We start from the raw sequence: 69,044 nt of genomic DNA, 5'->3' as shown, positions 1-69,044 counted from the left end.
GCTGAAGACAATATCGTTCCTGAGCCTCCAAATAGACCAGAGAGATGCGATGCAGATGCAGTGTAAAACAAGCGTAACTTTTGGGTCTGGGGAGGCCGAAGCTAGCCAATTCCGAAGCTCCAACCCATTTGACCACCTAGGCAGGGAAATACCGGTCCATGAAGCAACAAAACTCCACACTTGAGAAGCAGACTGACAATGAAAGAAAATATGGTTCGAATCCTCCAAGAAAAATCCGCAATCAGAGCACGAGAAAGTAGAACAATACACATTTCGGGCCTGCAAATTCTTCTTATGGGGCAATCTATTAAGCAAAAGGCGCCAATAAAAAATAAGGACTTTAGAAGGGATCACTTTATTCCAGTACGTGTGTCGGGAGACGTCCATAGAGCTATCTAAAATATGCCGAAGAGAGCTAACCGAAAACACATTATCAGAAGTAAGAGACCAAACCCACTTGTCCACCTTATCCGTACATGAAACATTCTCCAATAAGTTGCAAAGAGAAGTGAGTTGATCAGCTTCTGCCCCACCACGAACACCTCTTCGCCATTGCCAAACCCAATTAAGGTTCTGCCATCTATCAGAAACCAAGCATTCCCTATTCACGTCAAGGTAGAAAAGACGTGGGAAAAGAGCACCAAGAGTGGAATCATGACACCATCTATCCATCCAGAATCTAGTATGAAGACCATTTCCAACATGAATGGACAAGATTGAAGGGTGAATAACCTGCAAAGAGTGCAAAGATAAAAGACAACTGTTAATTTTGCCCCAACAAGTAGCAGGAGCACGCGTGATGCAAGGATAAAGGCCATCCGGTTGAACACCATGAATAGCTTGAATAATTTTGACCCAAATTTGGTTCTTGTTATGGACATAACGCCACCTCCATTTATAAAGAAGAGAATTGTTGAGAGATTCCATGCTAATCACACCAAGACCGCCCTTATCTTTTTCTTTCAAAATGTCATCCCACTTGACCCAATGAATCTTTCTATCGCCCGGATTACCACCCCAAAAGAAATTTGCACGAATAGATTCAAGGCGATTAATAACACTCTTTGGGGCTTTAAAGATCGAAAAAAAATATGTACCAAGAGTGCCAAGAACCGACTTCACCAAGGTAAGTCTACCGCCATAAGATAATAGATTAACCTTCCACGATGCAAGTCTTTTCTCGACTTTATCAAGAACCGGGGACCAATTGTCAATACGACTCATGTTAGCACCCACGGGAAAGCCTAAGTACTTAAAAGGGAGAGGAGAATGAGCACACCCAATAAGAGAAGCCACACGAATCACTTCATCTTGAGGAATGCCAATCCCTAACAAGTTTGACTTATGAATATTTATACGTAAGCCAGAAACAGTATAGAAGCACTCGAGCAAGGTTATCAAGTTGCATATGTTATCGTCATTCCATTCTCCCACGAAAAGAGCATCATCTGCAAAAAAACAATGTGAAAGGAGACAGGAGGTGTTACGATTGCCAATACGAATACCCGCAAACAAGCTTGCGTCCATGGCATCTTGGATAGCCGCATGAAGCCCTTCCATACCAATAATAAAAAGAAACGGGGACAGGGGATCTCCTTGCCTCAATCCATGACCGATACGAAATTCCTCAGAAGGAGAACCGTTAACCAGAATGGAAGCACAAGAGGAGGTGAGGCATCCTTTGATCCACATAATCCATCTCTTACCGAATCCCAGGAAAGAAAGCATCGAAAAAATAAAATCCCAACTTATTGAGTCGAAGGCTTTTTCAAAATCCACCTTGAGAATCATGGCCTTTTTCTTGCGACGTTTGCACCAGTCTATGACTTCGTTAATAATTAAAGGTCCATCAAGAATTTGACGTCCCTTAATAAAACCAGTTTGCTCTGGACTAATGATATAATCGATGACCCCAGCAAGACGATTAGCAAGAATCTTCGCTAGGATCTTATATTGAATGCCAATCAAGCTAATCGGGCGATAGTCTTTGACAAACAACGGATTATCAACCTTCGGGATCATGGTGAAAAAGGATGAGTTGCAACCTTTTGGAAAGTGACCTGATGCATAAAAGTTTTCAACGAAATCAAAAATATTAGGCTCCAGAACAGACCAAAAATGTTTAATAAAGCGAAACGAGAAACCATCCGGGCCAGGAGCCTTATCATCTCCACAGTCCCAAACACCACGCTTAATTTCAAAAGCTGAAAAAGGTTGTTCAATAGTATCGGCAGTAGCAGGAGTCAGCTTCAAAAGGTGAGAACTTGGACTAATGATTTTAACACAATCTACGCGCATAAATTTCTCTTTAAAACAGTCAAGAAAAGCGCCTTTCACAGCCAACGGGTCAGCCTCCCAAACTCCGTTATACATGATGCCAGGAACAGCAAGCTTTTTTCTCTTCCTCTTAATAGAAGAATGGAAGAAAGCCGAATTTTCGTCGCCAAACTGAATCCATTGTTTCTTGTTCTTCTGAGCTACATCCATCGCATCAAGTTTGTTGATGCGTAAAAGATTGTTTAAGGCCTCAATACGACGAGGGAAAAGAGTAGCGGAATCACCTCCATTATCAAGCTCACAATCAATATTATCAATAAGGGTAAGCAAATTAGATCGATCAACAAAATTCACATCTTTTTTCGACTTATACCACACCTTCAGCTTACCTTTAAGAAATTTCAACTTGTCTTTAAAGTAAACAAAAGAATTTACGTCGCAACATGCATATGAAGCATCGAATTCATCGCAAGCAGCAACAACAATTTGGTCAAAACCGTCAATGCAAAACCAAGAATTAAAGATCTTGAAGGGGATCGGGCCAAAGTCAGACTTGTCGACAGTTAGAATAATCGGGCAATGGTCCGACCACAAGTTAGGCAGGATTCTACCAACCATTGAAGGCCAATCATTAAAGCAGTCAGAAGACATTAAGAACCGATCCAACCGAGCTCTATTGTTGCAAAATTTATTGGAACGAGTAAACTTACGCCCGCTTAAAGGAATATCCACTAAGCTAGTGTTAAGAATAAAGCCATTGAGGTCGCCTGCAGTTAGGTGACAAAAGGAAGATCCATCTCGTTCATGAGGAGCCCGAACAGCATTGAAGTCACCAAAAAGTAAGAATTCACCAATATTATTAGCCATAAACGAAGATAAATAGGACCACAAAAGAATCTTCTTAGGTCTTTGTTGAGGAGCATAAATGTTAATAAGAAAACAGGGAGTTTGAAAACCTTTTCTAAAACCTTCAACGATCAGGAAATTATCGAAAGAAAGAATCCTTTTCTTTACAAAACTAGTAGGGTCCCAAATGGTTAAAATACCACCTGAACGACCACGGGCACTAGAAGAAGCCACCTCAAAAAGAGAGTTACCCCAAAGCGATTTAACGACAAAAATATCAAGTTGAGTAAGTTTCGTTTCTTGAATACCCAAAACGACAATACCATGATCTATGCAAAGACTTCTCACCCATTTTTGTTTGTTTAATGATCTCACCCCTCCACCAAGATTAAATGACAACGTATTCATTAAACAGAGTTATGAGCACCCAAACTAGCAAGCAGTTTCTTGAGATCTCTTTGACAACCTTTCATGTCATAGCCTAAGGAATTCCCAAAAGTGATATAGTTATCTAATTTTTCACAGAGCACTTCGTCCACGTTGACCGAAGGAGACTTGTTATTTCCCGTTGATTCGGTTGATAAAACTGGGTTCCCATTATTTTGTTTCGTTCCACTAAAACCAGGTGCTTTGGATAAGCTACTACCGTCTTGAGGCTGAGAATTACATTCCTCGGGAACAGGTTGTTCCTTTTTTTCATTGATACCAGAATTATTAAAGCCGATATTAGGAGAGTTGGCAACAGACTGATTGAAATCCTTCTCGCCTTGAGGTTGCACTTTGGGAATGGACTGAAATGTGTGTGGTTGCCCCAACAAATCAAAAGAATCATTGACGTATTCACCTTCCTCTATATCGTCGCTACTAGAATCATCAGAGAGAACTTTAAAGTTCTGATGGTCTTCATCATCAGATTTTTCTTCATTCGAATCTACTTGTGCCTTCAAAATAGTCGGATTCCAGTCAGCTACTTCTTTCACAAGTACATAATATTCTTTATCTGCAACCGGGACCAAAGTCTTCTCGTGAATAAGGTTCAAGTTTGTGGATAGAATACAAACTTTTCCTGCTCCTTTTTTATCATTGATGTCAGTATCTTGAAAGAGGACTCTTCCAAAACGAAAGGCAATTTTCTTAAAAGCCTGTGCAGTCCACGCACGAATCGGTAAACCTGATATTTCGATCCAAATTGCACGCTCCTTAACAGAAAAAGTTTCAGAGTAAGGCAAAATATCAGCAAGGGTGTTATGTATTGCAAGGCATTTCTTAAAGTTCCAAACGGATTCGATGTTAGGGAATTCAATCCAAACCCAATCCCCACCAATGTAGCGGACAGAAAGGTAGTCAAAACCTTCATCCAACCAAATTCGATTGAGATAAGGGATTTGGGTTGGTGTTTTTGCTCTACCCAAAAGGATCAGATCAGAGTTTTCCAATTGAAGACATTCCTCATCAACAATAGAGATCCGTTTCAGAGGTGTGTGAATCTGAGCATCCAAACGATTGCCAATAATGGCAGATGCATAAGAGTTAATGGGAGGTGGATTAACACGATTTACACGACTGGAATTGTGGTTTGCAAGCGTGGGGTTAACAGGAGTAGCTTGTGTACGATTAGGTTTAAAATTGGAAGACCTGTCAAAACGTGCACGAGAGACAAAGACATGGAAATTGCTTACCCAAATCGACGCAGCCTCTTTGTCTAGGTTACGATTCGATGCTAGAGAGTGGAAACGAATGAAGGCAAATCGTTTATTCAATTTTGATAATTTCCTTGCGATGTATACATCTGCAATCGCTCCAAAACATGAAAACAGCTCACGAAGGTCTGAAGAGGTAAAGTGGTGGGGGAAATTGGTGATGAAAAAGGTTGAAAGGGATTTGTTATTGCGTTGTTGATCGGAATCGGGGGCCATCTGAAGAGATCTAACAATCTTTCTTTATCATGGTTTTTCTTTAGACTATTAAGGGAACTCTGTTAACTTTTAAGTAGGAGTATATAAATAGTTTGTTTAACCTGAAAACTCAAAAGTACATATGTTGCCTCAGGGAGGACTTGATCCAAGTTTCACCAATAATTGGCTTTTTTTTTCACTGGAACAGTGTTGTCAAGTATAAAAGCCATAATATTCTTACGAATTTGAAGAACAATATATGTTTGAAGTTTAAAATTTTTGCGTTTAACTTTCATTCTCAATGGTCATTGGATGGAGTTTTTGTTGAAAGAAAACTACTGTAAATTTCATAGGGAGTCATAATGTTTAAAACTAATTTTAATATGTAAAGATTGGTGTGGGATACTGCAATTTTAAGAAAATTGGAAAATTAAGAACTCGAAGTCATAAACAGCATAATTTTGTGATTTCCTTTGTTCTGCACAAACTGGTCTCCCGAGTGACATTGTTGTTAAATTTATATAGAGTTAAATTATTAAATGGACAATATTACCCTCACATGTGTGACAAATGTGAGGGGTTAACCAATAAATTTGACCATAGTTAGCTAGGGGTACCAACTAGGCAAGTTAAATAAAACCTAGGTACCAACTACGCAAAAAATAAAATTTAGGTGTTGTAATGATAATGTAAACAAACCACATGTACTAACGGCCTAATTTTTTCTTTATATTATATTTATATTTTATAATTATTATATTTATATATTTATTTATAGTGAAATACATAACTTTAATTTCACATAAGAATCTTATAATGAAATTACTTTTTATTATGAAAAGCAAAAACAGAAAATAATGGAATATATTTTTATCAAAAAATCAACACAATTACGTAGTACAATTTAATATTGGATTGAAATTCTAATCATCACAATAATAGCTTTGTAGCTGGGCCTGAGTTTCTTGTTGGAGGTTTCATGTTCGAATCATGTTTATGACGAATACTTAGTGGTGGTCACGAATGGGTTGAAAATAGCTACACAATAATCCTGTTAGGCTGCGCACATCAAAGTATGTGGTCGAATTACTCGTCCTCCCGAATAGCTCGAACAGTAAAAAACTTTTACCTTTTACCCTTTTTACCTATTGAATTGAAATTCTATTCGTCACGTAGGTCTTTTACTTGTTAGTAGTGCCCAATGTAGTTGTCGTTATTAAGGCTTCATCTGCGAATAAAAAAAATAAAAAAAATAAAAAATGTTACAGGTCATGTAATATAATTTGCTATAGATGAAAATTTTTGAATTAGATTCATTATTTCAATTATGATATATTTATATTACTACCTCTATTTCACAAAGAGTGCCCCGAACAACAAAAGGTTGGATTTAGAATATGTTGTTAAAATGTCTATTTTGTCCGTGATTTAATATATTATCCGAATTAATTAGTTTCCTTGTCAAAGTAATTGAAAGAAGAAATTATGAGTAAATGTTTTAGTGACTTCCATATATAAAAAAGTATTTCAGTGACTTTTTAGTATTATTTGACATTTATTTTGAGACAAATATAAATAACAGCATACTAGCATCGACTCTTTTTATAAGACGGAGAGAGTATTATTTTTACTACTTACAAAAAACAACTTGATCAATCTATCAAGTAATTGGAGATCTCATCCCATACTATATTGAGTATCTCATTTAGGGTTATATTTTCTTCCATGTTAAGTTCTTAAAAATGCAAGGTATGGTATAGTGCAATATAATACTAGCCCTTTAGATACGAACTTGATATCTACAGCTCCACTTCAAGATTTAGCAAAAATTTTTATTTCTACAGCTCCACTTTAAGATTTAGCGAAGTGACATTCTCTCCTGTAACTTGATGATCAAACATGTTTTTACGGGTCACTGTAAAACATACTATGATGTAATATTCGGGGTTTTAGGACAAGACGGGATTTGAACCTCTGCGGTTGCCGTGGATAACCCGATCCTGAGAAATCTAGCAATCGTGGGGGTGGTCAAAGGCTAATCGCCGATCAATTAAGACGGGTCAATCAAGGCGACGGAAAAAACCCTACAAAATGTAGGAGAAAACTGTAGATAATGGATTTCAAGGAGTCGTATGACCATAGAGGTCGTAGGAGGCACTAACAAGGTACCTTATATTATTTTTTTCAGGCATCAAAATCACACGAAAATATGAACATTTAGAAAAGACACTTTGTGATGACTCGGAAATTTCTGACCAAATTTAAACTTAATCTTTAACGTTTCCGACACGATAAGCAAAGTCTATGAAGTTGAATCTCAAAATTTTGAACTATTCAATTACCCTTCGATTGTTCTCAATGATTCGCGAACAATTACATGTAAATAGATACATATACTATAATTTGAAAACGTAACAAAGTGTGGAGTATATGATACTGTGCATTAAACATATTGGTTTGATTATCTGATTTATATATTTAACTACGAAGTTAAAAGATTATGCTAAACGATTGAATGAAAGGATATTTATTGAGTCCCTTAAGGATTATGATATTATTACGGGTCTCTGTTGTGAGGTCCACGTTGATTTGGGAAATCATTCATTTTTAATAGTATTCGGAATAAATGGTAAAGTGTGTGTTTAAATAACGTAATTTGGACACATACAATAATAAGGAATATTAACTGTTAGAATTATATTTGATTTCAAGTTATTTAGTAAACGAAAGTAACATTCGATTGATATTTAGATAAGTTAACTAAAACGTTTAAGATGAACAAGTAAAACACTAATTTACTAAGTATTTTCGAATTGCTACAGTACCCGAAAAGCTACAGTGTTTTCGAAAAACACTATTTGCTATAGTAAAACACTATTTGCTACAGTAAAAACGACTTTGCTACAGTGAAACGACTTGCTACAGTAAAACACTATTTGCTACAGTACACACTATTTTGCTACAGTGAACACTATTTGCTACAGTGGACACTATTTGCTGCAGTATTTTTATGTCGACGAACTAGCAAACAAAAGCGGATCAGGCGACCATGCGATCGCATGGCAAAAGCACTGAAAACTCGTGCGATCGCATGGGGTACTGTAGCAGGCCACATACTATAAAAACTCGATTTGGTTCCAGTTTGTTTCCTCACTCAATTTTACTCCGTAAGTATTTATTTATTTAAATTATTATTATTATTATTATTATTATTATTATTATTAAGATTAATATTATTATTAATCTTATTATTATTAGTATTATTAATTAATATTATACATAAAATACTACGACGAGGTTATGAGCGTGTCACCTTCAAAATGGGTTTTCGAGCGGGATAGAGCTAAGAAAATTATGGGTCATAGCTATGGAGGTTATGCGTAATATTCGTGGGTAATATTCGTGGGTAATATTCGCAAGTCAAAACTAGTGTTTATCATCTATGTTACGTCTACGTACTTTCCTGCAATATTGAATCACAATATTGATACGTGAGCATTCATATCTTATCTTTTATATATTAATTGTGTATCCATGTCTAGTGCTCGAGTATATATATTTATACATGATTGTATGCTAAATTTCGTCATTAAACAGTTTATAATGAATCACGAATTAAATACATATATTACTGGTGAAAGGTATATGATATACATGTTTTTGGAAAGCTGACGAAAAATCAATAACTTTTCATTTAGATATCGAATAATTTCGATGAACGGATTAAAAGATATGATCAACTGAATTATGATTGACGTTAATTGAAATTGCTTTTGAATCTGCAATTAAGATTTAAACAACTTGTCTACGAGATTGATAAAATGAATTTTTAAATATTACCAGCCGAGAAAATGAATTCTTATATAAGATACATCTCGTTTTGTTGAACTATTGTCAAAATTGACTTTTTGAAACAACTTTAGATAACTTTTGTATGTCGATCTCGAGCATTAGGATTGTGATACAATCTGACCTGACCGAGCTTGATAGACATTTATTGACCAACATATGTTTTCTAGGTTGAGATCTACGATTATTTGATATTCCGAGTTTCGGTCACATTACGATGAACGACTTTATATGCTGCTAAGGTGAGTTTCATTGCTCCCTTTTTAATTGCTTTTGCAATCTATATTTTTGAGCTGAGAATACATGCAATTTATTTTAAACGCAATGGATACAAGTACATACTAAATTCTACACTGAGTTTGAACCGAAAATCCCTTAACTTTGGTAACTAGTAGCTGCCAGTACATAGGATATGGACTGGTGGGCGCGAATAATAGTATATGGATCCATAGGGCTTGACATCCCCGTCCGAGCTAGAGCGCTAGCCTTTTAACGGACGTGTGTTATTTGAGTTTAGGACACGTTGGTTTGCGTGTATTAAAATGAATGGGGTATTTATCATTATAACGTTAAAGCTTAGTTACCAGGGTGCTCTGTTATGTAGAATCTATTGATAAACGTTTCTGGATGAAACAACTGAAATCTTGTGGTCCAACTTTATATACAGATTATACGAAACAATAAAACTATGAACTCACCAACCTTTGTGTTGATACTTGTTAGCATGTTTATTCTCAGGTTCCTAGAAGTCTTCCGCTGTTTGCTTATATGTTAGACAAGCTATGTGCATGGAGTCTTACATGGCATATTTATCAAGGAAACGTTGCATTCACCAAATCATCACCATGTATCTTATTTTGACTGCATTGTCAATGGAAGTACTATTGTAAACTATTATTTACGGTGATTGTCTATATGTAGAAATCATCAGATGTCGAAAACCTTTGATTTAAATATTCATTTATGGTGTGCCTTTTCAAAGAATGCAATGTTTACAAAACGTATCATATAGAGGTCAAATACCTCGCAATGAAATCAATGAATGACGTGTTCGTCCATATGGATTTGGAGCGATCGTCACACACTTCGTGATGAATGTTATTATTTAGGTGGGAAAACGATCGACAAAAATAACATTCAAGATAATATTGATCGTTAAGAATGTTAACGTTTTTTTTCCTTCATGTTTTGTGAAGCAAAATTTACCCTGATTTAGAGTTTAGGGTTTAGGGTTTGGTGTTTTGGGTTTAATCCCTAAATCCAAAACACTAAACCCTAAACCCTAATCCCTAAACTCTAAACCATTTGTGTTAAAAACTCAATCTAAATCCTAAATCTAAACCCTAAATCTAAACCCTAAACCCTTAACTTCTAAACCCTAATATCTAAACCCTATAAACCCTAATATCTAAACCCTAATATCTAAAACCTCAACATACGCTCGAAAAACACGATAATTGTTATATATTACTTCTTCGAGCGTTTCCCGCCAAAATAAAAACATTTATCACAAAGTGTCTTTACTAAATGTTCATATTTTCATCCAATCTATAATGTTCGTGAACAAAGTTTTTTCAAAAAACGAAAAAAAAAGTTTTGCTTCCCCCCGCCTCCCCCGGATTGGTTACTTCCCCATTGATCCTGCCCCTGTATATATATATATATATATATATGGTTAACGGAAAATAAGAGCTTAGAGCTTATGGGCTAAGCCCAAGTGCTATTCTAACTGAATTATACCAAAATTAGTCCCCGATTCGACGTGATATCTTTGTTAAGTATAATATTGAACTCACTGTTGCATCACGGTAAGAACAAGTGTGTTGAATAGCTACGCTGATAAGTGCGCAAAAATTTGTGCGGACAGTTTAGTGGAAAATCAATCTTGCATATAGCCGTGCGTAGAACTAATCCTGCGAACAACGACGCTAAAGACATAATTTTGTCAAGTTCTTATATAATTTCATCCTAAAAAGAGGTTGCAAAACCTTTTGGTGATTTTCTTATTGAACTAGCAAGATGATGATGAAATTAGTGTAGGTAAGATTTGTATTTCCACTTTTTGATTTGATACTTTCGAAGTTGGTTCCCGTTTCAATTTGCAACAAGAAGTTATATGTCCTCATAAGAGGATTAGCTATGTTTTTATAAGAGAAAGAAATAGCTATCTCTATCCTTAAAAAGGTCATATAGCATTTGTTATTAGTATTTAAGTTATAATTACATATTGACGACTAATAGTTTAATAGTAGATTACGATTAATAGTAGATGTTCAAATGAGAGTAGTGTTAAACAAAAAGACAATTAACCGTGGAGTAAGAATTAACGAAAAATTGAACTCTATTACAGTATTATGTAATGAACTAACCAGGATTAAACTTACAAATAAATGACCATTCACATAAAATGATAAAAATTAAACATATCTATAGTCTCTATTATATTGCTAAAATGATGATGTCATTATTAGGCTAATTCCTTTGTTAAGAAAAAATCAAAAAAGAAAAAGAAAAAAATCTAAGCATGGTGAATGATGTCATTAATCTAAATAATTTTAAATTAAAATTAAATCTTATTAATTAATTATTATTATTAAATCTTATTAATAATTATTTTAATTATTAAAATTAAATAATTTTAAATTATTGTAATTAATTATTTTGAATTGAGTACGAGAATGTATAAAAGTTAGGTAGAAGGAAACTAATTTTATATTTATATTTTTAATTTACACTTTTAAAATAAAATGACAACCAATATTATATCTTATGATTGGATGAGGATTGTTTAATATGCATTTTAGGTGTTTAATGAAATGTTCAGCTGACGAGTTTCTTAATCGGACTATGTGATTCCACGGGTCATTAAACTAAATAACTTTAGCATTTACGTTCACTTAATACCTACAACATATCATTAAACTATTTCGTTTAAACAAACCCGTGGTTTCACGGGTCATTTCACTAGTTTTTTCTATATAACAACCGGCTAATTTTCTTTACACGTCCTTATAAGAGAAATAGTTATAGTTATGTCTTTATAAAAGCAATAGCTATCTTCATCTTAAAATGATCATATACTCCATCCGTTCCATAATAATTGTCCTATTGGATTTTTCAAAGTCAGTTTATTAACTTTTGACTTTAAATAATTTTTGGCTTTTGTTGTAGAATATTTGACAAGATTTATATGAATAGATTGATTTTTGAATGTGTTTTCATTTGGTATATATTATCCAATATTATATAACAAAAAAAATATATTTAAAATTAAAGTTGAAAAGGAAAAACTCAAAAAGTAAAGACAGAACAATTATTTTGGAACGAATAAAGTAACATTTATTATTGGTAGTTAAATTGTAATTACATATCCACCACTAATAGTAGATTAGGATTAATAGTAGGTGTTTAAATGGGAGTAGAGTTAAACAAAAAAAAGACTAACTAGATCAAATTAGAATAAACTAGTTTATAACAAGCGCATTCGCGTGTATTTTATCATACAAGATTTTAAAAAATATTATTAATAAGTAAAGACATCACAAAGCTCGATTCTAAGAAAATTCGGAATCATAATTGATAAAGTATACACATGGAAATTGTTGATAAATAGAAATACATACCCCTTTGGCTATTTTGAGTAAACAATATTCTATTGATGATTGAAGTGAAGTATTCAATCTAAACTCATGTTCTCCAACTGATTCAACGATTGCATGAAGGCTTTTTCTCAAATGCCGACACAGATCAATTTAGGACCAAACTTGCCGAGCAAAAAAAATAGTAGTCTGTATAACATCCGACTTCAATTCAGGATCATGTGAAACATTTTTGTGGTCCAAGTGGTGAACAACTGAAGCTAATATCAACTGCTTGTTTTCTGAATCAAAATCGAAACAAATTTAGTATTGATATATACTGAATAAAATATAGAAGATACATATAAAAAATTAAGTACCTAGATGCTCCAGATAACACAAACAACCCTAACCCACGAGGAGCAATCCATTGTCGGTTAATCTCGAAAAAGATAAACATCGGGTCTAACACTCTACCCATCGTCGTACGAGCCTTAGCGGGCTCTACCATTCTTTGAATACAAATTTGAGTCCATATTTTGAGTGTTTCAACCTCTTCTCTATACCATTTGCAAAACAAATAATAGAAATTTTAACTTTAAAATATAAATTACAGCGGATACACACACATTATGGAAGAGGGTTCAATAGTTGATAACCTAGTCAAAAGGGAAGGGTCTTTTTTTCGGCCCGTGGTTTAACAGTCTAGTAGTTAGAATTGGCTTCATTTTAAGCCCCCCTTCCTTCACATCTAACTACTTCATCCACCCAAAAATGATGTGCTTCCCCCCGTTCATCGTCTTGTTCAGTGGTCGAGGTCGAAACATAGTTACTCAAAATCACATGTATAATCTGCATTGTTAGAGTTCAGACACAACGATTTGAATAGTCACAATTGTACGTCATAATATTTGCAACAAAAAATATAGTTTAACTGACGAACCACGTTAAATTCATCAAACATATGCGAGAACTCCGTCATAAACCAAATCAGCATTTGTAATGTGTTATCTAAAGACAAAAAGAAAGGATATCATTTTCACAATTCATAATGTTAGAAGTGTACCATGGCTGAAAGGAATTGTAAGCTTGCTACCATTAATCGCTTTTTCTCATCTTCTTCTTCAGGTTTACGTGCAACCATACAAATCTTTGGAACTAAATTTTCAGTATTGTATGTGTAAGTTCCATCCACCTGCAGAGGATCAGTTGGAAAACTGGTCTAAAAGGGGTTTTGCTCAAAATAGGCATCCTTTCATTGCAAGTCAAAATGGGTCACGCTGAGTGACCTCACCTGGAATACTTTTTGTCCACATAAAAGTACATTCATTAAACTAATTCGTGTGTCAAGAATGACTATGGCAGTAATATCAATGCTGGAAAATTAAAGCAACCAGTCTTATTTCACAACAGATGTCACCCCCTTCTGATAATTAAATAAATATTTGAGAAAAAGTGCAAAACCTGTGCATGCACTCTCACATTTTTATTTGCAAAGAGACTCCTATTTTTTTACACACCGCTCGCATACTTACTTACAAGTGTCAGAGAGATTTTATGTGTTGTTTTGATCCACTTCAACATCAGCTAATGAATTCGAAGAATATGAGGGACCAGCCGCCATCTCCTTGGTCCTTTCAATGGGTTGATTCACATCCAAAATCAAGTGATCACCATCCTATTTACAATGAAATCCTGTATTAACAACACGTCAAACCACTCTATCTAATAAGATAATGTTATTAGAAAAGGAAATCACAACAAAGGGAACACAAACTTGATACATGTATTATTGTTTATTTTTTCACTAAATAATGGTACAACGTATTACACTATCCATTTTACACTAAGTCTATTAGAACTAAACAATATTTTAAATCTTATGATAACTATCCCGAAACAACTGCCAACCTTGATAAGCACAATATAGTAAGATAAATTGAAGTGTTGAATGTTTATATAAATATAAAAGCCGAGAATGATGTACTTGACTTTGCCTACTGTCATAAATTCTAAACAGATTTTTAGCCCAATTTCAATCAAATTAACCCTAATTTAGTAGGAAGTTGGAAGGTTACTAAAGTCGTGCCACCAATTAAATAAACTATCCCTTCAGCCAACCCATTTTGCCACCTATATTATTTTCTCAAGGAATGCATTAGTTCTTATATATTAGGTTCACACCGCTTGATAACCGTTCATACACATGGTGTGGAAGCAATTAGCCTAATTAATCTTTGGGTAAGGTTCTAAGCAAATCTCACATTCGTCATCTATTTTTAGTTCAAGATGTGTGAGATCAACATAGTTTCCCAGTTTCTTTTGATCTGATATCTCCATCCACAAGCTACCTCATTTAAAACCACACTAATTCACCAACTTATAAGGTAGCCAAAAGATGGAAGTATCACAAGTACAATACATTGATATGGTCTTGATCAGAACAACCAAAAAAGAAAAAACCTATTATTCCATCAATAATATCTCAATTAACTGTGTTATTAAAACCATATTTGTATAACTTTAAATGTATAAGCTTTATAAAAGTAAGATATCAAGTTTAATAGGGAAACATGTTAAAAAGAGAGTAAAAAATTCATAATTAATCTAAGAATGATACCCTTTTCTGATATAGCAACACCAACTGCTTCGTCCAAACCTCCTTTAATACCAATACATTTGTGCACCTAGTGATTCCATCAATGAGAACATGAGATGGCCTGAGTTATAATGGTTCTCCATGAAATAAAAGCTTCATAACGTTCTTCCTTCAATTACACAGTATGGTAGCCAGCAAAAATTCAGATTTAACTAAACAGGAAAAAAAGCTAGCAAGAAAATCAAATTTGACAATTTCACAACATTACCTACCCATTAGCAAAAAAAAAAAAAAAAGAAAAAAAAAATCATTTGAACTTTATTAGCAGACTCAGTACCTCACTTGTTTTTCTTATTCTTTTTATCCTTTCAACTTTCAGCCATGTTCTTACAATTTCAGTTCCCACTTTTATCAGCCATATCTTCACAGACAAAAAAAGTCAGATATTAGCCTAACACATATTAATATATAAGTATTAAAAACAATTCAAAATGAATATAAAAAACAATAAAAATCAAACCTGATATGGCTGGACGTATATCAATTGATCACTATGATATGGATCTCATTGTGATATGGATGTCGCCGATTAACATCAAAACGTATTCATATCTGATAACAGCAATTGATTTTTCCCATCAAATCAAATTAGCAGGAATGGAATGAGAATAAAGGGGATTTTAAATGCGGTTAATGGATATGACAGTTTTAAGTTTTTAAGATGAAATCGAACGATGAATGGGGATTACGGTTTCTTGTTTTTAAATTAGGGGAAAAAATTAGTAATAAGGGTAATGGGGTAATTAGGTTATGTAACCACCGATTAGAATCCTAAATGACGACATTAGTTATTTAAACGGATAAGATTAAAATAAGAAAACAGATTCAAGGGTTGAGCTGTTTACACGTTTGTTCCTAATGATGCCATAATTACTTTCTTATTATAGATAAGAGAGATGACTATTCATATAAGGATTAAACATATGATATTTTTATGTAAAAAATAACGATGATGAACAGTGTTTTTATGACATTATGCTGACGTTATTGTGATGTCGTTATTGTGATGTCATCATTCATTAATTTTTTTAGAAAGGTGATCCTCACACACCACTTTTTGATCCATGTACACATTTGTTTTATAAATGGGTAGTGATATCTACACAACCAATTTTTACAAATACACAACCAAACATGCTTTACAGTGTTGTACTGTACAACACTGTAAAGCATGTTTGGTTGTATATTTGTAAAAATTGGTTGTGTGTATATCATCACCCTACTTTATAAATTTACCGTTATAACCCTAGATTAATTTAGGAAGTTAGAACTTATATTATGCTTTTAAGCATAATTAAGGATATAGTAGGTAATTTTGTGTAGATAGATAAAAAAAAATATTTTGTGAGGATCAAATCCTTTTTTTTTAAAGGATTAAACATCTTTTTTTTTTCCTGATTATATGCTTACAGCCGGCTAATTTTTTTATTTAAGCAACTTGTAAGAAAAAATAAGAAAAATAATACGAAGTACTACTTGAATCATTCTGATAATCAATAATCAATTTCGCAGATATTTAATATTGATGTACTTGTTATAATATATAAATATATATATAAATGGATAGTCAATTATTGATACACAAAAGTAATATTATTGTATTACCTAAACTTGTGATATTTTTGCTATAAATAGCTATGAATGCAAGCATTAAACTTGCACCATTTTCTCACACTTACAAAGTGTTTCTTTCTTTCTCTCCATTATCATCTTTGTTCTTACACTTCATTATTAGCATTCTTAATCAAGAATCAAACCACTAAAGGTAGTTATAAGCTTACTGAATTATAACATTAAGAATCAAACCACTAAAGGTAGTTATAAGCCTACTGAATTATAACACGTTATTAGCACGATAATCTTAATACTAATTATGGTTGGCTCTGCCACCTAAATGATATATGGTCGGTTATACCACCTGAATAATATATGGTCGACACTGTCGCCTAATTATCATTTATGTTACTAACATTTATATTTCTATTATCTAACATTTATATGGTCGACACTGTCACCTAATTATCATTTATGTTATATAACATTTATTTATGATTGCTTACATATGGTCGACACTGTCGCCTACTTATCATTTATGTTATATTAAATTTTTGTTTAATGTTTATATACTTATGAATATAAATTGACTCTAATTTATCATGTTGTTTGTTTTAATTTTTGATAATAGAAAATGTCGAATCTGGAAAAGCTTAAATTTACTCCTTTAGAATCAACGGGAAACAACTACATGCCATGGGTTATAAAAGTAAAAATGCATCTTAAATCAATGGGCATTCTTGAAACCATAAATGAAAACAACACTTGTTCCGAAAAAGAACAAGCAACGGCATGTTGCTTTATTCATCAACATATTGATGAATGCTTACAAAATAATTATGTGACTGTAGAAGATCCCCATGTTTTATGGGAAGGTCTCAAAAGCAGATTCAATAATCAAAGAGAAATTTTACTTCCAGCTGCTATGGATCAATGGAGAACATTAAGGTTCCAAGACTTTAAGAAAGTAAATGAATACAGCTCAGCTCTGTATAATACAGTCTCACAACTTAAATTCTGTGGACATGAAATAAGTGATGCAGACATGTTGGAGAAAACTTTCTCCACAATGAATGCTGCCAACATCACAGTGCAAAGAAATTTGAGAATGCTAAAGTTCAACACATATCCTGAACTTAATTCATATCTCTTGGTTGCAGAGCAAAATGATGAGCTATTAATGAAAAATCAGCAATCCCGTCCTACTGGTACACTTGCAATCCCTGAAGCAAATACTGCAAATAATTATAAACAGGGACAAGGACGCGGGCAAGGTCGTGGTTATAATAACCATCTCCATCATCATGCCAAAAGCCATAACTATGGTAGAAACCATCCTTATGGTAATGGGAATGGGCGTGAACGTGGCCGTGGTCGTGGCCGTGGTGGTCAAAGAAATAATAATTCACGAAAATATAAATATCAACCACAAAACAAGCCCACTAAACAAGATGTTGAAGAAAATTCTTCTAAAAATTCTGAAGAATCTTGTTACAGATGTGGTAGAATGGGCCACTGGGCTAATACTTGCCGAACATCTAAACATCTTGTTAAGATGTATCAGGATTCGCTGAAAGGTAAAGAAAAGGAAGTAAATTTTGTGGATAATATTGATCCAACAGTCACTGAGCAACCATCTGATTTATATGAAGATTTCTTGAATTAAATTAATATGTTTCTTTTATAAATAAAACGATTTAACCTTTGTCATCATGTTTTCTCAAATGTTTCAGTTCTATATGTTTTATCAAATGTTTCAGTTCTATGTTTGATGTTTCAATTCTATGTATGTCAAATGTTTCAGTTTTATCTATTTGTGTGTAATAAACATTTTGTGTAACATTTATATACTTACTGTTTGTTTCTTATATATGAAGTTTAATATGAATTCTGCTGGAACACAACATCAATCAAGTAGTGGAGATCTCTGTATAGCAGATAGTGGTACTACACACACTATACTTAAATCTGAAAAATATTTCATTGATTTGAAACCAACGGAAGGAACTATACATACAATACCAGGTGCTGATAACTTGATAGAAGGGATAGGAAAGGCAAAATTCATATTACCAAACGGTACAACATTTTTAATTAATAATGCCTTATTCTCTCCTAAGTCAAGCAGAAATTTATTGAGTTTTTCTGACATATACCTTAATGGATATGATTATCAGTCAGTAACGGCAGAAAATGAGAAATATTTAAGTATCACTAACAAGAATCACGTGATTGAAAAACTGCAAAGACTTAATTCTGGATTACATTATACACATATAAATGTACCAGAAGCACATATGGTGATTAAAGAAAAGTATATTGATCCTGGTGTATTTAATTTATGGCATAACAGATTGGGCCATCCAGGATCAACAATGATGAAAAGAATTATTGAATGTACACATGGACATCCACTGAAGGATAGAAAAATCCTTCATGATACAATGGTTCCATGTATATCTTGCTCTCTTGGAAAATTGATAACTAGACCCTCACCACTTAAGGTTGAGAAAGAATCACCAATGTTTCTTGAAAGAATTCAAGGTGATATTTGTGGATCAATTCATCCACCATGTGGACCATTTAGATATTTCATGGTCCTAATAGACGCATCTAGTAGATGGTCTCATGTTTGTCTGTTATCAAGCCGTAATGTGGCATTTGCAAAATTTCTTGCCGAAATTATTAAATTGAGAGCACATTTTCCTGATTACATCATTAAAAAGGTGAGACTTTATAATGCTGGTGAGTTTACATCTCAAACATTTAATGACTATTGCATGTCTATAGGAATTGTTGTTGAACATTCTGTTGCTCATGTGCATACACAAAATGGTTTAGCCGAGTCACTGATTAAACGTTTACAGTTAATCGCTAGACCATTGATAATGAGAACAAAACTCCCTGTATCTATATGGGGTCATGCAATTTTACATGCTGCTGCATTGATTCGCATCAGACTAAGTGCAAGTCATAAATATTCCCCCTACAACTTGCTTTTGGTCAAGAGCCAAATATTTCCCACCTTAGAACATTTGGTTGTGCAGTATATGTTCCAATTGCGCCACCACAACGTACAAAAATGGGTCCTCAAAGGAGGTTGGGAATATATGTTGGATATGAAACATCTTCAATCATAAGGTATATTGAACCTATGACAGGTGATGTTTTTGCAGCACGTTTTGCTGATTGTCATTTTAATGAAACATTGTTCCCTAGATTAGGGGGAGAAATGAAAAATAAAGAAAATGATGTTTCATGGTGTGAACCTCAATTAAAGTATCTTGATCCTCGCACAAAAGAATGCGAGACAGAAGTTTAAAAGATAATGCATATACAAGAACTTGCAAATCAATTGCCTGATGCATTTACAGATACAAAAACGGTGACAAAATCATATATACCAGCAGTAAATACTCCAGCTCGAATTGAAATTCCAAAAGCTGGCAATAACGTCACTCATGAATCTTTGCCACGTCAGAAACGTGGAAGACCAATTGGTTCAAAGGATAAAAATCCTCGAAAAAGAAAATCAGCTGATAATGAAGTAAAAGAAAGTGTTCAAGAAGAACCACAAATCAGTACTCCTACTGCAGAGGAGATTGATGATGTCAATACAGAAATTGCAATCAATTATGCATATTCAAAAATATTATGGAACCGAAATGAAATGAAAAATCTTGATGAGAAATTTTCATTTAATGTTGCATATGACATCATGAATAATGATGATGATCCAGAACCAACATCTATGGTTGAATGTCAAAATAGACATGATTGGGCTCAATGGAAAGAAGCAATACGAGCTGAATTAGAATCACTCAATAAAAGAAAAGTTTTCGGATCCATCATTCTCACTCCTAAAGATGTGAAACCTGTAGGATACAGATGGATTTTTGTCCGAAAAAGAAATGAGAAAAATGAAGTTACAAGGTATAAAGCTAGACTTGTAGCTCAAGGTTTTTCTTAAAGACCGGGAATTGATTATGAAGAAACTTATTCCCCTGTTATGGATGCAATTACTTTTATATACTTAATCAGCCTGGCAGTTTCTAAAAATTTAGAAATGCATCTCATGGATGTTGTGACTGCTTATCTATATGGATCACTTGATAGTGATATATATATATGAAGATACCTGAAGGATTTAAGGTACCAGAAGCATCAAATGCAAAACCCAAAGAAATGTATTCGATTAAATTACAAAGATCTTTATATGGGTTAAAACAATCGGGACGTATGTGGTATAACCAATTAAGTGATTACTTGATAAGCAAATGGTATACAAATAACCTTACTTGTCCTTGTGTTTTCATTAAGAAAACAACATCCGGATATGTGATCATAGCTGTTTATGTTGATGATCTTAACATCATAGGTACAAATAAAGAGATCCATGAAGCCATTCAACTTCTAAAGAAAGAATTTGAAATGAAAGATCTCGGAAAAACCAAGTATTGCCTTGGTTTACAAATTGAGCATATGCCTAATGGTTTACTTGTACATCAAACAACATATACTGAAAAGATTCTGAAACGTTTCAATATGGACAAGGCAAAACCATTAAGTACTCCTATGGTTGTTAAATCACTCAATGTTGAAACTGATCCATTTCGTCCATGTGAAGATCATGAAGATATTCTTGGACCAGAAGTACCATATCTTAGTGCAATTGGAGCTCTTATGTATCTTACAAATTGTACAAGACCTGACATTTCTTTTGCAGTTAATTTGTTGGCAAGGTTCAGCTCTGCTCCTACCAAAAGACACTGGAATGGGATCAAACACGTATTTCGATACCTTCGAGGAACTACTGATTTAGGATTATTTTATTCTAACGAATCAAAACAAGATTTGGTTGGTTATGCTGATGCAGGTTATTTATCTGATCCACATAAAGCTAAATCTCAAACTGGATATGTATTCCTAAATGGAGGTACTGCAATATCATGGCGTTCTAAAAAACAAACACTTGTTGCTACATCATCAAATCATGCCGAAGTGATTGCATTACACGAAGCTACTCGGGAATGTTTTTGGTTGAGATCGATGACACAAATCATTACTGATTCTTGTGGACTAGAACGCGATAAAAGTCCAACAATTATCTATGAAGATAATGCAGCTTGCATAGCACAGATGAAAGAAGGGTATATCAAAAGTGACCGAACCAAACACATACTTCCTAGATTCTTCTCATACACTCAAAATCTCATTAAGGACAACGAGATTGAAATGAGATATGTTCAATCCAGCAAAAACTCTGCTGATCTTTTCACGAAAGCACTTCCAACTGCTATTTTCAGAACACACGTTCATAATATTGGTATGAGACATGTTCAAAAGATGTAACAACTGAAGCGATGTCTACTTGAGGGGGAGTCAACTCCATGCTGCACTCTTTTTCCCTTAGCTAAAGTTTTTTTTCCCACTGAGTTTTCTTTAGCAAGGTTTTTAACGAGGCAGTAACTTACAGTTGATCTTCAACAAACAAAATTGCTATCCAAATGGGAGTGTTATAATATATAAATATATATATAAATGGATAGTCAATTATTGATACACAAAAGTAATATTATTGTATTACCTAAACTTGTGATATTTTTGCTATAAATAGCCATGAATGCAAGCATTAAACTTGCACCATTTTCTCACACTTACAAAGTGTTTCTTTCTTTCTCTCCATTATCATCTTTGTTCTTACACTTCATTATTAGCATTCTTAATCAAGAATCAAACCACTAAAGGTAGTTATAAGCCTACTGAATTATAACATTAAGAATTAAACCACTAAAAGGTAGTTATAAGCCTACTGAATTATAACAGTACCGGATATATATATAGGTAGATACAGCACTTATGTACGTATACATACCTCAAATTAGAAAATCACAACCTAACCGTGGAGAGTGGTAACCAGTAATCACAGTGCCCTAAGCTGAATCCATCCATGCCTTGAGATAAATTAGAAACCAAAAAGATATGGTAGAGGAAAGCAGCAGTAGTAGTAGGGCAGCAGAACAAGCATTCAATCACAAAAAACAAACCCTAATTGATGAAATCTCCGGTAAAGTTATCACCGGCGATCTCCCTACCAAAATTCAAGCTGCTAGAGAGATCCGGAGCTTAATTCGACACCGTAATTCCTCCGATAAGATCCGTACCAAATTCGCCGCTGCCGGCGTTATTAAGCCACTCGTTCTCATGCTATATTCCAAAGTTCACGACGCTCGTGAAGTTTCGTTACTCGCGCTTCTTAATCTCGCTTCTAGAAACGAACGGTTAGTAATTTCGTTAATTTCTAGATGTTTAATTTGATATATATTAGCTATTTTAGGGTAATAGGATGAATTAAGTGAGACAATTTGTGCGCCTTTAAATTCTGTAGATTATTATTCATTGTATATATGTATGTGAATTAAAAGAATTGTGACATTATGATGTCTATATTTTCAATTTAATTCTTGTGGATTGAATTCTAAAGTCATGTATTGAAACCTTATCTGATGTTGAATTAGGTTTCATAAATTAAATCAAGTTATTGTTGCAAAAATATTTGACATGCTACTGTTTCTTTTATTTTATGTGTATATACAGTATTATATTCGATTATTATTATTATTATTATTATTATTATTATTATTATTATTATTATTATTATTATTATTATTATTATTATTATTATTTATATTTATATTTATTATTGTTTGTTCAAGTTATGGTGAGTAGTAGTTGTGTGTCTAACCAAGTTCAACACTAAATTCCAGAAACAAGGAACAAATAGTGACATGTGGTGCCATCCCTCCTCTTGTTGAGCTTCTCAAATTCCAAAACGCCAGCACCATGCGCAAATTAGCCACTGCTGCAATTTTGACCTTATCGACGGCCCCACCCAACAAACACACCCTTGTAGAATCCGGAGTGATACCGCTACTGGTTCAAATTCTTAGTTGTGGAAACGTACAAGGAAGAGTTGATGCTGTCACCGCCCTTTATAACCTCACAACCTCAAATGAACAACCAACTATAATTCCCGACCCTAATGCAATCCCTCCTCTCATTAACCTTCTCAAAGAATGCAAAAAATCCTCTAATTTTGCTGAAAAAACTATTATTTTAATTGGAATTATCTTAAAGTCAGAAGAAGGAAGATTGAGTATTACAAAAGCTAATAATGGGATACTAACATTAGTAGAGACGATTGAAGATGGATCTTTAGTTAGCACAGAACATGCAGTAAGTGCATTACTTTCATTGTGCCAAAGTTGCAGAAGTAAATATAGACAACTCATTCTGAACGAAGGCCCGATTCCTGGCTTGCTACGGCTAACCGTTTATGGAACCGTTCAAGCACAGGACATGGCTAGGACCCTATTGGACCTGCTCAGGGATTCTCCTACAGAAAAGAGACTCAGCTCATCTGTTCTTGAGACAATTGTGCATGATATTGCAGCAAGGGTTGATGGGTCAGAAACAACTGCAGAAACTGCAAAAAGTTTATTGCAAGATATGGTGCAAAGAAGCATGAGCATAACATAGAGTTAGCATTGTAGGTAGTATTTGAGGTATTCATTACAGAGCCCTGAAAAACATGAGGTGATTTTGACTAAACCTTACAGGTGAATGTAAATCTTTTTTTTTATAATGTTTGTAGAAAGCCCTTTACTTGTATATTAATCTCAAAGTCTGTCTGTATTAGTGAAATTAAAGTTTTGATTGGGAGCATTATCCCACTTTAACAAGCTATTGCTAATTCGAGTAAAAATCTGCTCCATTTGATTTGCATTTGAAAAGGCTTTCAAGAAGGTATGTTAAGCTAATATCATAGAATTTATTATGTGACTAATAAATATATCTCAAATGACAAATGTTACATAACGATTTAGGTATTGTCTTTGTAAACTGATTGTAGACAGGTCAAGGCTAACAAGAGAGGTCAAGTTGTGAAGTGCACAGAGGGGACAGAATTCAGTCATTCACTAGGCTTCATCTATGAGTCCATGTTTGAACTGCAGAAGGCCTTGTTTCTCACCATCTATACATGACACATGATTATCGTGTAAGTTGTGATTCGATTTACACGAGTGAACCAAGGCCATAATAGGAAGTAAACACAAGTAACGAAAAAGAAGAGTAAGACAATGAAAAATGATTACTCATATTGGTATTATGTCCATGAGAATAAGTAATGAACTCATTTTATGATTTAGAATGGAACATAGAGTACGTAGACAAATAAATTATACAATATGAAATGGCCCAAGACCAAGTAAACTCTTTTTATATTTATTCAAAAATACAGTAATATACATAACGGATCCGATAATCAACAAGATATAAAACCGAATCAAAGGGAAAAGAAAATCTAGTTTAAAACTAACCGCAAATGCGGATAAAACACAAACTAAGCTAAACCAACAAACGTACTACAAACAAGGTGGACAAACATTTAATAAAGTTAACTACAAAACAAACACTAAAACCTTAGACCAGCATGCACCTAGTACCAATAACGACAAAATAATGAACTGTCGGGAGAACGTTGAGGCCTGTTGATCCGTACACCAGCAGCCATGAAGAACCACAAACCTCCACAAAGTGATCTCAATCGTAAAAAAATCGGTCCAACCCCGAGATCCCGAGATTTGAAACCAGATGGAGATCATTGTCTTGTCAAAACCCGAAGGCGCCACGGAAAGATAAGAAACCCATGTAACACGCACAAACTTCCACCGACAAAAAGCACACCGTCCACCAACTCCTCCCGGCCCCATCAGTAGCGTACAATCACCACCAAGTAATAGACTCATAAAAACAAGAACTTAGATATCAATCAATGTGTGTGCATATGAATGAGAATGACATACATAAAACAAAACAAAAAAAAAAATTCAATGTCAAGTATGTCAGTGTCATATCTCCATTCAAATCAATATTGTCTTGCAATATGTATTGGTTTGATTAATTTATCAATCGTTTTATTATTATATCAAATCAAACAGTATATTATCAAAAGATATAATGTCACACAACAATTTACTTTATTAATATTTTTGGCATGCAAAATACAATATGTTCTTTTTCTGAAGAATTGTATAACTGTAGTTTTTTTTTTTTTGTAATTGTAACATTTTGTCACTAGAATGCAGTGTATGATGACACAGTGGAAACTCATTCAATATTGTAGCATAAATAGATATGATGATACCGAAAGAAACATTACATGTTTCTCGAAGAAAACTCGAACAACCGAGAGAAAAAGAACAAATACTTTTCAGTTTCTCAGATGCACAACGCACCGGAAACCTTACACAATCGATTTCTACAAAAAAGGGTAAGTTTGCAATCACACTCCCCTGTACACCAACACATTTAATAGTATCGGATCCTTTCACATAGGGCAAGTGTTCTCGTCCATTTCGTTAGAAATCATCATATGGTTTCTACATAACGGGCAAGTAACGTTCCAGCATTTTAGCCATTTTTCAAGGCAAGTTTTATGAAAAACATGACCACATGAAAGGTGATTGATCTCTGCATCGGGTTTAAACTCCATCAAACAAACTGAGCATTCTTGTTTGATGGAACGACATAAAGAAATGTAACGTACTGATGGGGTTTGGCTTCTGAACTCTTCAATATAAGTTTCCGACGGGCTTCCTCGGTGTTCAAATGATTCTGCTAATTCGTGATTGGATGATGCTAAACGAATGCCTACCACATGAAGGATTGAACATACGATTTCTTTCATGATGTTTATGGACATGGCTGTGTTGACTAGAATTACACATAGCACTCCAGCATCAGATGGGTTCGAGTATGGTGACAGACCCATATCGTTGTTTAAACCTAATTAGATAAAACATACACGTCAAGAAGTGAAACTTTTTATTCATCAACGTTAAGCTTTTACACTGTATCGAGAAACCAAAGGTGGAAAATGGGCGGTTTAACTGCACTGCAAAACTGGTCAAAATGGAACTTTTCTATATGGGTCGAAATAGGCCAGCTTGGATTGGCCTGAAATTTTTTGGTTCACGATATACGACTAACAAATTTTTTACTTTTTAGTACTCCATCCGTCTGTCATTTTTATCTTTTGAAAGTCTTTCTTTTTCAGCTTTAACTTTAAATTTATTTGTTTGTGTTATATAATAAATGATGAAAATAAGTTTCTATATGATTTTTCATCGGCATAAGTTTCATCAAGTATAAAATAACACAAATAAACAAAAGTTTAAAGTCAAAGTTGAAAAAGAATGACTTTCAAAAGTCAAAATGGGACATTTATTATGGGACTAGATAGAGTAATAATCGTATCTTTTGACTAAAAGGGATTAAAATTTGCACGCATATTAGAACTTTATCCTGTTTAGCTAACTTGCTTCATTTTACTCGCTTGACCCATCAGCGATATGAATGTAACCAGAACCCGTTCTTAACTGGGCCAAAATTGTCCCGCCGCCAATACAAGAAACCATTCCAGTTTCTCGAAGTTTCGCATTTGCAAGGATAAAGTTAAATTCAATACATTACCTTTTGTTAGAAAAGAATTTTGAAACAAGCTGACCAAGTTCAAATAGTTCCTCCCCAAGTGCTCAACCAAATTGCTGTGCGAATATGCCAAAATTATTACACGGATTAGAACTTTAATTGATCCATGTAACACACATTGACTCAAAAACACTAATAAAATATGCTTTTTTTGGCTCCCTTCACCATCAAAAAGTGTAACAGTTCCCTTTATACTTTGATTTGCTATTATAAGATTATTACTTGGCTTCAAGGTAGCAGTATGTTAGGCCAAACAATAAAAAAAGAGATCTTTGGCAACCATAAAAGTTACATTCATTTAGAAACAAGAATTTCACACCCTCATACTGCCAAAAAGGTTGATTTTTTTTGCTTTTTCTTTAATTTCATTTATTTATTATTTATACTTTTATAGCAGTTCTTTATATCATCAATCATGAAGCAAATTGCTCATTTATGTATATGTTACATAAAAAACAACATCTTTAATACAATGATTTTAAAAAAAAAAAAGAATAACAAATCCTATTAATCTTATATCAAATCACACAATTAATATAATTTGTTGAGTAATATTATAAAAATCAAAACCCAGTTCCAAAAACAAAACATATAGTACTTGATAAGGTAATTGAAATCTAAGGTGAGATCTTCAACACTAAATAAATTATAAAATAAAAGCAACAACAAAGGGAGAGAAAAAAAGGCATACTTGCAAGCAGAGTGTGGTTGAGAATTGAAATGAATTGAGATTATTTTAAATTGGGGTTTTAATGAATTTCCAGCAAGAAAAAACCTGGGAGGTTGAGGAAAGAGGGAATTGCTGATAATAATGGTTGATGATGATGACATCCTATTGAATAGTACACAATACTAAATTAAACATAAAGAAATAAAAATATAAAAGTGATGTTATAATTAAGTAGGCTTATAACTACCTTTAGTGGTTCTTGACTGTAGAAGGTATATAGAGATAGAGATACTGTAAAACAGAGAAAACAAAGGTTGAACAAAAGGTATGAGTAATTGGTTTTTTATTTATAGAAAAATGTACAATGAGAGTTTGGTGGCATTTGGAATCTATAGAGAGAGAGTGTTTTTGTTAACCAAAAAATACATACAATAAACTCCAACTCAACACACCTATTTATACTCAAAAAAATATACTATGCAATATCTATAATAATAATAAAATTATCATCCAATTATTACTTTTATAACACTCTCCCTTGGATGATAATTTTATTAGTGAATAACTAGTACTGCCTCGTTAAAAACCTTGCTAAAGAAAACCCTTTGGGATAAAACTTTAGCTAAGGGAAAAAGAGTGCAGCATAGAGTTGACTCCCCCTCAAGTAGGCAACGCCTGAGTTGTTACATCTTCTGAACATGCCTCATGCCAATATTATGAACGTGTGTTCTGAAAATAGCAGTTGGAAGTGCTTTGGTGAAAAGGTCAGCAGAGTTTTTGCTGGACTGAACATATCTCATTTCAATCTGGTTGTCCTTAATGAGATTTTGAGTGTATGAGAAGAATCTAGGGGGTATGTGTTTTGTTCGGTCACTTTTGATATACCCTTCTTTCATCTGTGTTATGCAAGCTACATTATCTTCATAGATAGTTGTTGAACTTTTATTGCGTTCTAGTCCACAAGAATCAGTAATGAGTTGTGTCATTGATCTCAACCAAAAACATTCCCGACTGGCTTCATGTAATGCAATTACTTCGGCATGATTTGATGATGTTGCAACAAGTGTTTGTTTTTGAGAACGCCATGATATTGCGGTACCTCCATTTAGGAATACATATCCATTTTGAGATTTAGCTTTATGTGGATCAGATAAATAACCTGCATCTGCATAACCAACCAAATCTTGTTTTGATTCGTTAGAATAAAATAATCCTAAATCAGTAGTTCCTCGAAGGTATCGAAATATGTGTTTGATCCCATTCCAGTGTCTTTTGGTAGGAGCTGAGCTGAACCTTGCCAACAAATTAACTGCAAAAGAAATGTCAGGTCTTGTACAATTTGTAAGATACATAAGAGCTCCAATTGCACTAAGATATGGTACTTCTGGTCCCAGGATATCTTCATGATCTTCACAGGGACGAAATGGATCAGTGTCAACATTAAGTGATCTAACAACCATAGGAGTACTTAATGGTTTTGCCTTGTCCATATTAAAACGTTTTAAAATCTTTTCAGTATATGTTGTTTGATGTACAAGTAAACCATTAGGCATATGTTCAATTTGTAAACCAAGGCAATACTTGGTTTTTCCGAGATCTTTCATTTCAAATTCTTTCTTTAGAAGTTGAATGGCTTCATGGATCTCTTTATTTGTACCTATGATATTAAGATCATCAACATAAACAGCTATGATCACATATCCGGATGTTGTTTTCTTAATGAAAACACATGGGCAAATAAGATTATTGGTATACCCTTTGCTTATCAAGTAATCACTTAATCGTTTATACCACATGCGACCCGATTGTTTCAACCCATATAAAGACCTTTGTAACTTGATTGAGTACATTTCTTTGGGTTTTGCATTGGTTGCTTCTGATACCTTAAATCCTTCAGGTATCTTCATATATATATCACTATCAAGTGATCCATAAAGATAAGCAGTCACAACATCCATGAGATGCATTTCTAAATTTTCAGAAACTGCCAGGCTGATTAAGTATCTAAAAGTAATTGCATCCATAACAGGAGAATAAGTTTCCTCATAATCAATTCCCGGTCTTTGAGAAAAACCTTGAGCTACAAGTCTAGCTTTATACCTTGTAACTTCATTTTTCTCATTTCTTTTTCGCACAAAAACCCATCTATATCCCACAGGTTTCACATCTTTAGGTGTGAGAATGATAGATCCGAAAACTTTTCTTTTATTGAGTGATTCAAATTCAGCTCGTATTGCTCCTTTCCAATGAACCCAATCATGTCTATTTTGACATTCCATGACAGATTTTGGTTCTGGATCATCATCATCATTCATGATGTCATATGCAACATTATATGAAAATATCTCATCAAGATTTTTCATTTCATTTCGGTTCCATAATATTTTTGAATGTGCGTAATTGATTGAAAATTCCGTATTGACATCATCAATCTCCTCTGCAGAAGGAGTATTGATTTGTAGTTCTTCTTGAACACTTTCTTTTACCTCATTATCAGCTGATTTTCTTTTCCGAGGATTTTTATCTTTGGAACCAATTGATCTCCCACGTTTCTGGCATGGCAAAGACTCAAGAATAACATTATTGCCAGTTTTTGGAATTTCAATTCGAGCTGGAGCATTTGCTGCTGGTATATATGATTTAGTCACTTTTTTGTATCTGTAAATGCATCAGGCAATTTATTTGCAAGTTCTTGCATATGCATTATTTTTTGAACTTCGATCTCGCATTCTTTTGTGCGAGGATCAAGATACATTAATTGAGGTTCACACCATGAAACATCATTTTCTTTATTTTTTATTTCTCCCCCTAATCTAGGGAATAATGTTTCATTAAAGTGACAATCAGCAAAACGTGCTGTAAAAACATCACCCGTCATGGGTTCAATATATCTTATTATTGAAGATGTTTCATATTCAACATATATTCCCATCCTTCTTTGAGGACCCATTTTAGTGCGTTGTGGTGGTGCGATAGGGACATAAACCGCACAACCAAATGTTCTAAGGTGGGAAATATTTGGCTGATGACCAAAAGCAAGTTGCAAAGGAGAATATGTATGACTTGCGCTTGGTCTAATGCGAATCAATGATGCAGCATGCAAAATTGCATGGCCCCATACAGATACTGGGAGTTTTGTTCGCATTATCAATGGTCTAGCTATTAGCTGCAATCGTTTAATTAATGATTCAGCTAAACCATTTTGTGTATGCACATGGGCAACGGGATGTTCAACAATAATCCCAATAGACATGCAAAAGTTATTAAATGCTTGAGACGTAAACTCACCGGCATTATCTAGTCTCACCCTTTTAATAGTATAATCAGGAAAATGTGCTCTCAATTTAATAATTTGAGCAAGAAATTTTGCAAATGCCATATTTCGACTTGATAATAGACAAACATGAGACCATCTACTAGATGCGTCTATTAGAACCATAAAATATCTAAATGGTCCACATGGTGGATGAATTGGTCCACATATATCACCTTGAATTCTTTCAAGAAACATTGGTGATTCTTTTTCAACCTTAAGAGGTGATGGTCTTATTATCAACTTTCCAAGTGAGCATGATGTACATGGGATAAGTGCATCATGAGGGATCCTTTGATCCGCCAATGGATGTCCATGTGTATTTTGTATTATTCTTTTCATCATTGTTGATCCTGGGTGACCTAATCTCTCATGCCACAAACTGATCATTACAGGATCACATAATTTTTCTTTAACTACCACATTTACTTCAGGTACATTTATATGTGTATAATGTAAACCAGAATGAAGTCTTGGTAGTTTTTCAATTACACGATTCTTATCAGTGATACTTAAATATTTTTCATTTTCTGTTGTCACTGACTGATAATCATATCCATTTTGGTATATGTCAGAGAAACTTAACAAATTTCTCTTTGACATGGGAGAAAATAAGGCATTATTTATCAGAAAATTCGTACCATTCGGTAACATGAATTTTGCCTTTCCCATTCCTTTTATTAAGTCCACAGGACCTGATATAGTATGTATAGTTCCTTCCGTTGCTTTCAAGTCTGTGAAATATTTTTTAGATTTGAGTATGGTGTGAGTGGCACCACTGTCTGCAATACAAATATCTCCACCATTTGACTGATTTTTTATTCCAGCAGTATACATCATGAACTTCAAAAAAAATATGAGAAACAAATAATGAGTATATAATTCATCAATATATTACATTCAAAACATGTTACAAACGATAGCACATAATAAGGAAATATGTAGTAAACTAGATATGGTGTAGATTGAAAATCTACAACCATTTATTTAACGAGAACATATAATAGGATATATATATATATATATATATATATATATATATATATATATATATATATATATATATATATATATTAGAAATTTATTCATTAAAGTAGTCACAAGTTGGCTCAGTGATTTTTGTATCAAGGTCATCCACAAGATTTGCTTCTTTTCCTTTTCCCTTTAGGGATTCTTGATACCGATTAATAGAATGCTGATTTGTTCGGCAGTTTTTAGACCAGTGGCCAATTTTACCACATCGGTAACAAGAATCTTCAACATTCTTTGAAGAGCCTTCTTCAACATTGTGATTTGTGGGATTGTATGGTGTTTGGATTTTATAATTTTGTGGATTATTATTTCTTTGTCCACGACCACGACCACCACGACCACCACGACCACGACCACCACCACGACCATTACCATAAGGGTGATTTCGAACATAGTTATGATTTTTATTATTGTTATGGTAATTTCCATGATGATGGTTTTGGCCAATATGGCTACGACCTCTTCCACACCCTCGTCCATGTGCATTTCTTCTTTTATTATTATTATTATTATTATTGTTAATAGCATTAGCTTCAGGAAATGCTAGCGCACCGGTAGGACGAGATTCTTGATTTTTCATCAGTAATTCTTTATTAACTTCTGCAACTAAGAGATAAGTTTGAAGTTTGGAAAAAGTTTTATAATTCTGCAATCTTAAATTTTCTTGCACAGTTATATTTGCAGAATGCATTGTGGAGAAAGTTTTCTCCATCATATCAGCATCACTTATTTCTTGACCACAGAATTGAAGCTTTGAACGGATCTTGAACATGGCCGAGCTGTATTCACTTACCTTTTTGAAATCTTGGAACCTTAGATTTCTCCATTCTTCCCTCGCAGCTGGAAGTAATATTTCCTTTTGATTATCGAATCTACTCTTGATACTTTCCCATAAAACATGTGGATCTTTGATAGTGAGAAACATATGTTTTAAGGTGGTATCAATATGTTTGCGAATAAAAGCAATTGATTTTAATTTATCTTGATCGGAACAAGTATTATTTTCTTTTAAAGTTTCTAGAATACCCAATGATCCAAGATTTATTTCTACGTCCATAACCCATGATGTGTAGTTTGTTCCCGATACGTCTAAGGCATCAAACTCATGCTTTGATAAGTTTGACATTTTCTATTTTCAGAAAGATGAACAACATAAATCATAATCATAATCATAATCATAATATTTTTTTTCGTAGATAAATAACAACATGCAATTAGAATTAGTTTAGATTCATAAGTAGTAAACAAAGGAATAATGGTATGATTACAAATAATAAAATCATAAGGGAATATAGGTTCATATTATATTATATTATTAATGATATTATTATAATATATATTAAGTTATAATATATATTATTATAATATATTTTTCTTATTTTAACCTTTAAGATTTACTTTTAATAAAAATACAAACTACTTTTCTTATTTTAACTTTTAAGATTTACTTTTAATAAAAATACAAACTACTTTTTTTTTATTTTAACTTTTAAGATTTACTTTTAATAAAAATACAAACTATTTTTTCTATTTTAACTTTTAAGATTTACTTTTAATAAAAATACAAACTACTTTTTCTATTTTAACTTTTAAGATTATAAATTTAAGAATAAACATTAGTATGCATGAAATAAATAATGATTAATTGCATAAGTAATCATAAATGTTAGATAACATATAAAGACCCCATCGTATTCGTATTGATCGGAATTAATCTCGACCCATGGTACCGTGTTGTCAAATGACGTGTTGCGTACATAAAGTACCGTGTTGTCAAATGACGTGTTGCGTACAATCATGAGGTCTTATTAACATAAATATAAATGTTAGTGAAGTTAATAAGAGTTAGATTACAGAAAATATAATTCAGGTGGTATAACCGACCATATATAACTTAAATAACATAAATATAAATGTTAGTGAAGTTAATAAGAGTTAGATTACAGAAAATATAATTCAGGTGGTATAACCGACCATATATAACTTAAATAACATAAATATAAATGTTAGTGAACATAACTGTAAATGTTAGTATACATAAATAAATGTTAGATAACATAAATGTAAATGTTAGTATACATAAATAAATTTTAGATAACATAAATGTAAATTAGGCGACAGTGTCGACCATATATCATTTAGGTGGTATAACCGACCATATATTAGTTAGGTGGCAGAGCCAACCATATTTAGTATAAATGTTGAGATAATCGTGCTGATAACGTGTTATAATTCAGTAGGCTTATAACTACCTTTAGTGGTTCTTGACTGTAGAAGGTATATAGAGATAGAGATACTGTAAAACGGAGAAAACAAAGGTTGAACAAAAGGTATGAGTAATTGGTTTTTTATTTATAGAAAAATGTACAATGAGAGTTTGGTGGCATTTGGAATCTAGAGAGAGAGAGTGTTTTTGTTAACCAAAAAATACATACAATAAACTCTAACTCAACACACCTATTTATACTCAAAAAAATATACTATGCAATATCTATAATAATAATAAAATTATCATCCAATTATTACTTTTATAACAAGTGATAACTTTTATATTGTAGTTTCTATCGTTAGTTTTTGTGTTTGTTTGATGTTGTATTGTAGTCATTGTTACAACACTCGGTCGACTTGACCGATGCATCGGCTGATGCGTCGTTATTTAAGTATGACTGACACGTCGTGGCTAAAAAAACGAACAACGGTAAAAAGTCGGTCAAAGTTGAAAAATGTCGGTCAAAGTCGAAAAAAGTCGGTCAAATTCGGCCTAAGTCGATCAAAGTAAAAAATATTATATTTTTATTTTGTAATATTGGTAATAATTGTTAATTGTTCATGTTTATTGTAAATATAGTTTATATTTTAAGATTCGATTTCTATATAATATAAATATAAATATATATTAAATAAACTATTTTAAAAAGTCAACGTTGGTCAACGCCCGACGCGTCCCCATAACATCCCCGTCTCGACCGACTTGTCCCTCCAAGCTCCTGACCGACGCGTCCCCGACTCGCGTCTTTACAACCTTGATTTTAGTAAGCATTCATGTTGTTATGGTTCGGTCGGTTAGTTTTGGTTTTGAACGACGTTTTCTTTTAAACTCGGTCGAGTTAGCGTGTTTTTGCTTAGTTAGTTTCCGGTAGTTTATTTATTTCGAGCCTTTATGGTCATGATTTTGTTGTATCGGTTCTACTGTGAATAAGGATTCTCGTGAACGATCGTTAAAAAATTGATTTAAGCCAAACTTAAACAAATTTAAGCCCGAGCTTAAACGTATTTCAAAAGTCATTTTCTTTAGATGCTCGCGACCCTAAATAAACCTTGCATTTAAATACGTTATCTGATTATTATTTTATAATAATATAATATATATAAATTATATATTTTATATATATCAAGAGAACATACACTTTTACTATCCACTCCATTATTATATTCGAAAAGGGTACTTTACTAATTTTACACCCTAGGGTTTCCTACATCTTCCACACCCTTCTTAGCTATTCTACACCCTTCTGAGCTACTGTTTCTACGCTATTAACTATTCTCTAATCTCACTACTCGGTTTTACTCCACCATCATCACCAACACCGTCCTCTCTTTACCGTCGTCACCATCACCGCCGCATCCACCGTCGTCACCATCACCACCGCATCCACCATCGTTACCGGCACCGTCGCATCTACCATCGTCACCGGCACCGCATGTTCATCCCTATATTTTAATACTTAAGAGTATTTTCGTATTTTTTGCTTCCTTCAGATATTTACGTGTTGTTTAGGTATTGTTTAATCAACCAAATCACAGCCACACCAACTATGTATCATCTTCTCCAATTACTCTCAAATAGCACCAAATTGTTTTAACCGATCTTTTCTTTATGTTCTTTGCAAGTTGAATGTCACCATCATCACCATTAAACACGAAATATTTTTACGAACCAAACCCAACAAAATGTACTAAAATCCGAGCAACCGCGCGCCCGACAAGCTACATCGCTAGAATTCTTTTTACGGTCATTTAGAAGCTTTCTCCGGTCTAACTATTACTGGCAGCCGCCACCTCTACCGCCGCCCGCCACCTCCTACCTCTGCCCCACAACTACAAATACACCGCATATTACATGTAAATCAAAGTGAAATTTAAAAGTAAAATGATGTGTGAATTAACGACACACGTATGTGTCAATTATCAGACTTCCATATGTTCGTTATCTTCAGATAAGTGCCAATAGTTAGGCTTGCATATGATTTACTTAAAATAATGGAGTATCGTTAATTTTTTGACGGAGTTTTAACTTAAAATTAATGATACTCATTTTTTTTTTCAACATTGATAAAATAATCCGTTAAATAGTCAAATAAAATAGATTACCTAAAATACAAATTCTCTATATTCTTGACTTAATTTTTTTGCCTACATTGGAGTTGTGACTTTGTCTTATCTCAATAAGGATTTCTTATTACCCTAAGACAATATAATTATATAGAGTCGAAATACTTTATTTGGAATTTGTTTACACAATTCAAAGGTTTATCCAGTCATTCCCTTTACCCTATATTCAACATTTTGTAACTAAATTGGCGAATGAAAATGCAAATTAACTTCTCAAAGTGTGTAATTCTCTTGAACCCAAGGGGTGGCCTAGTTATTTGGTGCATAAGTAAATCATATGTAAGTTTGATCATTGTCACTTACCTGACGATATGGAAAACCACGTTAATGATGATTAACACAAACTGGATATACCAATGTAGCAATAGCTCAGTGGTACCCGATACATTTGAAGTTGAGACCCGCCATGTGGAAGCTTTGCCATAAAATAGGCGCAGGTTCAATCCCCACTCGCGGTAAGAATTTACAACTATTTGTGGTAGTGGGATAATGGTTGCTCCTGTCACATGTGTGGGGACCTGGTAGAGGTAATTTTCCAGCATCCGACTCTTTCGAGGTGTTCTGGTGAATTTCCAAAGGAAACACAGGGTCGGGGTGTCCCTGCCAAACGTACACTTTTTGCCATAACACAAACTGGATATTTACTTAATTTTGTTATGTTCGTAATATGAGCATAGAAAATTAACGACACACGTATGTGCCAATTATCAGACTTCCATATGTTCGTTATATTCAGATAAGTGGTAATGATTAGTCTTGCATATAATTTACTTGAAATAACAGAGTATCGTTAATTTTTTGACGGAGTTCTAACCTAAAATTAACGATACTCCTATTTTTTTATTAACATTTGATAAAATAATCTTTTAAACAGTCAAATAAAATAGCTTACCTAAAATAAAAAAATTGAGATAAAAATGTTAGAGAGTAACTTTTAGTGAAATTTTACACGAGAATATAAAATAAAATTTTTGTTAAACTCATAAAGAAAAATCTATAACAAATTCTCAAAAAGTTCAACAATTGGGTCGAGATGGGCCGAGTCTTAATAAAGGCCGTAGAGTTTAGAATGAAAACTACTCACCGGCCCACGTATACAAAACACCATTCTATAAAGTGATTCACCCTAAACCCTAAATCACCTCGATGTCGGCGACTTCTCCTACATCCTTATGCTGTGTAAAAGATGAAATAAGGAGGAGTAATTTGTGAATGATAATAGTGTTCTTTCATAGGTCTTTGTATCTTTTGATTTTATTTTTTTGTGCTCAATTACTTACGTTTTATTGTATCTTACAATGTTTATATAGCATATGTGATGATTTTTCTTTTTTCGATTTAAAATTATTTGCGACTGGCCGAGCTGACTGGTTCAAGTACTACCAGAAACAGTAAGTTAATACAGTCGCTAGATGAAATTTGTGGCACAAAACCAGCTCTTGACTGTATTAGTTACACAGTACAAGATTGATAGTGCTATACATTGTCAGTTGATGATTTTTATGTTGAGTAATTGAGCGTTTAATTTGATTTTTTGACCGAACTATAGTCTGTAGATTAGATGCTTTAAGGGATGATTAAGTTGACAAAATAGTTTGATATCTTTAGTAGGGAATACCTCAAGATTTGAATATATACTTGGGTGCATCAGCTTTTAATTTGATAACTTTAGTATTCATTGTCGTCTGGATATCATTTGAGTATTTGACTGAACTATAGTTAGTTAATGATCGTTTTGGTAGCATTATTCAAGAAAGGTCACTGTGATTGTACCCTATGTTAAGGCCACTTGCTATGGTTATGTTCTTTTAACTTAATTTTTACCCGCCACATCAGTGCCACATCATCACAAACATTTTAACATTTCTTTCACTAAACACTCATTATCATACACTCACTTTCAAACTTTAACCAATTTAAAATTATTATTAAAATACAATAAATAAATACCAATAATTAAAAAACAATTTATTTAATAAAATTAAAAACATTACATAATAAAAATTTAAAACATTACATAATTAAAAAATAAAAGACAATACATAAATAAATAAAAACGTTATATAAAAATACGAACTTATTAAAAAAAAAACAAGCTACTCGAGTGGTGTCGGGTCGTCGTCTTCGTTTTGTTGTTCTTCGGTGTTTGCGTTTTCTACGTCTTCGTCAGTTAACAAGATCGTCTTCATTTTATTTTCGATACTTTTGAAGTATTTGTTGATCTTCCCTTGGCAAGTCCGGGTTGATGCTTGTGTTCAAAATTCGAAAGGCGCGATTCATTACTTTCATCAAAGCCGATTACCGTTTTTGTTTTTGAGTTAAAGCAATTTCTTGTTGGGCGACCAACAATTGAGAACGAACTTCTTCGGATGAACAAGACGAGGCGGCGTCCGACGAAGCCGAACTCTTTCGGCTTTTTCTACCCGCTAGTCGACCCGGTGGACGTCGGATTGCGTCTTCCCCAAATAAAGTAGAGTGATCGGGGTTGAATCAACCCTTAATGGTTGATCGTCCCCCAAAGTGATCGGTGACTCCCGTATTGGACGCCGGGGAGATGTCATAACACCTTCCGGGGCACAAAATTTCGGACAAGTTTTAAGTACTTGTCATGCTTTGTAATGCGTAAACAAAACACTTTGACGCTTCCGATATTCTTCACGCGCCGCTTCAATGACATCCGTGTCATTATGTCCAATTTGCCAAATTTTTTTTAATTGGTTGTAAATACCAATAAACACTTTGATATCTCTTGCCATTTTCGCCCATTTCCCGGTTATTTGATCGTTGTTTCTTTTTCGATCGGCGACTTGATTATAGGCGGATACAACCGTATTCCAAAACGAATCGGCCGACTGTGAAGTTCCAATTTTCGGATTTTCCGTGGCATCGAGCCAACGTTCGGCCAAAATTTCTTCTTCTTCCGGAGTCCAATGCATAAGTTGGCGTTTCGGCTTTTGGCTTCCTTCGACTAATTTACTTTTTCCCTTTCTTTTAGCTTTTTGTTTTTCGGTCTCGGGTTGTGTTTCGGGGACGCTTTCAAGCGTCGGTTGTGTTAAATGTTGTTGTATGTATGGAAGTTGTTGTTGTTGTGATTGTGAAAAGAATTGTTGTTGGTTAATAGGAAATTGTTGAGGTGAATAATATGTATTCATGTTTTGAAATTGTAATTGTTGTTGAAATGGTAGTGGTGGTGGTTGAACAAATTGTAATTGTTGTTGAAATGGTGATAGTTGTTGTGATGGAACAAAATTTTGTTGTTGAGAAAAACTAGTTTGGCTTGGAGACGAATTGTTAGCTTGGTTTGAAGATGATTGATTTTGTGACGGGATTGGATTGTTTAACATATGGTTGAAAAAATCGTTATTTGGGTTGGACATTTTTGTTTGAATTGAAAGATTGAGAGTGTATGAGTGTGATTATGTTTGTGTTAGAATAAAGATAGAGAATGAGAGTGTAGTGTGACGACCCGAAAATTTCCGATCAAATTTAAACTTAATCTTAATATGAATTCGACACGATAAGCAAAGTCTGTAATGTTGAGTCTCAAAACTTGTGAACTATTTTCATGGATTCATTTAACCTTTGACTATTTCCAATGATTTACGAACCTTTAATTGTAATCAGAAATGTAAACATAAATAATTACTTATGTAAATAATTATATTAAATATATCAAAGAACCATTATGTAATTTAGTTATTATGAAAGACAACTTTAAATAACTATAAATTTGTTATTTTAAATATATAGAGTATATTGGATATAAATGGTTTCAAACATAATTTGTCAACGTTATTAAAGTATTAAAGATATAACGTTATACTTTGAGTTTAACAGTTTAATATATATAAGTAGTTATCTATTTAATATTTAAAACATAATTGTATATATCGTAGTATATATATAAATCTATACATGAGTTCTATTCATAATTAAATTGTATTATATACATATCAAATATTCAATAAATGTTATCATATAATATAGGATATGGTAATATTACATAATTAATAAAATGTAATATATTAACTGTGATTATAAGTTAAACTTATGATTGTTATACTAATATTATTATTACCTCCATTATTATTACTATTAATAATATTAATATGAATATTAAAATTAGTATTAGTTATATTATTAGTTTCAATATAGTAAATAGATATAAAATCTGATATGAGTAGGTTGTTATATTATTGCTATTAATACTTTGATAATTGTTATTATTATTATCATTTAAAAATCATTATTTTCATTAAAGTCATTACTAGTACTAATAATTATTAAACCTATAATTATTATTAAAGAGATCATTAGTATTATTATTAATTTTACCATATTATTATTATTAATATTAGTATTATCAATATTATCATTTTATTTCTATTGTTATTATTATTCAATATTAAAATTGGTATAATTAATATTATTATGATTCATTATATATACAAATACAGATATATACATAAATACATAAACATATACAAAAGACAGGTTTATATACATAAATACATATACAAATAAAGATATTTATATATAAATACGATATATACATAATTAAATATAAGATTTATACATAATTCAGTTTCCAATCGTTGTCCAATTGCTGTGTAATTTGTCTGCTGAAGATACCAATTCGATCCAGTTAACATGAACGCAAACAAATACAGTTTAAAGTCGATTTTTTTTTATTTCTTTTCTGACAGAATATTATGCTGTCGAATAAAATCCAACTACAAAACAAACGTAATTGAATTATTATGGTGATAGTAATAATCCTTACCCTTTATGCAACCCTCTGCAAAAGCAATTCGATTGAAAACATAATGAATTAAACCAAATTTTTGAAGAAAAACCATCGACTACTATGTACATCCAATTTTTCAGCCAAATTTCGAATTCGAGTGTTATTTCAAAATCTATAAACGCAATTCTATTAGAAAGCTTTCATTCAAATTATCTGGAAAGTTTCAACTTTCAATTTCTCAAAACGAATTTAAATTTTCGAAGTCAAACGTAATTTCTAAAAGTCAACAGGTTCGTTCATCAAGAAATTCGAACTTGTTATGATGTTTTAGGATCAATTAAAGATTCAGAAAGTTTCTAGGGGGGATTTACAACATTTTTCATGTTAAATTTTTTATCTAAAACGTTCTAAAAACTTAAAATTGATTTTGGAGTTCATTGTGTTCTTCGTCGACACTGTACATCTCCTTTTCTTTATATTTTTTTTTCTTCTTCTGTTTTAATTAACTGAATCAACTAATATTTATTTGTTATCAGTTTTAATTCTAAAACCCATTAAGAAACTCGTGGTTATTTGAGTTTGATTCCTGGTCGATTTGAATGGGGGGAAGAAGAACATGAAACAGACAAAGTTTTAAATAAAAATGGGTAGGGATTATTATCAGAAAAACAAAATTGCTTGAATGGGTAGGAGTGTTGTCGGGTTTCGAGAGGTCTCGGGTTCAATCCCTGCTTGGTGCACCTTTTTTTTAAGATGAGCTATATAAGGTAGTTCTTCATTTTTAAAAATCATTATTATTATTATTATTATTATTATTATTATTATTATTATTATTATTATTATTATTATTATTATTATTATTATTATTATTATTATTATTATCGTTATTATTATTATTACTAGTATTATTGTTATTGTTATTATTATGATCAAGATTACTATTATTATTGAAAAGATTATAGTTATTATTAGTTTGTAGTTATTATTATTATTATTATTATTATTATTATTATTATTATTATTATTATTATTATTATTATTATTATTATTATTATCATTAATTATTAATTATTACTATTGTTATTATGTTAGTCATTATTATTAATGAGATGATTTAAGATATTATCATTATCAATACTAGTATAATTTGAAAAGTTATTAGTAATATCATTACTACAAATATTATTGTTATTATTAGCATTATTATTATTGTATTATTTGCTAGTAATATTATCATTGATAGGATTATGATCGTTATTAGTATTGCTAATATTGAAAATTATTACTAATATTGCCATTTTTACTAAAAACTATCCACTGGTTATCATTAAAATTAGTCTTAGTACTAAGTATCATTATTAGTAATAGTTAGTATTAGAATTATCATTTAATATTAATATTAGTAATATCAGTAATATGATTAGTAAAATTTCTATTAAAAAGCATCATGTTTATTAAAAGTCCTATTATTGTTAAGAATATTATCTTTATGAAAACTATCATTTTATCCTATCATTATTATCAAAAATTGCCATCTTTATTAAAGATATTATTATTATTACCATTATCATTATTATTAGTATCATAACTATTAATATCCTTATTCTAGTACTATTATCATAAGTATTTGTCAAACAAAAGAAAATTTTATAAGAATATATGTATTACTTAAGTATACTAATATTACATAATATTACATTTTAACTAATATAATATCATCTATATTGATATGACGTTAATTAAACCATAAAACAAATGAATATTATAAAATATGATAAGTATTAATAAAATTATATATATATATATATATATATATATATATATATATATATATATATATATATATATATATATATATATATATATATATATAAATATAAATATTAATCCTAATAATAAACTAAAGCTATATAAATTCGATTACAAGTATATGTATTAATGCATATACGAATGATATAGGTTCGTGAATCCAAGACCAACCCTACATTGTTCATTATCGTCATATGTATTTTTACTACAAAATACAGTATTGTGAGTTCATTTGATTCCCTTTTTCTGTTTACATTTTTGGGACTGAGAATACATGCGCTACTTTTACAATTGCTTTATTAAATGCTTTTGAAATACATTTTGAACTCCGAATATATGAAATGCTTTTATAAATGTTTGACGAGATAGACACAAGCAAAACATTCCTCGAATGAATTATGTGGACGTGATAATTGCCACCATTGAATTATGTGGACGTGATAATTGTCACAATTGATATGAATATTTTTTCCCTGATTATTATTGCTTGGTAACCTAAGAATTAGGGAACATCGCTAATTTTGAGAATTAGTGCACGCTTAATTGACGCGAATCCTAAAGGTAGCTACCGGGTTTAACACCCCCACCCAGAATGTTCACTAGACGGAAGGACTAGTGGGTGTGGTGTTTAGTATTTCGAAGTTTATATGATTATTATATAGATGAGATGTTCTGTTTTGGGGATATTATTATGCGCATTATATGTTAAGGTCGGTTACCAAGTCAAGCTATGAAAGAAATGAAAAGTGAATGTTATGTATCAAGAGAATGATTTTATACACAGATTATGTGTATGTTATTTTTGTGCACAAGATATGTGTACGGTTACTAAGATTTATGAAAGATGATTTCGTACACGAGAAAGGTGTACTGTATTTAAAAGATATCGCATGTACATTACAGGTGGGTATAGAATTCGGGCCCATTTGTACCATGCAGGATTTAAATCTTGTGGTCTATCAAAATGATGAATTTTATTGTTTTATGATAAACCTATGAACTCACCAACCTTTTGGTTGACACTTGAAAGCATGTTTATTCTCAGGTATGAAAGAAATCTTACGCTGTGCATTTGCTCATATTAGAGATATTACTTGGAGTCATTCATGACATATTTCAAAAGACGTTGCATTCAAGTCGTCGAGTTCATCAAGATTATTATTAAGTCAATTATAGTTGGAGGTATTATGAAATAGTATGCTTGCCGTCAACTTTCGATGTAAAGAAAGTTTGTCTTTTAAAAACGAATGCAATGTTTGTAAAATGTATCATATAGAGGTCAATTACCTCGTGATGTAATCAACTATTGTGAATCGTTTATATTGTATATGAACGGGGCATTTCATGTAGTGATTGAGTTTGTGTAGTATGTGCATGTATATATAGTGAAATAAAGTAAATAAGTAATAAGGGAAAAAAACTGCATTTTAGCTGTTGGGAAAAAAAAAAAAAAAAATAATAAAAAATAAAAAGTGGAGCCCACTCGAGAGCCGTTACCACCGTTGCAGGGGTAACTGGCGGTCCTTTTCACGGAATGGTGTCGATGGTGGTTAACGGGTTGCGACTGGTGGCGGTTCCGGGTTACTAACCATAGCAAGTGGCCTAACAGTTACGGCCACACGCCAATAAATAATTGCTGTACGAGAATTAGTAGGAAGATTAAGTAAGATAAAAATTTATATTCTCTCAAATATCACTCTTCGACTTATTAATTGAAATCCGAAAGAATTATATGTTTTATCCATATGATCCAACTGAACCAAGAAAAAGGAGATAGCTTGGTAGTACTTAATTATCTTATTAAACTTTGAATTCAACAGTTATTTGTAGAGTCCTTGAACTCATCTTTCTTCTTCGCAGGGCTGCATTTCTGCATACCATTGCTTTCAAATCCATGTCAATCATAGTTACTTTCACAAGAAGTCAACCAACAGTCGTTATTAATTCCTCATTGACTAATGATTAATTAGATTTGTATGATTTATTGAAAAGAATTGTTTTAACAAATCAAGAAGATTTGAACTGAATGTAATCTATAGATAGTGCAACTTACATATGCCATGTTAAACAACAACTTTCAAAAATGCAATCAATATCTAGTCAAACGTAAAATATTAAGATTTGATCAAAGAGCTAATGGCTTTATGGTATCGAGGTCACCCTTACAACATTGAGGTTGAGGGTTCGAGTCATGTTTTGAACATTTCGTATGTATATATTCGTGTTAGTATTAGGTGGGTGTGTGTGTTTGTCTTTCAAAAAAATGTGTTTGCCTTCCAGATTAACCCCATGGGGGGTTTTCTTCCGGATCCATTCATGATACAAGCTCATCTCCGCCTGCCCCTCGGGATGGTTAAAGGGTCGGGTTCCTGTAACGCGATTCGGGTTTCCTCCCGAACGCGTGTGTGTGTGCAAATGATAAGTGTCGTTGAAATAAATGTTACGCTGATGCAAACTTACCGTTCAACAAAAAAAAAATAGGTTTTTTCTAACACAATCCTTTTCACATGAGGACTATAACATCTTCACATTAGTACATATTCAAAATCATTATATTTTGATAATTTTTAATTATAATTATGCACATATTTTGCGATGTCACACACAAATACGAAAGATTGAGATATATCGCTTTTGAGCAACATACTAAGTCATTTGAGCAACATCCATTGGAACAACCATAACACCTTTTAAGATTGGAGTCACTAACTATATACGTTACAAAACTTATAAATAAAAACAAAGCATTTGATATCTGATATTTACCTTGTTCATGATTTACTAGAGTCTCTAATGCCATCACAAGATCATCTTAGGCCTGCCAAAAGTAGGAGATATTATGAACATAAGTTTTCCACCTATCGAACTATGGCAGTCCACACATATGGTTAGAAATGTGAATGATAGTTGCATTTTTGAAAATTATGGTACTTGCGTGTTTCCTAATTTCTCAGCCTAGGTCTGCATCATGTTCTGTTCATACATTTACTTTTACTATTGAAGCATGTTTTACTTACTCATTTCTCATTAACATGGGTAAGTAAATAAATATATATAATAAAGTAAGATTTAAATAAAGGAAGTAATCGAAACTAAGATTAATAAATAAAGCAGTTGAAACTATATAATACCATGGTGTTGGATCTCTAAAAGATATGGCAGTGGTCTGTTTAAATAATAAACCAATTTAAAATATATAAATACAATAACGAATTATGTGCAACACAATAATTAGTTGAACTTACATGAAAGGCTAGTAACTTTTAAGTGGGACGTTCCTCCAATGAATTCTACACGATAAAGATACAACATTATCTTAGAAGCAATACTAAATATTTAAGAACATAAATACAATGATAATCATGAGCCCATCTAATTTGGACTATAATGTCAGTTTACATTAAAAACACATATTTCGATCTTATAGCTAAATTTCATTCCCTTGAGCAACAAATTAAAGACGAACAACGAAGGGTTTTGTGAGTACTTGTTTTATTCACTTTTCAATTCTAAAGCCCAAATAAAAAAACATAGTCAGATTGATATTTTAGCAATACGGACCCACTCGTATGTGTATACTAATTTAGAGAGACGAAGACAATAATAACGATTATAATACATTGTTCATATGATGAAAACATACAAAAGACAAACCAAACAAAATCTCTACAACATCCATAATTTTTTCACGCACTTAATAAAAAAGTAAAATAAAATACTCAAGAAATTTATAATGTTACCTTCTCGAATAAAAAGATCACAAAAAAGCCTTTTCAAGTATGAATAATCTGGCTTGTCATCAAAGGACAAAGAACGACAATAATGAAAATACGATATGAATTATGTAGGATAAAACTTGCACATCACCTGCACAAGTTTTATATAAATGATGATGATTCATTCGAAAATCATGTAGTTAAATTTAATAAAGAAACACTTAAATATGTTTTTTTCTTGATGATACCTCTATAGGAGCGAGCATCTTCTTTTCACCTTTTTATCGTATTTATGCTTCTTAGTGCCTGCTTTCAGTCCTTGCCAAATATATAAAAACAGAGTTAATATTTGAAGTTAAATGATTTTGATGTTGAACATATAATTATAAATGATGATTAAAATATTATGAAAATTTTGTCTCAAAAAATAACATCAGCACATAACCAAGTGACTCAAGATCGTCTCTCCTGCTTTGCTCTACAACTGATAACAAAAAAAAAAAAACATAATGATTAATCAATCGCAACACCAAATGAAAATGATATTTCCATTAGACAATAAGGATGATGTTCACAAATAGTACTATGTTATCGATTAATCCAAAAATAAGAACATTACGAATACTTCAAGCTCGTGGATACCCCTGGGTGAATATCATCTTGCAATTAATCAAGCATCCAAGCCTAGAATGTTAACAAAATCAGTTAAGGTAACTAATCAACAACAACATGATTCTATTGAATTATTATATAAATATTTATTTTTAATATTAAATCATACTCTGTAATACATAGTAAATCTACAAAATTACTCACATCCAAAATCTGAAAACGTAAATCATAGATATATAATGTAGAAGAATCAAATTAAACAAAATACCTTGCAATCTTTTTGCCCTCGATTCGTTCTGAAACACTAATCAAAGATATCGACACTCGATTGTTTACCCGATGAATCCCAACTGAAACCACCTTATCAATCTCGGGGAAAGATTAATCGAATTATGATGAATCGTATCATTACGGGATAGATTAATCGATTTTGGTATAACATAATGTGAAAAGAAGCGAATCGAAGATGTTATTAGTCAACTTTCGTTTATTTGTAAGGTTTAGGTTTAATCCTAGAACGCGTTGGATTAACAGTTCAAATTAAAAGGATGACTAAATCAAATTGCAGTTATGTTCACGCGAGTCTTTCCACAATTATTTTAAGTCAATAACAATAAATTAATTACATTCCGAGTTATCAGTTAATTTGAATTTAAATGTTCCATATTAAAATCCACAATTTTAGCTTCTCAAATGGATAGTTGAAATTTGAAATTTTTTTAAAAACACGTCTTTATTGGATTTTAATGAAAATTTTGTAAAATGTGGTTATTTTATGGGTAAAAATGTAAGTCTAACTTTTTATGAAATTCGTATTATGTAATAATGTTTTGAGGATTTAATCCAAGGGCTCTAAATGTGAGTTTATGTTAAATTGATGGCTAAGATTTAATATTTGAAAACAATATTACCTATTTAAGCTCCTGCTTTAATAAGTAGAGAGATATCGTAGAAATGTATTCAAATGAGAACATTCTTATTTTTAACTTTTGTGAGAACACTTGTGGAGCAATCATTTAATTAATATGAAATTTAATATAATCTAATTAGTTTTTAAATTTAAAAGGCATAACCGGAAATTTATAGGATAACAGTTTCTAAACTCAAAGTCCAACCGTCCCGATCTTCTAGGCTAACCACGTTTTATCATCAAAACTTTATAATATTAATATTAATTAATAATATGAAATTTGACAACATTATCCCTTCCAATAAAATAAATTGAATGCTTAGTTCATTCTACTTCTAATTCAGTTTAATCGGTCGTTTTCAGTATTGATATTAGATGATGCAATAACGTTAAAATATTACGGAGTAATTTATTTTGGTATGCATCAATTAAAATTAATATATAAATCCATTTTTTCTTTTTTGACATCAATTTTGGATTACCAGAAAATGTAAATTAATTTTTGGTCGCCTTAGTTGTCTTGGATGTGTTTGCATCCTTTTTATTGGATTTCTTCTATGTTCTATTGAAAGGACCCGTTCATATACATTATAAACGATTCTCAATAGTTTATTACATAGCGAGGTATTTGACCTCTATATGATACATTTTTCAGGCATTGCCTTCGTTTTTAAAAGATAAACTTTCTTTACATCGAAAATTGACAGGCATGCATACCATTTCATAATATCCAACTATAAATGACCTAATCTGTCATTTACTTAATAATAATCTCTATTAAACTCAACGACTTGAATGCAACGTCTTTTGAAATATGCCATGAATGACTCCAAGTAATATCTTTAAAATGAGCAAATGCACAGCGGAAGAATTCTTTAACACCTGAGAATAAACATGCTTTAAAGTGTCAACCAAAAGGTTGGTGAGTTCATTAGTTTATCATAATCATTCATTTTCATCATTTTAATAGACCACAAGATTTTCATTTCTATTTCTCATAAATATACGTCCCATGCATAGAGACAAAAATCATTCATATAGATTGAACACCTGGTAACCGACATTAACTAGATGCATATAAGAATATCCCCTATCATTCCGGGAAATCCTTCGGACATGATATAAAACAACATCGAAGTACTAAAGCATCCGGTACGTTGGATGAGGTTCGTCGGGCCCATATATCTATCTTTAGGATTCGCGTCAATTAGTAGATCGGTTTACTAATTCTTAGGTTACCAAGCAAAAGGGGCATATTCGGCTTCGATCATTCAACCATATAATGTAGTTTCGATTACTTGTGTCTATTTCGTAAAACATTTATAAAAGTTGCGCATGTATTCTCAGTCCCAAAAATATATATAAAAAGGGAGCAAATGAAACTCACCATACTGTATTTCGTAGAAAAAATACATATAACTTAATTGAACAAGTGCAAGGTTGGCTTCGGATTCACGAACCTAAATTAATTATATTTATATATATATATGTTGGTCAAAATTTGTCTAACAATTTAAGTCAGGTCATAGTGTACCACAATCCTAATGCTCGAGACTAATATGCAAAAGTTAACAAAAGTCAATTTGACTCAAAATGATTTTCAAAACTTATACATGATTATTATATAGTTTAAATATCGTCGTTTTATATTTTTAAATATTTTTAAAAGATTTAATAGAGTAAATAATATAATTCATTTATTAATAACTAAAATTTTATATAAAAATATACTTTTATATATCTTAAGTAATAAAATTTATAAAGTTCATTTAATATAATATGATAGGTAGTATTAACGTAATTATATTACACGTAGTAAAATATCTTTGTATTACATATTTATTTGATAAAATAACATTGATAATAATAATAAGCAAAACTTGTATTATTTTGAAATAATAATTTTTATTATTCTATTAATAATAATATCAATATTTATATTTACTAAAAGTGATATTATGAATAAACGATAATTCTAATTATGATAACTTTAATATTTACGATACTTTTTAATATTATCTTTAAAATAATAATTCTATTTAAAATGATAATAATAATGATATTTTATAATAACAATGACATTTCTATTAAAATGATAATTTTTGTTAAAATGATAGTTTTAATACTAACGATACTTTTAATAATAATGATAAAATAATAAGAACGATAATTTTATCTAAATCAATATCTTATAATATCTTAATTTCATCATGATACTCTTACTTATTATTTCCTAATCGTTTCGTTTAATAGTTTTTAATCGTCTTTTATATCGTGTTCATAATAAAGATAATAATAGTAATCAAAATAATTAGGTGTTACAAATATTTATTTTAATTACACTAATATTAATAATGATAGTTACTATAACATTATTAACGATAATACTAATAATTATCTTAATGATAATAAAATAATAATAATAATAACAATAACAATAATCATTTTTAAATAATGATATATATATTAATAATGATAATAATAATAATAATAATAATACTAATAATAATAATAATAATAATAATAATAATAATAATAATAATAATAATAATAATAATAATAATAATTGGATAATAATACTAATTATAACTTTAACGATAATAACGATAGTAATAAATAAATAAAAAATAACAATTTTTAATGATAAATCCCTTTTATTGATAAAGATAATAATAAGATAAAACTAGAACGATGATAAAAACGACGATAATAATAATCATTTTTAATAAAAATATCGAAAATTTAATTGATTATAACTTCTAATTCGTTCATCGAAACCATTCGATATCTAAAGGAAAAGTTCTTAATTTTTCGCTAGCTTTCCAACGACATGCATATCTTATACCTTATCTCAACCGCAGGTGTAACTAATTCGAGATTCAACATAACCTATCTAACGATAATATTAAAAGTACAAGCATGCATAATCCTATATACTCGAGCGCTAGTCAGGGATACACTATTAACATGTAAAAAATTAAATTATGAGTGCTTACGTATCAATATTGAGATTCAATATTGTATGAATGGTAAACGCAACGAAGATGATAAATACTAGGTTGACCTCATGGGCATACCCTCGACCCATACCCATAACCTCCATAACCATAGCCCATAATTTCCTTAGCTTTATCCCGCTCATAAAATCCGTTTTGAAAATAATGCACTCATGACCTCGTCGTAATATTTTACGTATAATACTAATTATAATAATACTAGTACTACTAATAATAAGTTTAATGATAATAATCTTTATAATAATAATAATAATAATAATAATAATAATAATAATAATAATAATAATAATAATAATAAAATATATATAACGAGAGATAGAAATAGATTGAAGAATGAGTCGGCCGAGCTCAAGTTTTATAATCCCAAATCTGGAATACCCACCTCCGCAAATCTCGGAGGATTGCTGAATAACAAGTCCGTAATTTGCGGAACAATTCTTTTAAAGTTCACTCGTATTACATGTTTCCTTATGCTTTATTAATTATTATAATATATATAATATATTTAATCTTTAGAATTAATTAAATATTATATTTACGTGCGTAGTAAAAATATAATTTTTGTTCAAATGACTCGTACATTGTCATTCGACTCATGTTCCACTTTCGGTTTTTCGAGCGCACTTTCGTACGTTTAGAAAACTAGCCTTTTACGTTACGCGACGTGTACCCTTATTAATAATTTGACTTACTCATCAATAAATTACCTTATAAAAAATGTAGTTTATAAAATTGAGCGTTGTGGTCATTTGCTTCTATAAATCAGTGACTCGTTGTTTATCAAAATATATTATTTTAAATCAGGACGTTTTATGACTAAGTTAAAATATATATATATATATATATATATATATATATATATATATATATATATATATATATATATATATATATATATATATATATTTAAAATTGTAAATTTGTACATAATATATATGTTCGAAAATGATATAATATTTAGTCTTTCAAAACCAATTATATTTCAAAGTTCGTTTTATATAATTTAACTCTTTTTAAATATTAGTATTTATTCTACCAAACAATGTTTTTAATATGAAAAACTAAATAGTTGATTTATCAAGGGACACTAGTTAATCAAAGTAAAGTAAACTTTTGAAATTTAAACGGAAATGATTACTAACTTTTGACTAACTCTCGTTAATGACACTTTTGTAAATCACTTTTACCAAATATTCCGGATACCATTAAAAAGAAAAGGTTTTCTAATTCAAAGTGGACCTCTTAACAGAGACTCGTAATCATAATTCAATGTATCTAATATTTCAATCTCTTTATATTATCTTTTAACTTTTAATTCCATCGATAATTATTCTAAATATATTTTAAAACAAATACGTTTATGTAAAGTATTATTCGTCTAATACTTTGTTAATGTTTTCAAGTTATAATATATACACATATATATCTATAATCATATCTGTTCATCTAATGGTTCGTGAATCATTGGAATTTGGTCGAGGTTAAATGAATGTATGAACATAGTTTAAAATTTTTGAGATTCAACTTACAAACTTTGCTTATCGTGTCGGGAATATATAAAGATTAAAGTTTAAATTTGGTCGAAAATTTCCGGGTTGTCACAGTACCTACCCGTTAAAGAAATTTCGTCCCGAAATTTGAGTGGAAAGATCGTGAATGATAATAAATATGTTTTCATGATGCATACAGGCTGAAAATTAGAGTTTTATCATCAGCGAAAAATTCGGATAACCAATCCATTTATATGAAGAGTACGAATGAAGCTAACATAGAAGAGTGAAATGAGTAAGTGTAGATTCATCTTATCATTTGACGTAGATATGATTGATTCCCAGATTTTAAGGGATTTGAAGAAAATATTCGTAATAAGATTTGATTCTCCGGTAACCAAGAGAATTAGTATCTGCTTTAAATGCGATCGTCCATTTTAATTGTTCTGTCGGAGATTTTCTTATAAATTCACCTCCTTCGTTTCCTTACAACTCACACCTTCTGTTGATGCATTTTATGCAAGTCCCTAGACATCTACCCACGTCTATTGCAGGTACACCAGTTTACAGGCCACCATGATCGCTCGTTATAATCCTATCCGTGTTTGCATGTGGTTACAGGAACTGTAGGAACGAGATTTGGATGTTTGACTATGTTAGACTTAGTCAGACGTACGAGTGAAGCCTCACTCGCACGGCTGACAGGATCATACGCACGGTTGATGCTGAGCTAAGTCACAATTACAACATAAATGAGAAGACACGAGTGATTGATCACCCGTACGACTGATGAAGCCAACTCGTACGTGTGATGGATGAATCGTACGGGTGAGTTAACAGCAGGGGTATATAAAGTCTTATGTTCTTCATTTTAGGTTAAGCCTCTTATTTGTTACACACACTCAGATCTGGTGAGCTCCTCCGATTCTCTCTCAGTCCAAATCACCCAGGTGGTGAATAATAGCTCTAGGTGTTGATCTAATCACACTTGATTTAGTTGTGGTTTGACTAAATTAATCAAAAAAAAAAAAAAACTTAACCTATTCACTAGAGGGTTTGATTCACTTATTCCGCCATTGTGTGAGTTAAATCTGTTGATTTCTAAGTTCCTAGTCATGTTTCATCACCTTCTATTCTTTCCCCCTCAACTCATATTTTAAAGTATTCGTCAATATGCTCCATCCAGTTCTGATTCTCGATATACTTCTAACTTTCATATCAGTCATTCTTCTTTTTCATCTACCGCCGGAAGAATCTATTTACTTCTACTATACTCTTGGGTTTATAGTATTTCTAGTTCTCCCGTGTCTTTATATTGCTATATGCATCGATATATATGGTTTATAATTGCTGATTTGTCGTTGGACTTTATATCTTTCCTTATATTTCAAAGTCTCTGCTTCTGTCTTCTATAATCATTGTCATCCACAGTTAATACTCTCTTTTATTTGCTGCAATTTATACCCCAATTTCTATTTCAGAGTTTTGTCCTTTCGTTTATTCTTCTTGCGATTAAGCACCACTTGTAATGGTCCAGAATTCGAAGATATGAATTTCGGAATGAACATTGTTAATGTTCTAGGAAGGAAATTGTGATGGCACGATCTTGACTTGTCATATTACCAGAATACCTTGGAAAAGGCCGAATCATCAAGAAATATTTTCTTGATATTTTAGAGGTTAAATAGAATACAAGAGTCGTATAACATGACACATGATGATGTTATAATCTGTGAATTATCACGTTCCATTTAGAAACTCAGCATGACTTACTGTAATATAATCACGTTGATCAAGTGTCATTATATTATACTAACTCATGCTCCAGTTACCAACACTACTTCAAAAATATTCCTATTTTAAACTCGAATGTTTCAGAATTTAGAAACTAAAATAGTTTCTTTTATGATGTAATACAGATAGCGCGAAGAGGTAAATGATTTCAGATAAGAATAATTATGAAAATATCTTCAGAAATATGAAGGATATTTATAATGAAAGATACAATGATATCTTAGAATTTCTAATATTAGAGGATGATGAAGAATATTGTCTGCAGGGGTTTAGAGTCAGGAGATAGGTATTCATTAATGACTTCAGCAGGTACTGAATCATTTGGATTCTTTGAAGTCAGGTTCAGTCTTTGTGATTTGTCCACAGCCTCCTTCATACTTTGCTCAATCCGGTTTCCAGTTCCAAGACTTCTCTTTTTCTGCGCTTTGCCAGCACACTTATTCATTATCATCAAACTTTTACTGTTAAAGTCGTTTATAGTTTTTGCTGCTTTATCAGCATTTTTCCATTTTCGGAGAACCAATTCGTATTTCGGAGTGTTTTTCAGAAACTTCACATTCAAATTAAGTCCAGAAGATAGACGTTATATATACACATATAACTGTTGGCGTAGACATGCTGCGAGATTTCAAAATACCGATTGCTAATTCCCAATGATTCGTATGGCAATTCTCGTTACAAGATGCGAATGAGTAAATGATGGGGTTTCAATGAATAATTATAATGACTTTTTGGAGAGGCTAAAGTCAAAGGGTAATGAAGTTGTTGGTACGTTTGCTAATAATGTGGTGGAATGTAAAAGGTTCCCTGGTAACGATGGTGTATATCTCAAAGTTATAATAACGTTAGTCTGACTGAAAAGTCAAAGTTGACTTGCTGGAGCTGTGACAAAACTGGCTACTTTGAAAAGGGGTCGCAAAGTTATTTTTGCTAAGAAATGCCAAAGAATCTGACGCGGATACATTGTTTAAACTTTTACTTTGGTTTCAAGAGTTTTTTTTTTCGGGTACATAACTGTGGGTAACATGTGGTTGGATCATCATCTCGATTGCTCATCATTCGAAGTGTCTTCAGAAATTTTTGAAGGGTTTGAACACAGATTGTAATCGTTAACATACATTTGATGTTCTAACACAGTTTTAAAGTTAAAATATAGCTTTGAAAGATGTAGGAATCTAAAAGTGATGGTACCAGTTATATCTCGAATTTAATTCTGAGGTTTCAAAATCAGAATATGTAATTGGGTTTGAATGAGTATGGTTGTTTTGATTTCTATGAAACAATGTATATTATTGTGAAAGTAGGAAGTATAGTTGATAATTTGCTTAATCTGATTCGAAGAATGTAACATATTAATTGTGAATATATATATATATATATATATATATATATATATATATATATAGGTGTATATATATAGGTATATATATATATATAGGTATATATATATATATATATATATAGGTATATATATATATATATATAGGTATATATATATAGGTATATATATATATAGGTATATATATATATATAGGTATATATATATATAGGTATTACCTACCCGTTAAAAAAATTTCACAATATTTTGTACATAAGAATTTTTATTACAGTCTTTATGAAAATATATATGTATATATTCTCCTCAGATGTAACATAGATTTTTAATGAGTTAATACTAAATTAAACTCATTCGATTTACGGTTGGAACTAGAATTGAATAGTCTCTTGAAGGCTTTAGAGATTACATAAGTATTTCTTCAATAATATTGAAATTATGAATCAATACTTCGTCATTTGTTAAGATGTGATGTTGGTTTTCGTTAAATTCTTGTGAACTTCGCAAAGTACGAATGATGTTATCTGAAAAGTTTCGGTTACATCAATGATGAAGTGTAAAATCAAATATATACTTGATTTATTAGGAATTGGAATTTGTTGAATTGAGACAGAGATTGTAGTTAATGCTGGTTAAGTTGCGGCTGAAGGACGTACATTATTGCATATTTGTAGTATGAATTAACCGATTAGTTAAGATTCATACACAATAGCTTAGCACGGAAAGATTTATTTTTTTATTTTAAAATATATATATATATATATATATATATATATATATATATATATATATATATATATATATATATATATATATATATATATATATATATATATATATATATATAATATACATATAATTTCTTCAGAAGGAATGAGTTAATTCTTCCTAACTCGTTGACACAATATACGCGTTATTGATTCGTAATGATGTCCACAATGATTTTTGAACTGACGGAGTTTGTGATGTTATAGGTGTTGTTGATTCTGATGTTGACTGTACTGACGATGCTGGTGACGTTGACGGTAATGTTGATGCTGTTGGTAAAACAAGTTTAGTTTGTTAATCACACACCATTTTTGTCAGGGTTTCTACTCTTCCTTCTATCATTTTGGTTCGTTTAACTGATTTATGGTTAGGACTAGATTAGATAATCTCTAAGACTTTAGAGATTACATAATCACCGCGGAATGTTTCTCCAATGAAGTTATGAGTTAATACTTCGTCAGTTATTGTTGTTGGTACTCCTTGGTATCTATGGTGCGTATGACGTTGATGCTCGTGGGACAAATTGTGAAGTTGAGGTTTACGACGCGGTTGTGGTTGGAGGTGGTAATGGTATTGTTGGCGTTGATGATTATAGTACTGATTATGCTGCTGGTGCTGCTGCTGGTGTTTGTAATCTCTGCACCACATTCTCCAAAGCTACTACCCGAGAGCGAAGCTCGTTGACTTCTTCTATTACACCGGGGTGATTGTCGGTTCGGACGAGCGGATAAATAAAATCTAGAATTTGATGTAGTATATAATCGTGACGAGATACTCTGGAAATGAGAGAGAAAATGGTGTTTCGGATTGGTTCGCCGGTAAGTGCTTCAGGTTCTTCGCCAAGAGGGCAATGTGGTGGATGGAAGGGATCACCTTCTTCTTGTCTCCAATGATTGAGAAGGCTACAAACCCATCCCCAATTCATCCAAAATAGATGATGGCTGATTGGTTGATCCATTCCAGTCACACTGCTTTCGGAGCTTGAATGGGATTCCATTTCGGAATCCGAGTGACTTGAACTGATAACGAATTCTATTTCGTATAATTGGATAAAGGATTTTTCGGTATGAAATGATTTTGGCTAACGGATGGTATTCTAATTACATAGAATATCCATATATAGAGATCAAAAGATTTCGTAGATTACGGAGGAATTTGCGGGATATGTCAGGCAAAGTTTAAAGTAACAGATACGATAAGATATGATTTAGCAGATACGCTAAGATATGAATTTTTGTCTATACACTACTCATGTAATTAATGTAGCAAGACGTGTTTAGACAAATAATGATAAGCAGGTAATTTCCTAAGGATTATAAGCAGATGATTTCCGAATAGAAATGATAAGCAAAACTTTTGACATGCAGACACGGTCGAAGTCCAGACTCACTAATGCATCTTAACGACTTATCAGTTAGACACACTAATGCAGACCTGGTTCGCTAAGACCACCGATCTGATACCAACTGAAAGGACCCGTTCATATATATTATAAACGATTCTCAATAGTTGATTACATAGCGAGGTATTTGACCTCTATATGATACATTTTTCAGACATTGCATTCGTTTTTAAAAGATAAACTTTCTTTACATCGAAAATTGACAGGCATGCATACCATTTCATAATATCCAACTATAAATGACCTAATCTCTCATTTACTTAATAATAATCTCTATTAAACTCAACGACTTGAATGCAACGTCTTTTGAAATATGCCATGAATGACTCCAAGTAATATCTTTAAAATGAGCAAATGCACAGCGAAAGAATTCTTTAACACCTGAGAATAAACATGCTTTAAAGTGTCAACCAAAAGGTTGGTGAGTTCATTAGTTTATCATAATCATTCATTTTCATCATTTTAATAGACCACAAGATTTTCATTTACATTTCTCATAAATATACGTCCCATGCATAGAGACAAAAATCATTGATATGGATTGAACACCTGGTAACTGACATTAACTAGATGCATATAAGAATATCCCCTATCATTCCGGGAAATCCTTCGGACATGATATAAAACAACATCGAAGTACTAAAGCATCCGGTACGTTGGATGAGGTTCGTCGGGCCCATAGATCTATCTTTAGGATTCGCGTCAATTAGTAGATCGGTTTACTAATTCTTAGGTTACCAAGCAAAAGGGGCATATTAGGCTTCGATCATTCAACCATATAATGTAGTTTCGATTACTTGTGTCTATTTCGTAAAACATTTATAAAAGTTGCGCATGTATTCTCAGTCCCAAAAATATATATAAAAAGGGAGCAAATGAAACTCACCATACTGTATTTCGTAGAAAAAATACATATAACTTCATTGAACAAGTGCAAGGTTGGCTTCGGATTCACGAACCTAAATTAATTATATTATATATATATATATATATATATATATATATATATATATATATATATATATATATATATATATATATTGGTCAAAATTTGTCTAACAATTTAAGTCAGGTCATAGTGTACCACAATCCTAATGCTCGAGACTAATATGCAAAAGTCAACAAAAGTCAATTTAACTCAAAATGATTTTCAAAACTTATACATGATTATTATATAGTTTAAATATCGTCGTTTTATATTTTTAAATATTTTTAAAAGATTTAATAGAGTAAATAATATAATTCATTTATTAATAACTAAAATTTTATATAAAAATATACTTTTATATATCTTAAGTAATAAAATTTATAAAGTTCATTTAATATAATATGATAGGTAGTATTAACGTAATTATATTACACGTAGTAAAATATCTTTGTATTACATATTTATTTGATAAAATAACATTGATAATAATAATAAGCAAAACTTGTATTATTTTGAAATAATAATTTTTATTATTCTATTAATAATAATATCAATATTTATATTTACTAAAAGTGATATTATGAATAAACGATAATTCTAATTATGATAACTTTAATATTTACGATACTTTTTAATATTATCTTTAAAATAATAATTCTATTTAAAATGATAATAATAATGATATTCTATAATAACAATGACATTTATATTAAAATGATAATTTTTGTTAAAATGATAGTTTTAATACTAACGATACTTTTAATAATAATGATAAAATAATAAGAACGATAATTTTATCTAAATCAATATCTTATAATATCTTAATTTCATCATGATACTCTTACTTATTATTTCCTAATCGTTTCGTTTAATAGTTTTTAATCGTCTTTTATATCGTGTTCATAATAAAGATAATAATAGTAATCAAAATAATTAGGTGTTACAAATATTTGTTTTAATTACACTAATATTAATAATGATAGTTACTATAAAATTATTAACGATAATACTAATAATTATCTTAATGATAATAAAATAATAATAATAATAACAATAACAATAACCATTTTTAAATAATGATATATATATTAATAATGATGATGATAATAATAATAATAATAATAATAATAATAATAATAATAATAATAATAATAATACTAATAATAATAATAATAATTGGATAATAATACTAATTATAACTTTAACGATAATAACGATAGTAATAAATAAATAAAAAATAATAATTTTTAATGATAAATCCCTTTTATTGATAAAGATAATAATAATGATAATAATAAGATAAAACTAGAACGACGATAAAAACGACGATAATAATAATCATTTTTAATAAAAATATCAAAAATTTAATTGATTACAACTTCTAATCCGTTCATCGAAACCATTCGATATCTAAAGGAAAAGTTCTTAATTTTTCGCTAGCTTTCCAACGACATGCATATCTTATACCTTATCTCAACCGCAGGTGTAACTAATTCGAGATTCAACATAACCTATCTAACGACAATATCAAAAGTACAAGCATGCATAATCCTATATACTCGAGCACTAGTTAGGGATACACTATTAACATGTAAAAAATTAAATTATGAGTGCTTACGTATCAATATTGAGATTCAATATTGCCGGAATGGTACGTAAATGCAACGGAGATGATAAATACTAGGTTGACCTAATGGGCATACCCTCGACCCAGACCCATAACCTCCATAGCCATAGCCCATAATTTCCTTAGCTTTATCCCGCTCATAAAATCCGTTTTGAAAATAATGCACTCATGACCTCGTCGTAATATTTTACGTATAATACTAATTATAATAATACTAGTACTACTAATAATAAGTTTAATGATAATAATCTTTATAATAATAATAATAATAATAATAATAATAAATATATATAACGAGAGATAGAAGATAGATTGAAGAATGAGTCGGCCGAGCTCAAGTTTTATAATCCCAAATCTGGAATCCCCACCTCCGCAAATCCCGGAGGATTGCTGAATAACAAGTTCGTAATTTGCGGAACAATTCTTTTAAAGTTCTATTACATGTTTCCTTATGCTTTATTAATTATTATAATATATATAATATATTTAATCTTTAGAATTAATTAAATATTATATTATATTTACATGCGTAGTAAAAATGTAATTTTTGTTCAAATGACTCGTACATTGTCATTCGACTCATGTTCCACTTTCGGTTTTTCGAGCGCACTTTCGTACGTTTAGAAGACTAGCCTTTTACGTTACGCGACGTGTACCCTTATTAATAATTTGACTTATTCATCAATAAATTACCTTATAAAAAATGTAGTTTATAAAATTGAGCGTTGTGGTCATTTGCTTCTATAAATCAGTGACTCGTTGTTTATCAAAATATATTATTTTAAATCAGGACGTTTTATGACTAAGTTAATATATATATATATATATATATATATATATATATATATATATATATATATATATATATATATATATATATATATATATATATATATATATGTATGTATGTATGTATATTTAAAATTGTAAATTTGTACATAATATATATGTTCGAAAATGATATAATATTTAGTCTTTCAAAACCAATTATATTTCAAAGTTCGTTTTATATAATTTAACTCTTTTTAAATATTGGTATTTATTTTACCAAACAATGTTTTTAATATGAAAAACTAAATAGTTGATTTATCAAGGGACACTAGTTAATCAAAGTAAAGTACACTTTTGAAATTTAAACGGAAATGATTACTAACTTTTGACTAACTTTCGTTAATGACACTTTTGTAAATCACTTTTACCAAATATTCCAGATACCGTTAAAAAGAAAAGGTTTTCTAATTCAAAGTGGACCTCTTAACAGAGACTCGTAATCATAATTCAATGTATCTAATATTTCAATCTCTTTATATTATCTTTTAACTTTTAATTCCATCGATAATTATTCTAAATATATTTTAAAACAAATACGTTTATGTAAAGTATTATTCGTCTAATACTTTGTTAATGTTTTCAAGTTATAATATATACACATATATATCTATAATCATATCTGTTCATCTAATGGTTCTTGAATCATTGGAATTTGGTCGAGGTTAAATGAATGTATGAACATAGTTTAAAATTTTTGAGATTCAACTTACAAACTTTGCTTATCGTGTCGGGAATATATAAAGATTAAAGTTTAAATTTGGTCAGAAATTTCTGGGTTGTCACATCTATATTGTAAAGTTTAGTAACAGCATTATCAGTTAATCCATATGCATATGAATATATAATCTATTCATTAGTGTTTATCGTTTACATAGTTGTATATACGGATTTTTATGCATCACGTTTATTTTTTGATTCTATATACGGATTTTTATGCATCCCTTTTATTTTTTGATAATATGCATTTAAATATACATTTCATTGGATCAAAATTTTAACATACTGACGATTACAAATTTATTAGGGGTAAAAGAGAGTTGATGTAGTAGATTTGCAATTTTATAGGAGGAAGATGGACGAAATTTTATATTTGGCATTAATACCCTCTATTAAGTTTTCTTAATTTAAATTTGAAGAATTTTGATCAAAACTCATTCAATGGCTGCAAAGTGTTCTCACCAAAATATATATATGAGAATATTCTCATAGGATCACTACCCTATATACGTGTGTGTGTGTATATATATATATATATATACATATGTATATATATATATATATACGTATATATACTGTGACGCCCCGTACAAAATCAACGTGTACGGATCATTAACAACATGATCATTACAAGGTCAAACACTATATGCTGTTTAAAAATCAGTTTTGCATTCATGATAAAGATAACTTCAATTGTTTTACAAAAGATAACGTGACACAAAGGTTATTACAAAGCCAATAACATAAGTTGTGAATGCAAGATAAAAGTTCCATGATTGAGACATCTCTAAACAATGCAGCGAAAGTCTAACACAGCGAGTCTGTAACAGCAAGTCTATAACACCAAGACTATAACAGCAAGTCTAACAGCAGAAGCAACAACGTCCAAGCACCTGAGAAATACATGTTTAAAAAGTCAACACGAATGTTGGTGAGCTATAGTTTGTTTGTAATCAGTAATGTAATGTAGACCACTAGATTTCAGTGCTTCAACCAGCGTTTCAAATTAGTAATTCAAATCAATATGATAAAGTATATGCTTATCCGTGGGCACCCGGTAACTAACTTAACGTATTATTACCCCCTAAAAGTACACTTGGCGAGTGCGTCTGTTGACGAAGTATTAAACACCCGTTGAATGCTAGCACGACTAGCCCGAGTGGGGATGTCAGACCCCATGGATCCATATCTAAGATTCGCGTTCACCGGTTCATAAACCAATGACTAAACGTTACCGTGCTAAGGGGAATCTTTGTGCTGTTATGTCACCCACACATATATAAAGTTTAAGTACTCGTGTCTAGTATGTAAAACATAAAAAGTGCATGTATTCTCAGTCCCAAAAATAGTAAAGTATAAAAGGGAAGCTATAACTCACAGTGAATAAGCAGTAAAAGTCGACATGAAAAGTATACAAGTAGTAAGTCGGTCCGAAAGGTCGTCAACCTAAGTCAAAGGTCACTAAGTCAGTATATTGTGCCCAAAAGTTTAAAAGTGAATAAATTAAGTCTTAAGTATCATCATCATCATCATTCGTAAAAGCTAAAGTAAGTTTTCAACAAGTATAGAGATCGGAACAAAAGGCTGACTTTGGACAGCTGTTACGACCTCTATACAAATAGAAAAGATGCGTGGTCAGTGGCCAAGGCTCCGTATGTGAGTCCTATAATCGTCATCCAATTTTCAGATCCTAACTTGATGTCATTTGACTGTGGCGTCGGTTCAAGCGCGAGTAGGTCAGAATTTTAAGCACGTCGTTACAAAGGCGTAGTGATTTTCGAAAGGCTATAAATCCTAAACCGTATATCGGATTTAGGCGAGTCTTAAACAAAAAGTCATTTACTCGAAACGAACTATCTGAAAATAAATTTTCTAGAAGTCCCAGGTGCATGATCAGACCCCGAAAAATAGTAAACAGTGCTCCGGTGGGTTTCTTGGTGTTTGATGCTCATCACGGTTCTCATCCTTGATGCGTGTAAGCTTCAAGTGTACAACTCTTTGATGTTTTAGCATCACTTTGACCAAGTTTCAACCATCAACACACAACGTCAAGACTAAGTAAGAATACAACTCACTTAAGAGTTTTAGGAGGATGATGAACCAAGGTTACATCATGTTCTTAGTCTTAACACAAATACAAGTTCTATCTACAACTAAAGATACAAACTTTCATTCAATCAAACAAGTAAGAACATAAATTTGATCAAACAAAGTAATGGAACCCTAAGCTAGAGAGCTTGGATCTTTTTAACAAAAGTTATGAGATTTCAAAGCTAGAAAGCTTGAATCTTTAATGTTCTTGAAAGCAAAAAGCTAGATCTTCAAGTTTCATAAAGACCATAAACACAAGTTTTGATCTTTTAGCAAAAACAAAGTGATCTTAAGCTATAAAGCTTAGATCCATCAAAGTAATGAAGATCCAAGCTAGAAAGCATGCATCTTTTATGTTCTTGAAGATCTTTTAAAGCAAAAGGCTATATCTTCAAGTTTCATGAAGATCATAACACAAGTTTTGATCTTTATAACAAAATAAAGAGATCATAAGCTAGAAAACTTAGATCCAACAAAGTAAGTGAAGATTCAAAGCTAGAAAGCTTGAATCTTCCATGTTCTTGAAGGATTCAAATCAAAGTTTGAATCTACAAGATATAACAAGATCAAAATGTGACAACCCGGAAATTTCCGATTAAATTTAAACTTTATCTTTATATGATTTAATACTTTTGACACGATAATCAAAGTCTGTAATGTTAAAATCTCAAAAATGTTGAACTATGTTCATGTAATCAATTACCCTTTGACTATGCTCGACGATTCACGAACATTTATGTGTATAGAAATGTATATATATAAGATGTAGTTATATTAATTGAAAACGTTAACAAAGTATTAAATGTATAATACTTTACATGAACATATTTGTTTCAATATATATTTAATATAATTATCGACGGAATTTTAAAGATAATATCAAATGATTGAATTATCAGATACATTGTGATATGATTAGGGGTCTCGGTTGTGAGGTCCACGTTGATTTGAGAAATCGTTTCTTTTTAACGGTATTCGGAATAAATGGTAAAGTAAATTATAAGTAAGAAAAAATGTGTCAATTAACGAAAGTTCAACAAAAGTTAGTGGAGAACTAAAGTTCATAATAATCTATTGATTTAACTTCAAACGCGCGAAAACGTTTTTTTGATACAATAGAACTTGATAATTAAAAATGTTTTAGTTAAATAACATAATTTAAATATATACAATATGATATTAATTATTAGAATTAAATATATAAATAACTCGCAATGTATATTTAAAACGTGTTTATGAATATTGAATATATATGATTTCAAAATTAGTTAAGTAAACGTTAGTAACATTTGGTTATTCGATTCAATTGATTTTTAGAACGTTTGAGAAGTTAAAATAAACGTTGGCGCATAAATGAATTATATCAAATTAAGTTCTAGAACATAAACGTTAGGTGATATAATAATAACTATTATTTAAACGATTATAAATTATATATATTGAACTTTGAAATATAATTAGTTTTGAAAAACTAAATATTATGTTATTAGATAAATATTTCAATTATATATATAATGTGTACGCGTTTATATTTTAAATGATATGTATACATATATATATATATAATATTAACTTAGATATAAAACGTTTTGAATTATATATACTTTGATGAATAACGAGACGTTGATTTATAGAAGCAAATGACCAAAACACTCAAACGTTCAAGTAACATTTCTTATAATATAAATTATTGATTATTGATAGTTAAGTCTAATTTTTGATAAAGGTACACATCGCGAAACGTAAAATGCTAGTTTTCTAAGCGTACGAAACATCGTTCAAAAAATCGGAACTGAGACATAAGTCGGGTGACAACGTACAAGTCATTAGAATTAAAATTACAAGTCAACTATGCAAGTGAATTTAATATAATATATAATTAATTATATAAATTAAATATATTATATATATATTATTATATAAACCGTCGGCAGAACTTGACAAACGAAGTGAGCTGGAGCCAGGTGGCCATGCGATCGCATGGCCAAAGCATAGAAGACCCATGCGATCACACGGGGTCTGAGGACAGGCAAGGTGTATAAAGCTCGATCAAATTTTGATTCAGTTTCTTATTCTATCTTTCGAACTCAATCTCTCTTCTCTAAATATATATATATTAATTATTATTATTATTATTATTATTATTATTATTATTATTATTATTATTATTATTATTATTATTATTATTATTATTATTAAGATTAATATTATTATTATTAATCGCATTATCATTATTAGTAGTATTATTATTAGTATTATACATAAAATACTACGACGAAGTCATGAGCGAGCTATTTCAAAACGGGTTTTACGAGCAGGATAGAGCTAAGGAAATTATGGGTTATAGCTATGGAGGTTATGGGTAATGTCGGGGGTATGCTCGTGAGGTCAATCTAGTATTTATCATCTCCGTCGCGTCTACGTGCTTTCCTGCAATATTGAATTACAATATTGATACGTGAGCATTCCTATCTTATCTTTTATATATTAATAGTGTATCCCTGACTAGTGCTCGAGTATATATGATTATGCATGCTTGTATGCTTAAGTTCGTCGTTAAATAGTTTATGATAAATCATGAATTTAATACATATGCTACTGAGATAAGGTATATGATATGCATGTCGTTGGAAAGCTGGCAAAAAATTAATAGCTTTTCATTTAGACAGCGTATGGTTTCGATGAACGGATTAAAAGATATCGTCAACTGAATTATCATTAATTTTAGTATTATTATTAAAAATGATTGTTATTATTACTATCATCGTTATTATCGTCGTTATTATTATTATCTAATAATTATTATTATTATTATCATTATCATTTATAATATAAGTATTATCAGTAAAATTGTAATTGTTATTATTATTACTATCGTTATTATCATTAAAGTTATTATTATTATTACTATTATTATTATTATTATTATTATTATTATTATTATTATTATTATTATCATTATTATTATTATTATTATTATTATTATTATTATTATTATTATTATTATTATTATTATTATTATTATTATTATTATTAGTATCATTATCATTAAAACTAATATTAGTATTAACTAATTATTATGATTATTATTATTATCATTATTATGATTATGAATGCGATATAAAAGAGGACTAAAAGCTATTAAACAAGTCGATTAGAAAATAATGAGTATAATTATCATGATTCAGTTAAAATATCGTTAAGATTATAACTTAGATAAAAATATCATTTTTATTATTTTATCATTATTAGTAATATTATTGTTATGACATTAGTATTACTAAAAAGATTGTTATTTATTATCAAAATTATTATTATAATTAGTAAAAATAAATATTGTTATTATTATTATTATTATTATTATTATTATTATTATTATTATTATTATTAAAATAATTAATATTATTCTTATTAAAAAATAATACAACTTTTGGTTCATTATTATTATAATTATCGATATTATATTATTTAATCAAATAAATATTTGATACAAATACAAATTTATTACCTGTAATACAATTATATTAATAATACATATCATTATATTTTTATCATTAAGATGATATTATGTAAACGTTATACAAATTATAATACTTAATATATAAAATATATTCTTATCATATATTAACATAAATTTTTATCGTTAATACATTATAATAAATGATGAAATAATTTAATAAACATTTACTATATAAATATTAATTACTTAAAATATGTAGAATAAATGTAAGTTATTTAATTATTAACATACCATATAATTCAGTAAAATAACATATAGATTTCAAATAAATATATATAAACTAGTTACATTGATTTATCTAAAAATTTCCGAATATAACAATTTAGTCAGTTATGGCACAAATTGAGTTTTGTAATTTATCGATTCATTCAACTATCAAGACTTATACTCTGGTAATAAAACTATATAATAAAGACGTATAGATTTTGAAAGTCATTTTTGGATTAGATGACTTTTGTTGACTTTTGTATGATAATCTCGAGTATTAGGATTGTGATACACTACGACTTGACCTAAATTGTTAGACAGATGTTGACCAACATACAAATATATATAATTAATATAGGTTCGTGAATCCGAGGCCAACCTTACACTTATTCAATGCCGTCATATGTATTTTTACTACGAAATACAGTATAGTGAGTTTCATTACTCCCTTTTTAAATGCTTTTGCAATATATATTTTTGGGACTGAGAATACATGCGCTTTTATAAATGTTTGACGAAATAGACACAAGTAATCGAAACTACATTCTATGGTTGAATTTTTATACCGGATATTGCCCTTGTTGAACTTGGTAGTCTAAGAATTAGTGTTTATTATAATTGCCACTAATTGGCACGAATCCTAAAGATAGATCTATGGGCTTTGACACGCCCCAGTCAGAGATTTTGAACTGCTTTAGTACTTCGATTTTTCTTTACAGACGAGTGGTTCTGTTTTGGGGATATTCTAGATGCATTTTGTTAATGTCGGTTACCAGGGGTTCAATCCATATGAATGATTTTTATGCAGAAGCATGATGTTTATAAGAAATGGAAATGAAAATCTTTTGGTCTATTAAATTAATGGAAATAATTGTTTACGTTAAACTAATGAACTCACCAACC

At 31.0% G+C, this 69,044-nt stretch overlaps 2 protein-coding genes and 1 long non-coding RNA gene across 7 annotated transcripts; 1 reads left to right on the top strand and 2 right to left on the bottom strand.

Annotated features, from left to right (window-relative positions):
* Positions 1-12,422: 12,422 nt before the first annotated feature.
* LOC139852359 (uncharacterized) lies at positions 12,423-23,054 on the bottom strand. Of its 5 annotated transcripts, XR_011761043.1 has the most exons (10): positions 22,534-23,054; positions 15,565-15,656; positions 15,382-15,465; positions 15,066-15,213; positions 13,985-14,123; positions 13,542-13,640; positions 13,389-13,456; positions 13,105-13,297; positions 12,826-13,005; positions 12,424-12,747 (listed from the first exon to the last, which is right to left on the bottom strand). It is a non-coding gene; the product is annotated as an uncharacterized lncRNA (long non-coding RNA). The 5 variants fall into 5 exon arrangements; XR_011761040.1 differs by having other exon boundaries at positions 12,423-12,747; positions 13,542-14,140; XR_011761039.1 differs by having other exon boundaries at positions 12,423-12,747; positions 13,542-14,123.
* On the top strand, positions 22,541-24,222 carry LOC139852358 (U-box domain-containing protein 45-like). The gene is made up of 2 exons (XM_071841638.1): positions 22,541-22,939; positions 23,426-24,222. Exons 1-2 carry the CDS (start codon positions 22,641-22,643, stop codon positions 24,195-24,197), a joined length of 1,071 nt encoding a protein of 356 aa, XP_071697739.1. The 5' UTR covers positions 22,541-22,640; the 3' UTR covers positions 24,198-24,222.
* A 1,627-nt stretch (positions 24,223-25,849) lies between these two features.
* Positions 25,850-26,672, bottom strand: LOC139855892 (probable E3 ubiquitin-protein ligase XERICO). The gene has a single exon (XM_071845132.1). The coding sequence runs from the start codon at positions 26,491-26,493 to the stop codon at positions 26,050-26,052; it is 444 nt and encodes a 147-aa protein (XP_071701233.1). The 5' UTR covers positions 26,494-26,672; the 3' UTR covers positions 25,850-26,049.
* Between the last annotated feature and the right edge of the window lie 42,372 nt (positions 26,673-69,044).

This window comes from Rutidosis leptorrhynchoides, chromosome 6, assembly GCF_046630445.1.
Source record: "Rutidosis leptorrhynchoides isolate AG116_Rl617_1_P2 chromosome 6, CSIRO_AGI_Rlap_v1, whole genome shotgun sequence".
In the NCBI taxonomy this organism is placed as follows: domain Eukaryota; kingdom Viridiplantae; phylum Streptophyta; class Magnoliopsida; order Asterales; family Asteraceae; genus Rutidosis; species Rutidosis leptorrhynchoides.
This window is presented reverse-complemented; position numbering and strand designations above follow the sequence as displayed.

Excerpts from the sequence above, each read along its gene's own strand:
- LOC139852358 (XM_071841638.1), top strand. The coding sequence starts at position 22,641 with ATGGTAGAGGAAAGCAGCAGTAGTAGTAGGGCAGCAGAACAAGCATTC. Across the intron at positions 22,940-23,425 it reads CTCGCTTCTAGAAACGAACG|AAACAAGGAACAAATAGTGA; the intron begins GTTAGTAATTTC and ends ACTAAATTCCAG.
- LOC139855892 (XM_071845132.1), bottom strand. The coding sequence starts at position 26,493 with ATGGGTCTGTCACCATACTCGAACCCATCTGATGCTGGAGTGCTATGT.